Source organism: Mus musculus, chromosome 18 (genome assembly GCF_000001635.26).
Source record: "Mus musculus strain C57BL/6J chromosome 18, GRCm38.p6 C57BL/6J".
In the NCBI taxonomy this organism is placed as follows: Eukaryota; Metazoa; Chordata; class Mammalia; order Rodentia; family Muridae; genus Mus; species Mus musculus.
Window position 1 is genome coordinate 24,079,515 of NC_000084.6, and position 72,089 is coordinate 24,151,603.

At 45.5% G+C, this 72,089-nt stretch overlaps 1 protein-coding gene, 1 long non-coding RNA gene and 1 pseudogene across 5 annotated transcripts; all 3 read right to left on the reverse strand.

Annotated features, from left to right (window-relative positions):
* Gm18085 (predicted gene, 18085) lies at positions 1,507-2,486 on the reverse strand (annotated as a pseudogene).
* Positions 21,017-25,161, reverse strand: Gm41677. 4 transcript variants are annotated; one of them, XR_877224.2, is made up of 3 exons: positions 24,427-25,161; positions 21,714-21,865; positions 21,017-21,535 (listed from the first exon to the last, which is right to left on the reverse strand). It is a non-coding gene; the product is annotated as a predicted gene, 41677 (long non-coding RNA). The 4 variants fall into 4 exon arrangements; XR_877222.2 differs by having other exon boundaries at positions 21,714-21,869; XR_877223.1 differs by lacking the exon at positions 24,427-25,161 and adding an exon at positions 23,855-23,917 and having other exon boundaries at positions 21,714-21,869.
* An 85-nt stretch (positions 25,162-25,246) lies between these two features.
* Ino80c (INO80 complex subunit C) lies at positions 25,247-42,305 on the reverse strand. Its single transcript, NM_172625.2, has 5 exons — positions 42,135-42,305; positions 34,563-34,673; positions 33,147-33,258; positions 32,201-32,268; positions 25,247-27,144 (listed from the first exon to the last, which is right to left on the reverse strand). Exons 1-5 carry the CDS (start codon positions 42,285-42,287, stop codon positions 27,013-27,015), a joined length of 576 nt encoding a protein of 191 aa, NP_766213.1. The 5' UTR covers positions 42,288-42,305; the 3' UTR covers positions 25,247-27,012.
* Between the last annotated feature and the right edge of the window lie 29,784 nt (positions 42,306-72,089).

A 72,089-nucleotide genomic window follows, 5' to 3' on the forward strand; every position in this document is an offset into this window, starting at 1 on the left:
GTGCAATCCGTGTTGCTCTTTGCTGCAAAGCTTTTCAACTCCAGACTTTTCCATGTGGTTTTTCAAAATTCTCATTTCTTTATTGATATTTCTACTACTCGAGTCATTTTCATAATATTTTTCCTTAAATTCTTTAAACGTGGTTTTCTTCCATTTTTTTTAAAAACATATTTCAAATAGCAGCTTTCAAATGTTTGCTGAATCCAACATCTGGACCACTCAAAAGGCGGTTTCCATGGGCTTTCCCCAGGAAGGTCACAGTTTGCTGCCTCTTGTATAGTTCATGAGTTTTTCATTAAAATGTGAATATCTTCAGAAACAGAGAATCAAGTCTGGATTCTGTTTTCCTTTTCTCCTCTGAGAATCTTACTTATTATTGCTGTGTTTGTGTGTAGTTTTTCAAGTCATTTTTATGTGTCTGAGTAGTTTGTCTGCATGCCCTGTGTGTATCCAGTGCCTATGAATGCCAGAAAGAGCATCAGATCCCCTGGGATAGAAGTTACAGGCAGCTGTGAGCCACCACATGGGTGCTGGGAATCTAACCTAGGTCCTGCGGAAGAATAAGAGCCCTTAATAACTGTTAAGTGAGACCACAACCAAGGTAACGCTTACAAAGGAAAACATTTAATTGGAATCTTGCTTACAGTTTTACAGGCTTAGTCAATTACATAGCAGGGAGCATGGTACCGGAGCCAGAGCTTAGAGCTACAGCTTGATTGTTAGGCCAAAAGAGACAGAGAAAACATGTGCCTGACATCTGACATGGGTTTTGAAACCTCAAAACTACACATGCATATGTACACGCACACACACACACACACACACACACACACACACACACACACACACGCAACATAGTTCCTCCAACGTCATACCTCCTAACCCTTCTAAGTCTATCCAAGAGTTCCACTTCCTGGTGACTAAGCTTTCAAATACCTGAGCCTATGGGGGTCGTTCCTATTCAAACCACCACATGGGAGTAGGAAACTGGCTTCTGGGGCGGGGGTCACTCAGATAATTCTGTTGCTGGTGGGTCTTTGCTCAAATCGGGGGACAAATTAAAATTTGAGCCATTTTCAATTCTGACTCAATGCTCCTTTAACAACAAATGTTCCTTTGGGTCATTGCTGTGTATGCTCACAGGCTGCTAGACAGCCAGGCATGTATGAAATGTTGATCAAGCCCCATCATACTGTAACCTCAGTTCCAGGATCTTTCTGGGAAATTTCTGTCCAGCCCAGTATTGCTCATCTCAACCTGGACTGCAACATCAGGCCAGATTTGTGAGATTTTTCCCACTTGTTGTGGGCTCTGGGTTTCCCTACCTCCAATCTAATTAAAGTGAAGGCCATTTCTACCCTGACTGAAAACACATTGATGGGCGAGCTCAGAGGGCACAGCCAAGGCCAGGGAAAGTGCCACAAAGCCCCCAGTGTCACCTGGGCTCACAGGCGGTTCTGCTCGTTCATTTGTTTGTTTGACTGAGTTTCTTACTTTATTTTTTTTCAGCTTTTAGGAACTTTATTTTCCTTCCACCTTTTTTTTCCCCTTTGCTCGGGTGTCTGCAGAGCAGCTCAGGACCACTCAGTGGTGGCTCCAACCCATTTGGTGTCCTGCGCTGTGGGAGCTGCTGACCAGTCCTCAGTGGCCAGCTGGGCACTCCAGTCTTCTCTCGGGGACTTCTGGGTGGCTACAGAGGGCACCTACACCAGGCTACCACCCCAGGCTAAGCAGCAGTGAACTCAGGAGCTGGTGCGGTTCATTCACCCTCCTTGGTCACAGCCTTCACAGTAGCAGCCTGCTCCTCCTTCTCAATCTCCCCTGGGTCTCTGATTAAGTAAAGATCAGGCATAACTTCCATGGTGCTCATGGAGATATTGCCACACATGTGGAATACTTCTCAGGCCAGCATCTACCACATCCGACTCATGCAGTGAGCAGCCCTTGCTATTGCATGGGATGGCAAGGTCCATGTAGCACAGAAGACGGTTTGTGTTACACAGAACAGTGGTGGGCAGGTTGACACAAGAGGCCTCTGTGAGTGACTGGTGGTCAGCCCTAGGATCGGTCACCACTAGTGGCTCCTTGAAGGCTGCTTAGATCTGGTTAGTGAAGCAATGAGAGTGGCTCCAATGACAGCTGCAAGCTTCCTTACGGGTTACAAGGGCGTTCCTGGAGGAGATGATGATCACATCCCATCATGAGTTCTGTGGCAACAATAGCTCGAGTGGAAAACAAGAGTTTCTCCCAAGTCCTCTTCATAGCATGATGTAGATACTGTCACTCTTTCTCCTGTAGATGGACTGCTCTATCTGAGTGCCAAGGTGGGTGCCATCTAAGTGGGTTCCCATGGCAAGGAGTCTGAGGACAAAGTCCTCCTTCATCTGCAGGACGACCAGGGCTCCAGACATTGTGTAAGTTTCCCTTTAAGTTATGATGGGCATCAAGAACAACTCCGTACGGACCCATTCTTAGGCAGTGTGGAAACCCTGACCGAGTTTCTTCTTTTGTTGTTCAATAATTCCATTCTATTTGTGTTGAGAGAGGAGGCTCTGTCAACTACTTCACTTTCATAAAACTTGCTTCAGCTACATGTATTCCCAAAGAAAACCAGTGATTTTAGAGCACTTGGGTATGAAGGAGTAGGAAAAAATCAAGGCTAAATTTAGCAAAACAGCAATGGCGAGACTGACATTTTACCCTCAAAAACCAAAAGCATTCTTCAATAGGCATTATGAACTTACACTGAAGATCTGAATCTTTGATTTGAAAAATCTACTTGTTCAAACAGCAAGAGTTTCACATTTTCCCAGCAGGAAATTATTTCAAGTATTTAATTTAGCAACAAGCATATACATTAACGAGAGCCCAGATTACAGAATTCCCAATTTAATTTTGACTTTGTTACCAAAGCGGATGATAAATGTTTCCCTGTCATCCTGTGGGAGACAAGGCCTTTTGAGGTGGTGATTTACGTATTTTCCATCCTCACCAAAACAGGAGAGCTGCTGAGCTCAATGTGAAGCTCTCAGCCTGACCACTTCCCTTGGGTCCTTCCCAGCCCATGGCTTCTTGCCTGGGCATTCATTCTGCAGCTGATACAACATGGGAGGAGGATCAAGAGGACATCCATGCCTGTTCTAGGACCCTCAAAGCAAGAGAAAGAGGAAAGCTCTCTTCCTGGAAGTACCATACACTTTGCCTCTCTGTCCTCTTCCACTTGCAATAGTCCTTGCTTGCTTGTCCTGCAGATTCTGAAGTTAGGCCAGAGCCTCTCCATCTCTTGGAAGGGCTCCATGGCTCATCTCTGACTTTCCAAGAGACATTTAGTAGTCTGCTTACCCCTGTCCCCATCTTGATGATTCCCAGTCCTTGTACTTTGTGTTCTCACCTGTCCTTCTTAGCCTGGGAGACACCGTTTCTCCCATGTCACTCCTCTGATCAACATCTACATTGCTCCCTACAGGATACCCAAACTAACCAAGGTTCTGCCAGCTTCTCATTATCTGATCTATCCTTATCCATCTACTTCCCAACTGGAGGAGTGAGGGGAAGAGCAGGAGACAAGGCGTTTAGACCTGCTTGACTGTCAACAATTCACTACTGACTATATGCCATTGTCTTTAGGAACAGAAACAACTGGGTATTTTAGTTTAAAAGTAGTTATAATTAAGGCTATTCCACTGGGGTCAACAATACTTACCCCAAGTTGTAGACCATCTAACAAAACTCTCAATACCAATCAAAGCTCCAACCTTCTGAGCTGTTGCTCAGCGTTGTCTAAGAGACTCCTAAAATAATTTAGCCTATCTTTTGGTTGCCTCTAAGAGCTCGAAGGTAGATTCCAATTGTGAAAACAACATGTATTTCAGATTTAAGATCTAGAAGATCTGAGCTGGATCTGACCTGAAACCTCCTTTCTAAAGACTAGCTGTTCTAATACTGGAAGGTGCTCTGCAAGCTTTCAGGGAAAGGCAGCAACTAGAGGTCCTACACTGCAGGCTTAGACTTTGTGAAACCTATTTTTAATAAGGATTTTTAAAATGCTTTAACCTAGCCCACCACCCACCAGAAGTAGTAGAAAAGAAAGGTTAATAGAGCAATGGAGGATGTTGACCTGCTTAGAAATAGGTTGTTTTTCTTTCTTTCTTTCTTTTTTTTTTGGACCAAATCTAAGTTGTGTTGTCAGGATATCATTGGTTTACACAAATCTGCAGCAGCAGGCTGATCCACTTGTAAACACCATTTATGAATCAGCAATGGCAGGTCAATCTAGAAGAAACCTTGAGGCTCTGCCAATCAGTCTGAAGAAGCAGCAAGAAGCTTGAAACACCACAAAGCCAAAACACCACCAGAAGGTTTGTTGTTGTTGTTTTTGTTCTTTGGTGCATCTTTCTCCATGAAGCCATGACAAATGATGGTCAGCAAAGAATAGTAAGGTGTACAAATACCACACAGTGCCATCAGCAAAGACCAGCATCAGCAAAGCCCAAGGATGACCATCAAAAAAAAATGGTAAGGCATACCAATACCATACAATATTGTCCATTGTCTGTTGGGTTATATTTATACCCTTTTAAAACATTACATGTTCTCTCAAGTGTCTGATCTACCAAAACATCACAACACATGTCTGTTCTCAGCAAAACATCCTCGCATGTGTCTGTTTCTGAAAAAATATTTTCTCATAAGACAGTTTCAAAAAAAAAAAAAAAACCACATCATACACCTGACTTTCCAAAACAAACCCAAAAATTTTCACTTCACTACCCAGCCTAAGAACTACAATGGAATGATATGGCATGAAATGATAACCCTACATGTGCCAAACTGGAACTCAGGTCTTAAGGGTAACCAACAGCTCTCTAGTTAGACTTAAGACTCACTCAACAGGAGCCAAACCATGCTGGTACTGGAAAGCTAGCTAACTACCTGGGGCGAGTGAAGCCATGGGTCTCAGAGGAGACTCTTAACTGCCACTTCGATAAACTAGCACAATCCCTAACTTTGTTCTAAATATCTCCCTACCCTTATATTCACAGATTGTGTAGCTCTCACCCATCATCAAAAAACCTTCTCTTTGCAATAGAAGGAGACCATTACCAAAAACCACAACCGGTCAAACAAAATACAGAGCACAGTGGTTATGGGGTGCCCAGCCACAACTGATACACCACAGTGCAACTCCTGTTTCTAACACTCAAGTAACATGGCAGAAGAGGAGGAGGAAAGATTGCAAGCATCAAATGACCAGACAATTTGCTATGAGATTGCCGCCTAGAAATGATGTGGAAGCTCACGTATGATACTGCAACACTATGGCAGTCTAAACAAGACCCAAAGAAATATTACAGAAAGGGGAAATCTCACTAACCCCTACTCATAGCCAAAGAACTACAGGCAGCTACGGAATGCTGGGAGCAGGAGAAATGCTCCTTCTTGGGGATGGACCCCTAACTGGTTATCCAACCAAATGGTCAACCCTGAAAATACACTCATCAGGTAATACTAAACGGACTGAGTGTGTGTGTGTGTGTAAGTATGCTAACAATAACAAAGAAAAAGAGACCATGGTTTTGAAAGACAGTAAGACATGGAATGTGTTGGAGGAAGGAAAGGGAAGGGGAAATGACATAATCATATTTTAAGTTGGGTTAACTGAATATTTATGCTCATTTTCACAGTAGTAAATATATCTGGTAGTGAGTGGCATTCTCAAGGTCATAAACATTGTAAATTGAAAAAGTGCAAAATACAACAAACAAAAGCCAGGCGTGGTGGCACACGCCTTTAATCCAGCCCTTGGGAGGCAGAGACAGGCGGATTTCTGAGTTCAAGGCCAGCCTGGTCTACAGAGTGAGTTCCAGAACAGCCAGCACTAGTTACACAGGGAAACCCTGTCTCAAAAACCAAAAAGAAAAAGTACAAAATAAAACCAGTTTTCTGTGAAAAAAGCTACAAAAACAGTTGCAATAGATACATTTCCAAAGTGGGGGTGGGAGTGATTCAGAGTCAGCTGGCCCAGGGTGTGGACATAGCATGAGCTCAGAGAGGCTGCGCCGCTGCTCCAGTGTTTGCAGCTTAGCTCCACAGGGCAAGGATTGCTCTCCCATTCCTGTTCCTTCCCAAGCATGGCCTGCTTGTGGGCTGAACTGTGTCACCCAAAAGCATCTACTGACGTCCTAATCTCTAGATTGTGCTTCCGTCTGGAAAAAGGATGATTACAGAAGTAATTACTTGACGTGAACTCATTAGGGTGGGTCTTAATCCACTGACTGGCAGCGTAGAAAGAGAGAGGCAGGATGACTCAAAGACAAAGACACAGAGAGCAGACGCTATGTGAAGACGGAGCAGAAATGCTTGAGGCTGATGGAAGGCCGGGTACCTCAGGGCTTCCCGGAATCCTAGAGAAGCATGAAATATAGCAGCAAGGACATGCTGGGTCACCCTAGCGCTGGTGACATCCTTACAGCAGCATCTTACAGACAGCAGCTATAACCAGGACACGAACATTTACACAGTCAAGTGCAAAGCATTCTCCACACAACAGCCCTTCCAATCCCTCCCTTCACAGCAAGCACGTCCCTTCCCCTGCCTCCATAGCCTGCAGGAGCTTCTCATCTGTTCTCCGTTCCTATAACCTTCTCCCTTCTAGAATGTTATGTGCGTGTGACGATACGGCATGTAACCTTTGAGGACTTGGGGTTTTTTTCCCACTAAGAATAAGTCTCAGGTGACGCACTAGGTGAGTGTGCATAGTCTGTTCTCTTTCTACTTGTTGAGTACTATCCCTTGGCATGCATGTGTTCAACCACCTTCTAGTTAATGGGCATTAGCCTATTTCAAGTTTGTGGCCATTACACACAAAGATGCTATAAAAATTTACCTGTAGGTTTTATATAAAGACAAACTTTCATTTCTCTAGTATAAATACCTATGGATACGATGGCTAGGTTGCATGCTATTTGCAAATTAACTTTTAAAGGACCTCTAATCATTTTATTTTTAACTGTAACCTCCCTGCCTCCCCCCGCCATCTTTTGCCCTGAATACCTTTAAGGTTCACTGATGTAGGCAACAGATCTGAAGCCAGTTTTCCACAACACACACAAAAACCTCAACACCCACAACTGTATACTTTGATTATGATGAGAGGCCAGACCTGAACATGTGATGATCTGCAGACAGAGCAGCCCATCAGGTATGAGAAAGTCATACTACTTCCAAAGGTGAAGTAGCACCAGCCCAGAATAAGCCTCACTACCACAGGGACGCTGAGCACGCTGTCCAAGCAGAGCTGTGTTCTGAGCGTAGCTCGCCAGTGAAGCTTCCAGGCGCCCACCAGTCCCAGGGGAAGCCTTCATTTTACAAATGAACAGAAAGACTCCAGTTAGAAACATCCACACAGCCCCAGATGTGGGGGAACCAAGACGGGTCTGTATTTCATGTTGGAAAGTGAAAACCAAATAAATAAAACTCCCTGTCACGGCCACAGGCCAGCTCCACTGTGGGGGTGACATCGGAAACATGCCTGGGTTCTGCAGAAGCTTATGGAACAAAGTCAGAGCCCTATGTACTCAGCTGGCCAGAACCTGGCCAGAGATGGCTTAGTACTATTACCTAAATTAATCTCTTACTTTCTTCTTATATTGCTCTTCTTCATCTTGGGCATTCGTCTGGCATCTGTACTTACTAGGTGCCTTCTGGAAGAAACAATTTGATTATGTTGAAAAATAATGCTTTGGCCTGACTTAAAATGGAAACATTTATACCATTCCCACTGATGCCAGATGGTGTCAGTCCAACTACTGCGCTGCTGTTTCAGACACATGTGGAGTTGAGGAAACTTCACCAACAAGCCCAGATGAGCCCAAGCACACACACACACACACACACACACACACACACACACACACTGCGGCAGGACTCAATTTAGAACTGCCATGGCAACTGCTCTGAGGTGCGTCTAGCGGGGCGTTTGCAGAAATGTTTAACTGGATGTGGTATCAGCATCCCATCAGTCCTGGACTGAATAAAAAGGAAAAAGTGAGCTGGGTACCACAGGTCATTTCTTTCTGCTTCCAGGCTGTGGGTGCAATGTGACCAACTGCCTCTCCCTCATCCCACCATGCTTTCCCGGATGGGATGGATGGGTTGTATCCCCTCAAACTGTTAGCCAAAACAAACCCTTCCTTCCTTCCTTCCTTCCTTCCTTCCTTCCTTCCTTCCTTCCTTCCTTCCAGATGGTGTCAGTCCAACTACAGTCCCTCCTTCCCTCCCTCCCTCCCTCCCTCCTTCCTTCCTTCCTTCCTTCCTTCTTTCCTTCCTTCTTTCTTTTCTTTTTCTTCCTTTCTTCCTTTTTTTCTTAATTCAGCTTTGTCATGTATTTTAGTCTCAGCAATGGGAAAAGTTATTGATATACATACTCTTCCCCTCTGCCACCTGGCCCTGCTGTAAAGTCCATGAGCATCCATCTATGTGATGGTGTAATGGCTCTGACTGTTAGAATTCCTGGAAATGGCTCAGATACTGCTGTGTGTAAGTGTCTGTGTTCCCTCTCATCCCAGGGTTTTGTAACCTGAAGTCCTCTATGATCAGACCTCCATGGCTTTGTTTCCCACATCTATTCCCTATCTGTTTTTCTCCTGACTGCCCTTTCATTTCTTCATACTCTTCTTCCAACACTAGGCCAGATCCACAAAACTACTTAGTTTTAATCTATCCTTTGCCTGGAAGCCTCAGTCTCCACAGAGGATATATGCAAGGCAGGGAAAATGTGGACAGTAAGCTACCATGTTCAACAGAATCTTGTAACTCCTCAACCCAAAGGCTCACAACTCAGGGCAACTGGAGAGGTGGCTTAGGCCAGGGTGCAGTCTTCAGCCTCCAAGTGGTTGTGTTGAAGTGGTTAAACCTGTAAGGCAATGGCCTCGTGAAAGGTGGTTAGGTCATTGGGATGTTGCCTGTGGCGGTTTGGAAAGAATACATATGGCCCCTACAGGCTCATATATTTGAATATTTGGTCAGAGGTTGGTGGAAGTGTTTGGCATTGTTGGAGGAGGTATGTCTATGGAGATGGACTTTGAAGTTTCAAAAAGCAGAGCTATTCCCAGTATCTCTTTCTTTCTACCTTGTACTTGTGGATCAAGATGCAAGCTCCTGTCTCCCAAGTAATCTCTCTCTCTCTCTCTCTCTCTCTCTCTCTCTCTCTCTCTCTCTCTCTCTCTCTCTCTCTCTCTCCAACATGATGTGTCATAGCTAGGTTCCTCATCAGAGACTGAGTCAATGGTTTTATCCAATTTTGGATTTCCAGCCTCACAAACTGTGGCCTAAATAAACTGCTTTCACTATAAAGCACCCAGTTTCAGTTTTATTACATCAAAGGAAAAGTAACTGCACTGATCCTATTGAATCAGGACTCCACCCCTATGACATTATGAAGACTTCTTATATGTATGTATTATGATCTTAGGCTTCAACATAAGAGTTTTTGGTGGACATAAGCCTATAGCAGGTTCCCAGGACATGGTTTTTATTCTGTCATTGGAAAAGGACCAGTGATATCTTAGACACTGGTCTGATCACAGTTTGCTTATGGAACATGTTGAGTGACAGCCACTGACTGCTCTAGGGGGAGGCTAGGACAACGAAGGGAGCAGAGCACCTTGCCTTAGCAAAAGTCCTGCTGAAGATGTGACACCATGTGACACAAAACACTCTGAGCTCATGTGACTAACTTCAATCCTGAGAATTGGACAGAAAATAAAAAGGAGGGGTCAGCTTCTGGCGCCTTAAGTCCTCATACTGATCTGCACGCATCCTTCTCTCTCACAGCCTTACAATGAATGGGGTTAACATGGCGAACACTGCATGAAACCCCAAACATTAGCTGTTCCTCCTCTTCATTGCTTAGCCACGTGGTAAGAAATTTTGGCCCAATGTGTTTCTTTTGTCATGTGCTGCCCCACCCAGGGTCCAAAGCAATAGGGCCAATCCATCACAGATTGGCACCTCCAAAGCTACAAGCCAAAATAACCTTTTTCATTTTGTAAATTCACAACCCCAGGTATTTGTTATAGTAACAGAAGTCTGACCAACACAAACCTTAATTCAAAACCAGACAAAGACATTACAAGAAAAGAAAACCACAAACCAAGATTCCTCATGGATACAGACACAAAAATTCTTAACAAAATAATATCACATTTTTTGAGCATATTTTTTTAGAGACAATACAGCATGGAGCAGTGGATCTGCTCCCAGGAATGCAAGGTTGTTTTATTATTTCAACACCAATCAGTTAGAATAATCCATCACAGTATCAGAATTAATGAGAAAATAACTGCACAACCATCTCAGTGACATGAGGACAACATTCAACAGAATATAATCTTTCATTGTGATACAGATTCTCAGCACAGTAGGAAGAGTGCGTGTCCTCAGCCTGACACAAGGAGTTTTAAAAACGCCTTCCAACCCTGCCAGCTGATACCATACAATACAGAGGTTTCTTCTGAAGATGGACAGTTGCAGCAAGAGTGTCTGCTTTGAATAGGAATGTCCACAATTCCTGGAAACCAGAGTTCACAGGAACAACAACAACAACAATAGGAAAACCTAAAACAGCAAAGAAAAACAAAGAAGGTAAACTAAAAGCTAAAAATGGAAAGAGCTCAAATGAAGCTTTGATTGATCTTCCAGCATGTCTGGATACAAGAGCATTTTATAAACATTAACTGTATTTCTAGGTACCAATAATAAATAACTGAAAAATAAAATTACTACAAATTCCATTTGACTACAAAGGTAGAGTGACTACTCAACAGTTGATTAATATTCACAATGCCCTCCCACATATGCCAATCACACACATACAGACACAATACACACACACACACACACACACACACACATATATATATGTGTATATATATATATGTATATATATATACACACACATATATACACACACACAGACATACACATACACACACATACACACATATACACATACACACACATATATATACACACACACAGACATACACATACACACACACATACACACATATACACATACACACACATATACACACATACACACACAGACATACACATACACACACATGCATACACATACACACATATATACAGAGACATACACACATACACACAGACAAACACATATACACAGAGACATACACATACACACATATACACAGAGATATACACATATACATACACACACAGACACACACATACACACACATACATGTACACATCAACCATCTACCCCCATACACTTTCAGTTCCTGTGAATCAAATTCCATGATCATAAGAGGGATAAAGGTAGCTTACAGAAGAGAACAAAGCATTCTTAGGCCATCTATCTGATAAGAGTCTAGGATCCAGAATATTGAAAGATCTATCTAACTCCACAGCAAAAACTGACACCAGCCTAATAGCAAATAGCAATAAGATGCACATACACTTCTCCCACAAGCACAAAGGGACAATAATCACATGAAAAGAGGCTCAGCAGCATTAGTACAACACAAAGAGCAGTGAGGTAACACCTCACACCATGAAGCAGAAACATGAGTGAGAGCTGTTGAGTATAGGAAGGAACTGGAACCTTTGCACATTGCTGGTGGGCTGTGACCTGGTGTCACCGTTCTTCAAAACACCTCAGTGGTTCCCAATACAGCCAAACTTAGAGTTGTTTTATGACTCAGCAATTCTATTCCTAGATGTACACTCAAAAAAATCATTACACAAAACACCCATATAGATTCCCATGGGCTGTGTTCATAAACCACAAAGATCGGTGTTTATGGGTGTAATACTCACAAGACAGAAGCATAGGTGCTTACAGGAACACTAGTCACAAGACACACAGTCTTAGGGTATCAGCTGCTGTGAAATATGATCAAAACCAACTCGAGGAGTAAGGGCCCATCAAAAACTCAGAGTGACTAACTTCGACATGTGGGGGCTGAGGAGATGGCTCAGGAAAGTGTGTGCCATGAAATCATGAGCCTAGAGTTAGACACCCAGAACCCAGGTGAAACAAAAAACAAGACAAAATAAACAGACCGAAAACCAACTAGGAGTGGTGGTAGAGGTGTGTAACCCCAGCCCTGGAAAAGGAAGGGATAGATCCCGATCTTCCCATTCAGGGTGCTCTGGCCAGCCTACCTTACCTGGTGAGTTCCAGGCTAGTGAGAGACCTTGTGTCAAACACAAGATGGACAGAATCTGAGAAATGACAGACACACAGAAAGAGAGGGAAAGAGAGAGAGGGAGGGGGGAGAGGGAGAGGGAGAGGGAGAGGGAGAGGGAGAGGGAGAGGGAGAGGGAGAGGGAGAGGGAGAGGGAGAGGGAGAGGGAGAGGGAGAGGGAGAGGGAGAGGGAGAGGGAGAGGGAGAACACCAAATTCCCCAAAGCTGATGAACTGCGTCCCTGCAGACAGTTCCCTTATTTCTGTCTGTTTGGTAACTAATGAGTTAACAGGTCCCCAAGTTGAGTGCTGAGGTTTCTGAGTTGTTTTTATTTCACCGGCTTCTGGGTGTCTAACTCAAGGCTAGTGATTGCCTGGCACACACTTTCCTGAGCCACCTCGTCAGCCCTCACAAGTCGAAGTTAGTTGCTCTGATTTTTCCATGGCCCCTTACTAAGCACAGCTATGCAGACATAGGCAAAGATGCCTGGTTGGTCTGCTTTTGTGTATTGGCTCATACACAGGTGCAGGTCACATGCTAGATAGCAAAGCAAATGAAGGCAGGAATTGGCCAGCAAAGGGCAGAAGACAGGAGCCCAGGACACCGTGTGAAGCTTAGGAGACAAGAGAGCTGGAGAGATGCAAGGTAAAACGACGCTGCAGCTGCTGCAGCACTGGGCGTTTGGAGCTGAACTAAGCATGTTGAGCTTCATGATGTGTCTCAGTCTTTCAAAGGTGTGCTTGCCTGCTTGCTTCTTTCTTCTGTGGCTTCAGTTATATTGTGTGTGATGTGCCACAAATAGGCAAATCAAGACTGTGTGCTGAACTTTGGTGTACACACCTGTAATTTGAGACAGAGATGGGGGTTGGGAATCAGGAGATCAAGGTCATCCCTCGGCTACATAGCAGGTTCATGGACAGCCTAGGCTACATAAGAGTATGTCTCAAAATAATAAACAAAAGGTTCAGAGCTGGAGAGACGGCTCAGTGGGTAATAACACCGGCTCCTCATTCAGAGGACCTGGGTACAATTTCTAGGACCTGCATGCTGGCTCCTAACAGTCATCAGTCCGGTTCCTGAAGATCCCATGTACTTACTCTTCTAGGACACAAAAGCAAGCAGAACAAAGAGCTAAACTGTGATCTGTGATAGAGTACTTGCCTAGCAGAAATTCAAAGTTCCATGCCAGACCAGCATTTCACAAACTATGTATGGTGGCACACGCCTGTGAGTCCAGCACACCAGAGATGGAAACAGGAAGATCGGAAGTTCAAAGTCACCGTCTGCTACAGAGCAAATTCATGGCTAGCCTGGAATCATGAGACCTGTTTCAAAACATAAATAATAAAAATTAAATAAACAAAAGTCTTTAAAAGGACTCTAATGTTATACTTGAGGCATTTCTCCTGGCGAGAAGGAAAACTTCTTTAAATATCCCCCTTGGTTAACCCTCTCCTTCTCTAACCCTCTCTCTCCCAGTGGAGCACCTGTAGCCTGAAAGACTCACACTGAGTGAAAATCAGAGTGATTTTCACAATTCAGAGTGAAACTCACAAGTCACTGAAGGGAAGGGATGGACCAGATTCTGCAGATAGGGGCTTAAGTTTGTCACCACTGCAAACAACTACTTCCTTTCAGTCTCTGAATGGACTGGGATGAGTGGGTATTCAGAATCCTTCCCAAAACATCTCTTAATGGAGTTCTGCAATACACCATTTCTTAAGGCAGAAGCCACGTTGACAAGTCCTATCTAGTAACGTATTGTCTTTTGAGTCAAAAACAAGTTAAGCCAGGATTTTCAAGTACACGTTAATAGTCCCATGGGTGGTCTAATAGATATCTGAGAGACTGATAAGGAACTGAGAGTGGAGGAGTGCTTGCTCTGTAAGCAGGGACTCCTTCGCATGCCTGTGATCTGGACTGCCATGTTAAGATTCGCTGATGGCTAAACTTTACAGGGTTCAGGATCACATAGGTGACATCTGCTCGTGTCTTTGAGAGTAGTTCTGGAGAGGTCTAACAGACATCCTAAAAATGAACAGCACATTTTGATGAATTGGATTCCTGGACTGAATAAAAAGGAGAAAAGTGAGCCAAACACTTGAATTCTTCTTTCTCTGCTTCCTGCCTCTGGATGCAAGGTGGCCAGCTGCCTAATGATCCTAACACCGTGCCATGCCACCAACCTATCCTGCCGAGGACTGTACCCTCGAACTGTGAACCAAAAGAAACCTTTTTCCCTTCAGTTACTTTTATGGGGTTGTTTGTCATCATAAGAAGAAAAGCAAACAATACAAAGAATAAGGCCCCCCTTCATGATATCTGATGGAGATGTTGCTACCCCACAGCTGGTGGAGGTGAGGATGGCTTGAGGCGGTCTTTATTTTTTATGTAAGTTATAAAACAGTTCAGATTTTCACACTAGATACAGAAGTCCTCTACACATTTCCCATAACCCCAATACCTAAGTTCCCCTATTGCTGCCATCTGACCCTTAGTATAGAGTATTTGTTAGAATTAATAAACTGATATCTCTACATTATTAACTAAGGTTCATAGTTGGTTCAGATTTCCTTGGTCTATACCTAATTTGTTATTTCCACCCCTTGATCCTGGTACGATCTCATACCACGTTCAGTTGCCAGGCTTCTGGGGTCTTCTTGGCTAGCACGTCTTTTTTTTTTTTTTCCAGTCCTCTCTATTTCTGATGACCTTGCCAGTTTTAAGTAGTACTCATTAAGCATTTTATGGAATGCCCCTTTAGAAGGATTTGTCTGACGTTCTTGTGATTGTTCTGGAGTTCCTGGGTTTGGGAGGAAGACCACAAGAGGGGTGGACATACCATCCTCGTGTCTGATCAAGGGCCCATGCTTTCAAGGTGACTTTGTACCGTGGGTGGCATTATGTTGCTTTCTGGATTCAGCAATGGAGAAAAGGAGAGAAACTTAACTAAACAGGATCTCCCTGCCTCATCTGCCTCTCAGGAAGCCCCATCGCTATTCACCACTGAATGAAGGTGACTGGTTCACAGGAGGGAGGATGTACCTGCCCCCCCCCCCCGGACTCACCGGGCATTTAGTGAGTAGACAGATGCCCAGGAAGGGTACTGACTGGGTGTCAAGGAACGAAGCCGCCGAGTTCTGGGGATGGTGGCAGTGGCAGCAGTTCAGGTGGGTCATTCATCATTGTGCGCATTTGCTTAGGAAGTCCACGTTATGTTCAGAATGAGGCTTCTTTAGCAGAGCATCCTACTTCAGTTTTTGGTTTTGTTTTTATAACGTACTAGGCAACTGCTCTATCGCTGAGTCACCCCGACTCAAGCAGAGCATCGTAAATACATTAAGACACAAGACTGACATGTATATGACACACACCAGAGCAGCAGCAGAAACATCCTGCCATTTGAACCATGGATTGAGGGCTGCAGGACTGGGAATGACCCAGTGCAGCGTTGGCAAGGATTCAACACAGCGCATGCGCAGAAGTCTGCAAGTCCTGTAACACTGCGGTCCACGGGGCCCACTAGATTTCACCAGTGGGCGAAAGGATGGAAAGAGCACTTTTCCAGTCTCTTCTTGCGGATCCTCAAGCACTCTGCCTTTCATGCAGGCCAGAGTTCTTGGGGGCTGTGGGTTGCTCCCACATGGAAAGTCCCAAGGCCGTTGCAGGATGTCCTCCACAGAGTCCCATCCTGTCCTTATCACAGCTGCAGGCAGCCTGGGCCACATTCCTGTCTCCTGAGTCACTGGTGTGGCCTGGGCTCCTCGCTCTGGAAACCAGGGCACTGCCTGCTCAGTCTTTGGCTTGTCTTTACTCCTCCATACATGTCACAAACTTTTTAAAAATTGCTGTAGAAAATGATTATCACTCAGGGAAAGTGTGCTGCTCTTATCTTTTCTGTATCCTCAAAAATCTAGCCTAGTCCATCCCTACGTCTGATCATAGCACGACAATATACTTCTATCTTTCTTCATTCCCCTGAATATTCCAACACCATTTTTGATGATGAGAGCCTACTCTGGTCAGCTCAGTCCAGTTGCCACCATCTTTCTGGATACTTCTGACTTACATGTCTATCCGTGTCTTCTTGAGCACCCCTCTTCCATGGTCTACCACTGTTCCATCTTTCCTTGCTCCCTTTTGAGATGAGGTTGAGACTCATTATGGGAGTCAGGCTGGCTTAAATTTGCTGTATGTTCAGGTTAGCCTTAAACTCATAATTCTCTTGCCTCAGTGTCCCAAGGGATTACACACGTGTGTCACCATGCCAAGCTACCTTGACCACCATTTAAATTCTCATTTGGCAGGATGTCTTGCCATTCCTCATGGATGGATAAAGAAATGAAGTGGAACTGCATAATGACGGTCAATGATAGTTCAGCAGAGAAAGGCACCTGCTGCATATCATATGCATGAAGAACAGAGAACCCAGCACCTTTGTGAAAGGCCAGGTGTGGCTCTGTGCACCTGCAATCCCATCCATCCCTGTAGGGTTAGACAGGAAGATCAATGGGGTTCACTAGCCACTAGCCTAGCTCCAGGTTCAATAAGACATGCTGCTTCAAGGTCTTTTATGATGGAGAACGATAGAGCAGGATTGCTTGATGTCCATCTCTAGCCTTCCTACACCCCCACACGCGCGCGCGCACACACACACACACACACACACACACACACACACACACACAGGAGCGCATGTGCGTGCACACGATCGCCCTCACCAAAGAGAGAGGGGGAGGAGGGAGGGAAAGAAAGGAGATAGGAGATAGATACATAGGTACATAGACACATAGATGTAGGGGGAGATTCCCTAATTGGACAAATAAAGACGACAGAAGCTCACCATTGGCTGAAGATGTAGAGGCAGGTTTTCCGGGTCCCAGGAGGAAGAGGAGGAGAAGAGATTGAGTAAGGGCTTTTCAGACAGGCTATGGTGCAGAGAAGACAGATACCATGCAGGCTTGGGAGGCTATTAGACCTGGTAGTGCCTCCCACACTGAATAAATTCTAATATAGAATAGCTGATGAGTTTAGGACAATAGATTCTGAGCCCAGCAGTTGTGTCATTTGGCTGATTTTAAAATATTCAGATTGTCTGGTGTTTTCCATTCACAACTACTCAGGTGGGCAAGAGAGAGGGCATAACCTTGGAGCCGTCATTGGCAGTCCAGCTGTGGGATGGATGCCCCATGTAGAGCGATCGCCTCTCCTGGCATTTATGGGAAAAGCGTTAGCTAGTCTTGGGGGCTGACTAGCTGGTGGGTAGCTGCTGATTCCAGAACCTAGCTGGAGGAAGCAGACATTTTTTAAAACTATATGCAACACGTAGATACATAATAAATAGACAGTGCTACCAAATATCTAAACCAAATGATTTTGAACTTGTATCAACCAAAACATTTGAGATCAGGTAGACTATAGTCTCTTAAATAAAACTATAATCATATCATGTCAAATTTCAAATTATATAATATGTCAAAAATTATATGATATAATTATAAATTATATTATGAATATATAGCTAGGACTACATACTGTTTCAATTACTTGATCCTAGAGAAGTAACAAGATGGTAGTGGGTTTAGAAAATGTATGTGAAGAAGACCTAAAATTACAAGGATCCTCTTTACAGTCATGGGCAGTTTTACCCTGATGAGTAGTGCTACTCAACGTCCCCTTGGGTTATCCTTGCAAGACTCACCCTTTAAGTTACATTTAGTCATTGTGTGTGTGTGTGTGTGTGTGTGTGTGTGTGTGTGTGTGTGTGTGTGTGTGTGAGACAGACAGACAGAGACACAGAAAGACAGACAGACAGACAGACAGACAGAGCACAGCTGCAGGAGTCAATTCTCTCCCTCTACCACATAGAACCAGACACAGATCATAAGACCTTTATGATCAACAAGTACCTTTAGCCCCTGAACCATCTTTCTGCCCACTCCCTCAACACACACCACCACTACTCATTATTCTGTAAATTCTGCTTGATGCCAGGTGCCATGAAGTTTCTAGTTATTTCCCTCCATTGAAACTCTCCCCGTCTTCCTAGCTTATTAATACTTATTGGTTACTATTATGCACTCTAGGCTGGCCTGGAACTCACTATGTAGCCAAGGCTGACCCTGAACTTCTGACCCTCCTGTCTCTACCTTCTAAGTGCACCACTGGGCCTGATTCTATGTGGTTCTGGGGATTGAGCCTGGGTTTTGTGTGTGCTAAGCAAAGCAAGCATTCTGTTATTCAAGTTATATCCCACCCCCATGTGGGTTTTCCTTTGAGCGCTTCTTTCAATTTTTTTTTTTTTTTTGAGACAGTGTCTAGACTGGTCTCAAACCAGTATATAGCTGAGGATAACCTTGAACTCTGCATTCCGAGTGCTGAGATTACCGGCGTGTACCACTACCACTGGGAGACCTTTCCAGGCTCTACAGGGGATCAGTTTCCCAGAGCAACGGGTCTCAGCCTGGTGAGGAAGACAGCTGTGGGGCATTGAAGGGTGGCAGGGCCAGTGAAGGGGCATGAAAGTTTTCCAAAAGAGGCAACTGCTGAACTGAAGGCTGAAGGATAATTGGCTGCTCCAGGAAACAGGGACAGAGTAGGAGTTGCCATGGTGTGAGAAAAGGCTTACAACACCAGGTACAACTTATTTCAGGAGATACTAGACCAGAGATGTCACTGGGACTTAAGCACTCTCCCATACCCAGAACTGTGAATGGAGATAGTGAAGCTTCCATCAGGATCTGTTCTTCAGAAGTGGTGAGGATGCTGGGGTGGGGAGCCAGCATCTCCCACAACTCTCCGTTCCCAGAGGCCTCCACACAGGCTTGGGCCACCTTGAGTCCCAAAGACTGTTTCCTTCTTGGTTAATAATGAAGCAAGAATGTCGTTCTATAAGTACTGATGAGACAGTATTCGACCTGCTCACAAAAGTTACCAACACACCTTTAATCCCAACACTCGAGAGGTTGGAGCACCAGGTAGATCTTTGTGAATTCGAGGCCAGCCTGGTCTACAAAGTAAGTTCCAGGAAAGCCATAGCTACACAAAGAGACCCTGTCTCAACAAGCAGAAAGAAAGAAAGAGAGAGAGAGAGAGAGAGAGAGAGAGAGAGAGAGAGAGAGAGAGAGAGAGAGAGAGAAAAGAAAGAAAGAAAGAAAGAAAGAAAGAAAGAAAGAAAGAAAGAAAGAAAGAAAGAAAGAAAGAGAAAAAGGGAAAAGGCAACCAGGTTGTCACCTAGTACAGAATGGAGCTTGGTTCATCCTTGGAAAAGGGGCTGCATTACCAAGAGATACCGGGAACTTGCAACAGTACCGTGTTCTGTACAAGCTTATCTTCTGACTCTCACAGCCCTAGCTTACTCTGATTGTGTGTGTTAGTGCACATAAGTAGAGACTTTTTTATGCCTACCCATGCTCCCAAGTAATGACTCAGACCCTTTATATTTATTATAACCTTCTGGCACTATAGCTGGGCAGATTCTGAACTATTCTAACCCAACAACGCTGGCCTTAGACTACTGCCCAGCCACGTGACCCACTACCTGCCATCTTAGTCTTGTTCTGGCAACTCCTTCTTCATTTGTGTTCCAGTGGTGACTCCTGATCTGAGACATCCCACCTGAGATGTTCTCCCTCTCTCTGGGCTCCAAAGTCCCACCTTTTCCTCTCCTACTCAGCTATAGGCTATTTATCCCTTTATTTTAACCAATCAGAACGTGATAGAGTACAAGGTTTTACAAAATCCGGAATTAGGAGATGCCTCATAATAATGACAATGCCTAAAGTCCGGACTACGACCAGATACCTCTGGGTACTGGAATCAAGATTTGAATACACAGTACACAAAAACATCCCCTCCCCCAAAGTGTGTGCTGGGGCACATGCTGTATGTGTGCATTTGGTTGTGTGCACAGACACATGTAGTGTGTGTGCGTGTGTGTGGAGGGCAGCGTTTGATGTCAGGTGTCTTCCTCTATCACTCTGAATCTGGGGAGTTCCCCAGGTCTGCTAGGCTGGTTAGCCTGAAAGCCCCAGGGATCCCCCTGCCTCCACCTCCCCAGCGGTAAGCACAAGTGTGCCATGCTACTCTTTGAATGGATGCTAAAGGTCAAACGCAGGCCCTCCAGCACTTTTTACCAACTGAGCCATCTCCCAGCCCTCCCCCCTCTCCCCATTACTCTGATTTAAAAGCAAAACAAGAACTAGCCTTTCTGGAATGAAAATAAGCTCACTGCCTACTGCTCCCAGCTCTGGCCTGCCAGGCTCATCAGCCCAAGTTCAGTTCTATTAGATTCAATGACTCCTAAAGGAACAAAGCAACCATTTAAAGAAACATCACAACTGGCAGAGACATCAAATATCTTCCCTCTTGCAATTGGTTGTTTTACTCAGAAATTCCCAAAGCACATAAGCTTGTGAGACTCACTGTGCGGCCTTGTGATGCCAGTGAAAAGTGGGCTTAATTAAAGCGTCTGCCCAGTGTTCCCTTCCAAGAAAGTGTGCTGGTCAGGGTTCCTCGGGGAACCAGCAGGGAGAACATGTACTTCTGTAAGGTATGGCCTTCATTCGTTTTCTCTTGTAGGCCTTCAGTAGGTTTGAAGCCCATCTGTATGTTGGTGGGCAACAAACTTTACTCAAGTCCTCCTGGTTAAAACATTAATTTATAAGCCAGGCATGGTGGTGCACGCCTTTAATCCCAGCACTTGGGAGGCAGAGGCAGGCGGATTTCTGAGTTCGAGGCCAGCCTAGTCTACAGAGTGAGTTCCAGGACAGCCAGAGCTATACAGAGAAACACTGTCTCGAAAAAACAAAACAAACCCCAACAAAACATTAATTTATTCTCAAAAGTGCCCCTTCAGCAGTATGTGGACACCTGTGGCCGAATTCCTGGGCGCCATCACAGAATCTGATGAGGGATCGCACCTTGCAGGATGATTTCGATGCGTTTGCCCATGCTGAGTCCCTGTCTCCTCCCTGGCCTTTTCAGGGAGCTGCAGGTCAGTCTTCTTCAGAGGAAATGGGCTGAGGTGTCCTGCGCACAGACATGGCGGCCTGGCTCGTAATCCTCACTGCCCCCTGGGAGCTGTGCCGTTACCCTTGAACTTCAAGTTCCCGAGGTATGAGGAGAGTACCCTCAGGGTTGCTGTGAGGAGACACACAGTGAGAGAACAGATCTTCTCCTAGGAGGGGCCACTGCGCCATCAGGAATGGCTAAAGCTGACTCAGGGACAGAGAGGGCAGGCCCACGTCCTCATGGATGAGGTGGACTTACGAAGTGAAGCCATAGAAGAAAGATGCCACGCCAAGTATGTGAGTCTGAGTTCCGGGAGAAAGTATCATCAGTTTTTTCACCTTGAGCTAAATGGTGTTTCTCTCCCCATCTTTCCAAATACTTAAAGTCTCCTTCTTTGCCACCCTCCACCCCAAACAATCCACTCCCTCCCCAGGAGTCACGTGTGAGCCCCTAGGCATGAACCATTCCATATTTTCTTACTTTTTCTTTAAAGTATACAATGGCATTCAGGATGATCTGCTGCTGCTGCTCGATCAGAACGCTGAGTAAGTTATAAACACACATTCACTGCACTCCTGGTTCTGGAGGTTGGAGGTATAAGAGCACCGGCACCTGGAGAGGGGACCGCCATGCTGTCTGGAACCATGGCAGGAGGGAAGTGGTGAGGAGCAGCAGTCCCCGGGAAGCCTAAACACACTGTCCCTCCCTCCCTCATTCCCAGAGGCTTCAGGCAGGCTTAGACAATGCTTCCTGTGAGAATGACCCTATGTCCCTGAGACTGCTTCCTACACAGAAAGGCATAGGAGTGCAACAGGTTCAGATCCTCTATAAAATATATCAGACAGTCAAGCAAGAAGTGCGGGCAACTGTGCATATGAAATCTTTTGTGGCATCTTCCCCCCCCCCCCCCCCCCCCCGAGGTCTGGTGTTTTCTTTGACAAGACCAGATGTCCTCCTCTTTATCTCCAGTGACCAGTTTCCTCCCCAGTTATTAGGGGAGATATCAGTCACAGAGGTCCCGACTGGAGAGCTGCAAAAGCCCTTCAGTATTCCACACTGCGCAACCCTAGGCCATGCTGGCCATGTGCACAACGGAAAGAGCCAAGACGCCAAGTCACCAGGCTGGTGGATGTGACTCATCTTCCTGAGCCCAGGGAAGAGAGCTGTGTTTGGTGTACACCATGCACCTGTCAACAGCCAGCATCCTGTAGGCCAGGAAAACACTGGCTCTTCCAGGAAGGGCTTTGTCTGCAGTTGGAACAGGGGCCACTGAGTCATGGAAGAAGCCCAGGTGGATCCAGGAGTCCTGTTTACAGTAGGAAGGAGTCCCTGGCTCCACCCTACCTAGTCACCAGCACAAGCAGACAACTGGCCCTCAGTTTTGTTTGCTTTTAAGGGTTTATGGCCTGCTATCCATGGGGAACAGATCATGGTAGGATACACAAGGAACACCACAGAAAGAACTAAGGATGCCTGTGAGGACCAGCAAGAGCTTTTGCTGGGATCCTTGATTTTGACTCTGCAGGAGCTTGCCCATCAGGGTCTCTGCTCTTTACCCACCATGCCTCACTCCCTCCCAGGTTGTTACAGATTCTTCTCCCCCCCCCCTCCCTCCTTTTCCCTTTCCCTCTTTCTTTCTTGAGACAGGGACTCATGTAGCCCAGGCTGGCTTCAACCTCACTACATAGTTACATAGTTGAGGCTAACTTTAACCTTCTGAATTTCCTGCCTCTACCTCCGGAATGCTGGGACTATAGACTCGTGTCCCCATGAATGGTTTTCTGTAGCACTAGGAACTGAGTCCAGGGCTTCGATCCTGCTAGGCAAACACTGCCAACCAAGCTACATACATTTGTTTACTTAGCTACTTAATCTATACCTTCCTTCAACCCATAAAAAAGAACTGGTTTGTTAAAACACACAGACTAAAAGGTGGGGTACATGTCTAAGATAAGCAGAAAGAACAGCTGACAGAAACCAGAGATAAACACAAGGAGATCTGTCTCGGATGTTCAGTTGCCACCCATGAACTGCAAAGTTTCCATCCAAGAGGAATGAGAAAAAGAGTCAAACAGGAGGTTCTGATTGGGGGAGGGGGAGACCCACCTTTCTAACTCAGACCATGGGAGGTGGGAGATCCCAGCCAGAACTTCAAGGGGCTGAATGGAATGTTCTGAGTCTTTCCAGTTTAAACTGAATCCTGTTTGTTGAGTCTATCAGGGTGTACATTTTATGGAGGATTAATAATTTAAAGACTGAACTAGAGACTGGCCTAGACTACCTGGTTGGTCACTAGTAGAAGTGGAACGACATGTAGCTCAAGCCCAGCTCTGAGTGCTGAGCCAAAAGGCTCACCTTGTGGGGCAGGAGGAGAGCCTGGGATATGTTTTTGCAACAGACACAATAGGTTGGCTAGTTTTATGTCAACTTGATACAAGCTAGAGTTGTCTGAAAGGAGGGATGCTCAATTGAGTTCCGTAAGATCCACTGTAAGGTATTTTCTTAATTAGAAAATTGAAGGGGGGCACCCAGCCCATTCTAGGTGGTACCATTCTGGGGCTGATGGTCCTGGGTTCTATAAAAAGACAGGTTGAGCAAGCCATGGGGAGCAAATCACTCACCAGCACCTCTCTGTGGCTTCTCTATCAGCTCCTGTCTCCAGGTTCTTGTTTCCTTTCTACTCCAAGTTGCTTTGGTCATGGTCACCATAGCAACAGTAACCCTAATGTCTTAGTTAGGGTTTCTAAGGCTAGGACAAAACATCATGACAAGAGAGCAAGCTGGAGAAAAAAGGGTTTATTTGGCTTATACTTATTATTGAAGGGAGTCAGGACAGGAACTCAAATAGGGCAGGATCCTGAAGGCAGGAGCAGATGCAGAAGCCATGGAGGGATGCTGCTTACTGGCTTGCTTCTCATCGCTTATACAGCCTGTCTTCTTATAGAACCCAGGACCACCGTCCCAGGAATGACACCATCCGCCATGGGCTGGGCCCTCCCCAGTTGATCACTAATTAAGAAAATGTCTTACAGCTGGATCTTATAGAGGCATTTCCTCAGCTGAGGCTCCTTCCTCTCTGATATCTATAGCTTGTGTCTAGGACACAAAATCAGCCAGTACACCCCATGTACTGTGTCTTTGTAGGGCCATGTCCCCTCTCCTGCCTCCTCAATAAGGCACAAGGCCAGCTTACGTTCAGTGACAGCAGTTCCCCACACTCCAACAGCTTGCCTGTGCTCAGTGCTTCGAAGATGTAGTTTATCCTGGTGTTTGCATGGTGACCGCTGGGGACTGTGGCTAGAGTTTTGCAGTGTGGAATATTACAAGGACTATTTGCAGCAAGCCAGTCCAGGCCTCGGTAACTCTTATCTCTCATGAAAACAAAGGGGAAGAAAACTGCTAGCTAGAGATAAAGATGCATTTCTGGTCTTTCTAAAGAAAAAGCCCCTTCCGAGACGACGCCAGACTCTGGGAGCGATGCTCAAAACGTACCAGCTTGTTTCTGTCATCCTCCTTGCTCGGCTGCCTGGGAAGTTCTTCAGAGACAGACAGCTGGACTTGTGCTGACAGATTCCAGACTTTCCCCATGTCAAGAATATGACCGATTAATATCCCCATTCCACAAAAGGCCGAACTGGAAGCTTGGTCCCTAGATGGTGGCTCACTTGAGGGGTGACCAGATCGTGAGTGTGCTGACTTTTGCAGGTGATTCTGTCACAGCAACAGAAAGCTGACCAACCGAGTTTTCTGACTCCAGCAAGGTGACGCCCACTCAGAGCATTCAGAGGAGTTTCACTGCCTGTGCTTTCTTCCTAACCTACTGAGAAACCTCAGACACTGAGTAATTTCTCTACTCAACTGTTAGTAATAAAATACCAGACAGGCATGGTAGTGCATGTCTTGGGAGGCAGAGGCAGGAGGATCTCTGAGTTTGAGGCCAGCCTGGTCTACAGAGTGAGTTCCAGGACAGCCAGAGCTGTCTCAAAAAACAAAAAAACACCCCAACAAAACATGTCCTTGTTAAGTTTATTACAGAGATATTCAAACACATACAGAGTAGACTGGTGTGAGGAGCGTCTTAGCACACAATAGCTGACTCGTGGCCAATACTGTTTCAACACTATTTCCATTCATTTCCTCCCTCCCACTTCATCCTAAAACAAATCCCAGATATCATATCACTCTGTCCATAAATGTTTCAGCCTTTGTCCCTAAAATATGAACCTTTTCCTTAACAGTATACCATCACTGACTAAAAATATTCATAAATACCTTCACACATCAAAATCTATCAAGTTTATAATTGTCTCATAAATAATTTAAGGTTTTTGTTTGAACCAGGATTCAAATAAGGTTCATGGGTTCTCTTAGATGAGAGCATTATTGGAAATGGACTTGACTGTAGGAAGCCATCATTGTGATGTCTCTGTAGGTCACCTGGTCCTATTTGATGATGGGTCAAGTCCTGTGATCTCGTCCCAAGAGGCATGGGTTCAGAAAAATGCTATCTGATGGGAAATACTTTGGCCCTCTGTACAGTGCCATCAACAGTTACAAAGCACATTTAAAGTCTAGGTGGATACATGTTTTAACTTGGGAGACATGGTGTAGTGATCTGAGTGTAAATTTGGAAGGTGGTTGTGTGTGTGGTAGAGCCTCTCTGAAGAAAGTGGGTCACTGGAGCAGGCCTTGAGGTGTTACAGTCCAGCCTTACTTCTTGTCTGTTTTATGTCATGGCCGTGGATGGAGTGTGGCCAGCTGCATCACGCACCTGCTGACTCCCCACAGCAGTGGTCATGTATTCCTTCTTATTGGGCATTTGGCCACTGCAAGGAAAGTAACTACAGTGACAAGGAGCCCTTCCTTGCCCCAGCTCTGCAAATTGCATCTCTAACATTCCGGTCACTTTAAGGTACACCTCGAGGCTCCACTCTTACAGGGAAGACAGGCGGCAGGATCAGAATAACTCACTTCAGAGCAGCCTTGATATCAGTGTGGTCTTAAGAAAAAAATACAATTTTTAAAAAATTATATTATTTCTATATGTATGAGTTTGCCTGCATGTATGTATGTACTCCCCTGGTGAAGTCAGAAGAGGGTATTGGATGCCCTGGAACTGGCATTAGAGATAGCTGTGCTGGGAACCAAGCCTGGGTCCCCTGCAAAAGCAATGAGTGGTCTTAAAGGCTTAGCCTCCAAAATCTGTTTTCTTCAACCTAGCTAAATACTTTTCCTTTTAAGAGCTTAATTTCTCTTCTGGCTCCAGGAAGCCAATACCACGATTCACCACGCGGCAGACACAAATAAATCACCTGCAGGCGGGCCACGTTGGGTAAAGGCGTTCAACAGTGCGGTGGAAAACCCACAGAGGCGTCTGATCCCACGGAAGGCCAGCTCGCTTGTTAGGCTCCAGAACAAGCCAGGCCCGTGGGCCTTTATTGCAGTCTTTGAAAATGGTGGATGAGAGTTCACAACTTGCAAACAAGATTCAGGGACTTGCTTGAGTTAATTTAAATGCATAATCTTACTGCATTTTCTTATCAAACAATTTTTACTTGAGGCAACAACTGAAGTATGATTTAATTCAACTAGGAAGGTTGCACTTGGAGGGGAAGAAAGCAAACTGAAAACTCCTCCTAGTAAAGCCAGACACTCTTTCCAAAGCCCAGAGCTGACATTTTCAGATTGACAGCAGAAATGTTTGTTTCCAGGAAACAAAGTCACAAGTGCAGTCAGTCTGCTTTAGAGGTCATTTCCACTCCGTCTCCACTTCTGAGGCTCAGGGGACAATGCTTGTGGCCTTCCTCAGGGCCAGGTAGCCTGTGACCACATCCGAAGGCAGCCTGCGAATGTAGGAGAATTCCTCAACCGTGCTGAACCGCAGCTTGCTCTGAGGGTCTGTGTAGTTGGCCTGGGTGAGAAACAGGAAGAGGGAAGGACAGAAAGTTACTGGTGGGGATATTTTAAGTACAAACTTTAATCTTTTTCTACTTGAAGTAAAATACATCTTCATTATGTTTCACTGTCACCAGGAACACTAAGCAAAGACTCACTCATCTCTCCAGGCACCAAGGGACAATTTGAAGAGGGGACAGCCTCATCAGACCCTGGGACACTGCTTATTAGTGGTCACATGTCCCTGCCTTCTAACTCCACCTCTGCGGATACTCCTGGCTGGTCAGAGTGCTGAGAATAAGTGACGGCTGAACGCTTAGCCCAAGGTGGACAATGTCTCACCCTTTCCAAGGCTCAAGGACAGGAGCAGAGAGATATAAGAGCAAGGGGGGGGGGGGAGTGGCTGGGGGGGGGGTAGGGACTAGGAGATGGGGGACAAGGGAGTGGGGAGGGTAGGAAGGAATCCTGTCAGATACTTCTCCTGTGAATTATGTTTCATTTGATGATAGCAATACAAGGAAAGGCATGACTTGAAAACCAGTAAAAAAGGCTGTTTTGGTGAGCAGCGGCTATACAGTGGTCAGGTTAGCTACCAGGCAGGGGCAAGTCACCCTCAGGTTCTCAGCAGGATGCAGGCACATGAATTTGGCTTGGATTATCTGGCTCCATATATAAACCTATGAACCAGCCTCAGTGTGGCTCCATATGAAGTAGCCTCATTCCTACCACCAAACTGCACTGAGCTGGCCACCCAACTTCACACCTCACTACCAAGAAAACGGCTGTATAAACAATTTAGAATACAGAGATCTTGTGGCACAAAATGGTCACCAAAAAGAGCTAGAACAGAGTGGACCCAAGAGTCAACAGGCAGTACTCTGAATAGAGAGGAGTGCTCTGTATAGAAAAGAGCATGTCAAATAATATCCCTGCGATAAGCAAAGACCATCCCACCCTCCTCTGGATTCTGTCCCTTGAGACTGGAGGAAAACACAGGCTGCCTGGCAGAGGGACACTGTCCCAACTTTAGGATGACAGGCACGTTTCACAGTTCCCCATATCCTCTGGAGGCACAAGATTCATCACTGCTTTGTAAAGAGGGTTCCATGCAGATGTGACACCCCACACACACACCTTCCTCCTGTGCCTAAGGAAGATGAACTACACTGCTATCTAAAAAATAAAATGAGAACATTACATAGAGGATGAAAGAACCCTTTACCAACATCTTCTACCTCAAATTCTTTTATTTACCCTGAGAAAGCCACTGTTAGGTGGGGACCCTTCCAGACTTTTAAAATTTGTACCCTTACTAAATAAACCAAGCAGAGAAATTACCCAGTGAGTGTGTGTACATGTGTCTTTATGTACCACCACTGTACACTCTACACCGTCTGGCATCTCCCACTCAAGAATGGACCTTGGAACGCCATCCATGTTGTTACACATGGATCTGGGAGCTCATGGCATAGCAGGCAGGCACTGCAGCAGCAGGCCTTCATGGGACCCCAACACTCCACTAACAGTCACTCAGAAACATTTCTAAGTTCCTTGCACTTCCTTTTTCTCCAGGGAGCTGTAGAAAAGGCAAACTGCCAGGTCATAAGGGTTTGGCTTTATTTTGATTTTCTTAAGAAGAAAGTGTCAAACTGTCATTTAAGGGAGGTGTGCCAATGTTCTTTCTACCTGCAAGCCAGTGTATGAACACACAATTTCTTTATGTCCAGGATGAAATGTACAAGCTAGCACCCTCAGTCCTCCCATCTGATGGCCTTTCCAGCTCCTAGTGAGGCTGAACCCCTGCCTGCTCATCTGCATTTCCTCTGGCACTGCCTAGCTCTTCCCCACTTCTTTTAAGAACTGTCTGTCGGTGGTTGGTAGTAAGGTTCGTCGTATGTTCTGAAGACCTTAAATCTTTTTTTTTTTTTTTTGTTTTTCGAGACAGGGTTTCTCTGTGTAGCCCTGGCTGTCCTGGAACTCACTTTGTAGACCAGGCTGGCCTTGAACTCAGAAACCTGCCTGCCTCTGCCTCCCGAGTGCTAGGATTAAAGGCGTGAGCCACCACCACGCCTGGGTGAAGACCTTAAATCTTACATGCAGCTTGAAGTAATATTTTTCAAAACGATGTTCTGCCTCTTCACAGGTGAAAGCCACTGTGCTAACTGCTGGCCATGGCTGAGGAGAAAGTGGACACACCAGGGGGATAGCTTCCACATCTGCTCAGAAACCACGAGATCCAGCTGCTCAAAACGACAAAGGCAAGATTCCCATTTCAGGACTAAACAGTAGCTGGGGCCCCAGCACTTTCCTGCCTCAGGTAACCACTGAAGTGAGTGAGGCAGGCAGTGCAGGAGACTAGAGGCAGCAGAGGACCAGTGACCATGAAGGCAGCACTCACAGATGCAGTTCAGGAAGTCATTCTATTAAAAAGCCGTGGGGTCAGATTGCCAGATGGACATATGCCACAACCCATGGAGGAAAAGCCAGAAGTAGAATAAACAAACAATTCTTTAAATTTTTATTTCACTAAAAACTAACTAAAGCAAGAACTAAAAATAGTCTATTTTGTGTTATCATACAAGTGAACGTGACAACTTCGAACACACAAATGTGCAGAAAGAGCTGAATTAGCACAAGAGCTTCATATTCCAGACAAGCAGTGCAGTGCTGACTATAAACTCAGACTATGGTAAGATGGGCATTGGGACCGTGAGGACAGCCATTCAGCTCTTTAATAAATCCAGTGAGTCAGGTACCCTTAGGAGAAAATCATGTGACGCAGCTCAACCACAGAGCATCCTATAAAGAATCAGACCGGCAGCCAGCTGTGGTGGCTTGTGCCTTTAATCCCAGCACTTCTGAGGCTGAGGCAGGGGAATCATATGAGCTCAGGAGTTCCAAGACCAGCTAGAGAAGCACAAGACAACTACCCATCTCAAAACAACACAAGGAAAACCTGAGACAAAGTTGTCAAAAGCAAGGAAAATTTTGCGAATCTGCCACAGTCAAGGCTGGTCTAAAGAGCTATGACAACTAGTTATGACATGGTGTCTTAGACAGGATAGGACACTGGGCTTGGCCAAAAGCTAAGGACATTTATACCCCCACCCCACCAACTCTCTCCTATTTGCAACCTGCCCTTCTCTCCCACCCCCACCCATGTTGATGGTACTAGGGATCAAACCACCCTGTGCACTGAGACAAAGCTTTATCACTGGGCTCTGTGTGGTCCCAAACTAAGCAAAGTAAAATAAACTGGAAACAATGCCATCCTTACTGGTTCTCCAATCAGAACAAATGTACCATAGTCGTTTACAGATGAGCTAAATCTGGAGTCTGTGAGAACTCCCCAGAATAGCCTCTCAGTTTCACTGTAAGCTAAAACCACTCCAAAGTGTTTAAAGTGCCCAGTTAGACTGATAGAAGACCAAAGCAAGGGACAAAGGCACACAGAGGGCGGTAGATTAAACTCACACTAATGGCCACTGGAAATGTGAACCTGGTAGAGCTAGCATCTGGGGTCAGACTGTCAGATGGGTACAAAGCAAGACCCTCTCTACAAGAAACTATTCTGAATACAAAAATACAGACAAAGGGAAACAAACAAACAAACAAACAAACACCCACTGCATGGCAGATATGACATGCAAACACACAAAAAGAAAGCTGGAGCAGTCTTCTAGTTTATTCTGTGGTGCTATTCAAAAAATACTTGGGTGCTTTATAGAGAAATGAGACTTATGGGGCTGGGGATGGCGCAATGGTTAGGAGCACCTGCTGGATACCCAGCTCCAGAGGGTACCCTCAGAGGGTACCAGGCACACACACAGTGCACATACACACATGTAGGCTAAACACTTCCACATATCAAGTGTGTATACATATGTATACACTTTTTTTTTTTTTTTAAGAAGAAAAGAGGCTTAGTAAACTCTCAATGTTGGCATCCTGGTGAAGGCCCCACTGGCTGCATTTCAACATGGTGTGAAGAGAACAGGCCAAGCACAGGGAAGGCATGTATATACAGAAAGAAGAGGAAAAAAAAAAAGAGGCTTTTCTCATGACAGCCCTCTCCCACAGAAACAGGTCCATTCCTATGGGATCTGACCCATATGTGACCCATTTGTAAGAAACATCATTAATTCACCAGGCCCACCTCTCTAGGCTCAACACCACCATACAGAGGCCAAGTTCACAGCAAGTTAGCACTTAAGAGAACAAACACCTTGACCCAAGCATGTATTTCTATGAATTCAGACAGAAGCACACTCCAGAACAATGAAATGGGCCAGGAGCTGAGAGAGGAGATTAAGTGAATCTCCTAGAGTAACAGCTACAATTAATTTGGCAATTTTGTGACAGACAGGAGAGTCAGTTACCCTCATTAAACTGCAAAGCATAAATGATGCCCAGGTGAACTGTAGATGCAGTGTGCTTTGTCGTTTCTGTAGTTAGCAGAAAAGGCCACATTTCAAACTTCCTAGACATGGAAAAGGATGAAGGTGAGCTGGAGTTTCTCTACAGTTCTGCACCAGAGTGGAAGCAGGCTCTCCAGGCCTGAGATCAGCCTCTGCAGCGATCCCACACCTCCAGCTCTGCTCCACAGGTGTGAAGAGGCCGCTGGGGGCAGGGGACAGCACAGGACCAGATCCATACAGTACTACGTGGACAGATGCTGGCTACACACACTGCTTCATTTGGGGAAAGGCTTATAAGTGTGTGCTTGTTCTCACTTAAAGATCCATTCTTTGGTGTTGGGCACGCTAGGCAGGTACTCTACCATTGAGCTATAGCTCAGAATATTTGTTTTTAAACTACCACCAATTGTATATGAGTATTTTAAAACCTCAAGAGTAAAACAGAAAGGTGGTTCATTCATGTTGTCGCATACAGTTAACTATCACAGGGAAAAAAGTAAAAATTCTGTGTCTTGCTTACTGGAGCAATGGCCCCTCCAGGTTACCCACACAGACACTCAGGTCACAGCATGGACTCCAGGCAGAGCCATCTGTCTAGAGAGACATAACTTAAATCTATTTAGTGCTAATATAGACAGATGTAATTATACTCACAAGAAGGCCTGAAATATCAGAATACTTCTTAGCTGGCTTGAAGGATGGAGGAGCATCAATACTAAAGTCTAAAAGAAAGAAAAGAAAATGATCACCAAATAACCTTCTAACTATCCCGACTCCCCCTCCTTTACTCTAAGCTAACACATGACAGCAGTCCTGAAATATTCCTTTGTGATTACACACTTAAAAAGAGACGGCTCAAAAGCCAGCCCAGCATGTCTAAGTGTGGGCCTCAGCTGGGGTCCTGCCTTGCTACCAGAGACACGTTCCTCCAGTGGAACGGCCAGGTTCATCTACCCGCAGGCTACTTCACAGGCTCCAGCTGAGTGGAACAGGCAATGAAGAAAGGCCACACAGCCATCAGCTGGATCCACACACCCAGACTCAAGCAGTCCACACCCAGATGACTAACTTGTCACCCTCTGAGTCACCCCCATGAAAGACGAACAGCGGGGCAGGAGGTGGAGAGGTCTTGGAACCTAAAGTTTCCAATGCACTTGAGTAGACCAACGGATTCTGCCCAGGCCAGGACATGCTACAGTGGGAGGAGAGAGTGAGAGAGTGGCTGGTACCTGCACGCTGGAGACTTTCCAGTTCTCACATTAGGTGGGCTACGTTGTTTGTGAAAACAAACTTAAAGAGTAGACTTTAAAATGGGAAGCTTAATAGAAGCATCAACATTATCTCGGCGGGACCTATTTCTCCAGACTGAAATTTTAAATAATGACACTAAAACCCACACAGCCGTGACAAACAAACAGCCTCAACACCAACTCAGTGGAAAGGGAATACATGCAGACTATCCCTGGATGGGTGCCACTGTGCGGGTCTCAGGCTAAGAATATTTCCCTGAAGTAACACAAACACGAGCAAATAACGTAGGCTTGTTGTAAGGAAGTTCCTGTCTGCATTACAAACACATGGAAGGCTCTAGACAGCTCACAGTTAGGATCGTTCAGTTGCCATGGCAACGCCCTTTCAGCAGCGAGGATCTGTTTGAGGTTCTTCCAGGTTCTGTTCTTCTTGCCAGCTACAGCGCCGCCATGGCCAGAGTGCTTGAATTAAAGGAAGGTTTGAAGAGAAGTCAGTGGAAGACGCGCCTGGAGAAGCGTGACGCCCTGCCCCTGCCCTTTAGGGTTGTCAGGCACCTCTCGGTCCATCAGTAACTATCTGTACCTCACCTACACTTAAATCTTTGTTTGAAAGAACATAGTTTTTAGCCATGCGTGGTGGATGTCACTACAATGCCAGCACTCAGGAGGTAGAAGCAGAAGAGTAGGGAGTTTGAGGCCAGCCTGGGCTACAGGTGACCTTTATCAAAAAACAAAAAACAAAAGATGAAAATAAACAAGCAAACAAAAAGGACCTAGTTTGGGGGCTCTTCAAACCCACAAGTTTGCTGGTGATGGGACAGAAGTAAATGCTATTTTTCAGCATGCACACAGGAAAAATTCTTTATGTGATCCAATCTAGTTGAATTCACTTATGATCTCATTCCTTTAAAATAAGTTGGCCGGGCGTGGTGGCGCACGCCTTTAATCCCAGCACTTGGGAGGCAGAGGCAGGTGGATTTCTGAGTTCGAGGCCAGCCTGGTCTACAAAGTGAGTTCCAGGACAGCCAGGGCTATACAGAGAAACCCTGTCTCGAAAAACCAAAAAAAAATAAAAAATAAAAAAAATAAAATAAAATAAGTTTACCACACAGTTGGATTTAATCTCGAGACTACATCTCTAAACCCCCTCGAAGGGTGTGTCACTGAGCCTCATAATCACCAGTGGTCCTGGAAAGCTCAAATAAGCTTCAATCATGGTGTGGCAAGCCTTCTGGAAATTTCTTTCTGTGCTATAAAGATTAAAAGCATGAAGTGGAAAAGACTACTAACATATTTGCAGACCCTGGCTACAGTACATTGCCAAAACTCATTAATAAAAACAATAAACCTTTAAAGTTATAATTTGTAACTGGCTACTTAATATAACCTTCATGAATCAAAGGGCTATAAAGGGTTATGAGGACTACTCCTATTTTAGTTGTATATTTCAAGCATCTTTTAAAATTATTTAAAGCCAGTAAAAAAGCACAGGGAGACAATCATGGAAAAGATGCCTCCTCAAAGTTCTGCTACACTGGGAGATCACAAAGGGCCTTTCCTGTCCAGTCCCAAATCCCTTTTCCGCCAACTGCCACTCTCTCCCCCCAACCCCCGACTCCCAACCCCCGACTACCGTCTCCAACAGCCCACAGGAGAAGGTGGCAAATGGGACTGAGGAAGAGGGTACTCCAGAGCCACCTCAGGCCCAGCTAGATCAGAAGCTAAGGTACAGCACCCTGTATTGATATACCACCTCATATGCTTACCACAAAGTTGGGATCCTTAAATGGCAACGGCTTGGCAGCTTTTTCCACAGGCCCCGAGCTTAACTCCGAGGACGCCATTTTACTCTCATTCATGGCTTCAATGCTGACACCCTTAAAACAGGGGAAAAAAAATCTTTGAAGCCAAATGGGTTCCCCACTTCTGCTCTCCAGCAGACAGACATGCACAGGGCTCCAGCAGGTAGAGCTCCTGCCCTGGAGGCCAGGGGAAACTCTGTGTGAACAGAGGCCACTGCACACACAAAGCAGGCCTCCCAGTTGCCATATGCCCTGGTCTCTGTGTCAAGCTCAGGCATCTGTCCTACTCCAGCTGTCTCATTTACAACTGATACGAAGGAGGTGCAACTATGCCCGCCTTACAGAAAATGGAGGGTCAGGGTCCACAGCAACACAACACACAACTTTTCAATGGAAATTATTCCATGACACCACATGATATAAAGTCCTTATATCGTGATGATCTTGTCAACTATGTCTTGAAATACAAAGGCTAGCCTTAAGAGTCTGGACATCAAGGGTCTGATTTGGACAGAAAACCCAGGCCGGAGCTGGTCTGAGGACTGCAGAACATGGGAATTGTGAGAAAGAAGAGGGAGCTGAAGGGACATGGGTCAGCAGGCTGCTTTAAAACAAACCTTCAGGTTAACAACCCAGAGAGAAAAGAAGCAGAACAAAGAAAGGTTGTCTGATTATAAATCAATTCCAAAACAAAGGTTTCAGGAACAGAGGCGCTGCCTTCACAGAGCCAACGGCATGTCAGGTGTGGGTTGCATGCGTTTCTCCATAGTGACAATGGTACAAGGAAAACCCCTCCAAGACAGTGCACTCCCGCCATTCCAGAACACTCTCCTGTCCCTCCCTGGCCAAGCCTTCCAGCTCCAAGGGCAACAACTCTTCTGATTCTTTTACATCACTTTCATCTCTTCCAGAACTTCTTACAAGTGAAATCTGATGGAGTGGCTTGTACGTGGCCTCTTTAGGTCAGAATGAAGCTTTGACGGCCTCACATGGCTTAGTAGTTAGTTCATCAACTTCCCTATTTCTCAGCAGACTAGAACTCACTACATGGATGTGTTAAAAACCTATTTATCCATTTTTCTGCTGAATGTTTGTTTATTTTCAGTTATAAATAGAGCTGCTACTCACACACACACACACATAGCCAGACAAATGGAAATAAATAAAGCCGTTGGCTAGTTTTTATTGTCAACTTGATACCTGTCACCTGGGAATGAGACAATGACATTGAAGAACTGTCTTGATCAGAGTGACCTGTGTCTACAAAGGGAGCTGTCTGTCTGGATAACTGACAGGAAACTAATCTCCTTTAATCTCAGCGCTTGGAAGACAGAGGCAGACAAATCACTGAGTTTGAAGCTGGCCTGCTCTATATAACAAGTGAGCTATCTAGGGAGGTCCTGACTCAAACACAACAACCCCCAGAGAAAGAAAGCAAACTATAGTTGTCATGCTTTCATTTCTGTTGGGTATTGTACCTAGGAGTGAAGTGACCGTGTTTCTGAGAAAGAGTATAGTTAACTTTATAAGGGGTGAGTGTGGTGTGTGTGTGTGGTGTGTGTGTGTGTGTGTGTGTGTGTGTGGTGTGTGTGTGTATGGTGTATGTGGTGTGTATGGTGTGTGTGTGGTGTGTGTGTGTGTGTGTGTGTGTATGGTGTGTGTGTGTGTGGTGTGTGTGTGTGTGTATGGTGTGTGTGTGTGTGTGTGTGTGTGTATGGTGTGTGTGTGTGGTGTGTGTGTGTGTGTATGGTGTGTGTGTGTGTGTGTGTGTGTGTGTGTGTGGTGTGTGCGTGAGTTATGTGTGGTATATGTGCGTGGGTGTGGTATGTGTGTGCCCTCTCCATGGGATCTGTGACAGGAACAGAAAGGGAGGACGGGGCTGTTCACTGTCACAGTAGTTCTCAAAAGCTCTCTCCCCAAGCTCCTTCCCAGACTCGTCTCCAGGGTCTGCCTGGGCCTGGACGCCTCTGCTTCATTCACCACTCTTCAGTGTAGATGGGGAGCTGTCATCCTCTGTCACTCCAGTCTTCCCAGGATTCTGCAAAATCTTAAGCCTTGAGAAACTCGAACTGAAATCTAGCTTGCATTTCTTTTTTATGAATTTCTGGATGTGTGTCAGCTGCACATGTATTGCTGAATTACCACCTCCACTCACAGTGCTATCTCACTGGCCCTGAAATCTCTGTTTTACGAGGCTGTGATCCAGGGCAAAAGAAGAAAAGAAGCTGCTAATTAGAAGCAACTAGAGCTCTCAGGAGACCAGCCAGGACTGGGAGGAAAGAGGTCACCTGGGACAAACAAGATGAACTGCCAAGGAAGCAAAGAGATGCTAAAAGGAAAAGAAACCAGGCCTCTGACTGTGTGGCAAGAGTGCTGTGGACAGCATGTGGCCAACTCTGCCCTCCATCCTCCAGGGGCAACTCAAGTCACTGAGCTGTGGGCAGGAGGACAGTCCTTGGAGGACCCTGTGAGAAGCACCAAGCCACTGTGGACCTGACAGTCATACCGTCTAGTAGGGAGAGGCCACCCCACCAAAGCAAGTGCTTCTGCTGACAGTAATGAGGGTCAGGGTGGCCAGAAGCTTGCTGCTCCTGCAGCAGCCTGTGGAAGAGTGGAGAAGGCAATGTTGGCCCGAGGGTGGGGCACTCATATCACAGAAAAGCTATGCTTCTCCAACGGCAGCGGAGGCTTCAATGCCACCTCTAGCCAGACAAACCCCAAAGAGGTCATACCGGTTTCAGCTTGCCTTTCCCCCTCAACCGCACTCCCATGTTACTCCGCCCTTGTTCCTTTCATTCACAGTCTCTGTGAGACTCTGGTGTCAGTGGTGAGTCAGGATGACAGGAAGACCTTTAGTCAGAGAGAAAGTCAAGTCTGGGATGCTCTGCTGCAATAAATAGGATATAAGATGATCTACTGTTTCCATATGTGAAAGGACCAGTAGCACTGAGAGACTTCATAAGATGAAAGGCCCCATGGAGACATGAGGAAGCACTGCCTAGCGCTAAGGGCTATGCCCTCTTCACATTACTAAAGGAGATGGTGTAAGTCCCAGGGTAGAGAAACAGGCCTCGCTGTAACACACTGGAATCAGCACCCCACCCACTTCTCCTGAACTGTAGACTCCAAACAAATGGCTTCTGCCAACAGCAGCCTCATGACCGGGGCTCAAACTTCAGGACAGCCTTGTCTTCCTTCTGTGGTGTTTGTAAAAGAAAGAGGACATTGTTTGTTTGTTTGTTTGTTTGTTTGTTAGCACTTAAGATTCAAATAAAGTAATTTCTAATAGCAATCTGGACTAAGAAGCCCAGCCTGAGTTACATAGTGAATTTACAGTCAGGCTGGACTATATGGCAAGACTCTGTCTCTAAAAGGGGGTGAGGTAGAGAAAGAAAGAAATTAACTTAGTCTAGGTGTGGTAGTACATACATGTAATGCCAGGAATTTGGAGGCTGAGGCAGAAAGACTGCCACAAAACCAGTCTGGACTATACTGTGATTTGCAGGCCAGCAATATCTACATAGCAAGAAAGTCCTGTCTCAAACAAAACAAAACATAGCCCACAAATGTAGAAGAATGCAAATCGATCCTTTTTTTGTTTTGTTTTGTTTTTTGTTTTTCGAGACAGGGTTTCTCTGTGTAGCCCTGGCTGTCCTGGAACTCACTTCATAGATCAAGCTGACCTTGAACCCAGAAATCTGTCTTGCATCGGCCTCCCGAGTGCAGGGATTAAAGGTGTGCCCCACCTCACCCGGCACAAATCATTCCATTCTTATCTCCTTCTACAAAGCTCAATTCCAAGTGAATCAAGGACCTCCACATAAAACCAGAGACAGTGAAACTTATAGCAGAGAAAGTGGGGAAGAGCCTCAAAGATATGGGCACAGGGGAAAAATTCCTGAAGAGAACACCAATGGCTTGTGCTGTAAGATCGAGAATCGAGAAATGGGACCTCATAAAATTGAAAAGCTTCTGTAAGGCAAAAGACACCGTCAATAAGACAAAAAGGCCACCAACAGATTAGGAAAAGGTCTTTACCTATCCTAAATCAGATAGAGGGCTAATATCCAATATATACAAAGAACTTAAGAAGTTAGACTCCAGAGAACCAAATAAAACTATTAAAAAATGTGGTACAGAGCTTAACAAAGAATTCTCAACTGAGGAATACCTAATGGCTGAGAAGCACCTAAAAAAAAATGTTCAACATCCTCAATGATCAAGGAAATGAAAATCAAAACAACCCTGAGATTCCACCTCACACCAGTCAGAATGGCTAAGATCGAAAACTCAGGTAACAGCAGATGCTGGCAAGGATGTAGAGAAAGAGGAACACTCCTCCATTGCTGGTGGGATTGCAAGCTGGTACAACCACTCTGGAAATCAGTTTGGCGGTTCCTCAGAAAACTGGACATAGTACTACTGAGGACCCAGCAATACCAACTCCTGGGCATATACCCAGAAGATGCTCCAACATGTAATAAGGACACATACTCCACTATATTCATAGCAGCCTTATTTATAATAGCCAGAAGCTGTAAAGAACCCAGATGTCCCTCAACAGAGGAATGGATACAGAAAATGTGGTATATTTACACAATAGAGTACAACTCAGCTATTAAAAGCAATGAATTCATGAAATTCTTAGGCAAATGGATGGATCTGGAGGATATCATCCTGAGTGAGGTAACCCAATCACAAAAGAACACACATGATATGCACTCACTGATAAGTGAATATTAGCCCAGAAGCTCGGAATACTCAAGATACAATTTACAAACCACATGAAACTCAAGAAGGAAGACCAAAGTGTGGATACTTTGATCCTTCTTAGAAGGGAGAACAACATACCCATGGAAAGAATTACAGAGACAAAGTGTGGGGCAGAGACGGAAGGAATGGCCATCCAGAAACTGCCCCACCTGGGGATCCATCTCATATACAATCTCCAAACCCAGACACTATTGCCAGCATGTACTTGTTGACAGGAGCCTGATATAGCTGTCTCCTGAAAGACTCTGCCAGTGCCTGACAAATACAGAAGTGGATGCTCACAGCCATCCATTGGACAGAGCACAGGGTCCCCAATGAAGGAGCTAGAGAAAGTATCCAAGGAGCTGTAGGGGTTTGCAGCCCCATAGGAGGAACAACAATATGAACTAACCAGTACCCACAGAGCTCCCAGGGACTAAACCACCAACCACAGAGTACACATGGTACGACTCATGGCTCCACAGCATATATAGCAGAGGGTGACCTAGTTGATCATCAATGGGAGGAGAGGCCCTTGGTCCTGTGAAGGCTCTGTGCCCCAGTATAGGGGAATGCCAGGGCTAGAAGCAGGAGTGGGTGGGTTGATGAGCAGGGGAGGGGGTTTTTGGAGGGGAAACTAGGAAAGGGGATAACATTTGAAATGTAAATAAAGAAAATATCTAATTTTTAAAAATCGTCTTTAATCTCAGCACTGGGAGGCAAAGACAGGTGGATCTCTGAGAGTTCGAGGCTAGCCTGGTCTACATACTACTCGTTCCAGGTCCAGCAGGGACTACACTGTTGAGAGTTTATATCAAAAAACAAAAGCAAAAACAAACAAAAATACCTAAAAAGAAACAAAACTCATAATGCAGTGACTATCTTGCTTGGACTGGGCACAAGTGAACATTAAATCCCATTAGGGACAGACTACAGGAGAATACATAGGATGTACCTCATAAAGACGCCAATCAAGAGTATACGGGAGGCTGACAGTGCACACCTGTAATCTCAACATCCAGGCACCACAAACAGAAGGATCAGAAATGTGGGGCCAACTTGTGATACAGACTATGTTCTACACCAGTCTGAGAAACATCATGAGATCCGGTTTCAAAGCAAACAACCCTGGTACACACCTTTAATCCCAGCACTTGGGAGGCAGAGGCAATATCTGAGTTTGAAGCCAGCCTGGTCTACAGAGTGAGTTCCAGGACAGCCCGGACTACAAAGAGACCCTATTTCAAACTTATAGTTTATTTCTCCACCGCTGCCACCGTCGCCGCCGGTGAAATGAGCCAATTTAAACCAGATTAGATTATATTAAAGTCTGTTCTTCAGCGGGCAAGTTCACTGGCCCGAAGGATTGAGGCCAGGGGATTCTCCATGGAGAAAGGGGTTGGGGTAGAGGGAAGGAGAGAGGAAGAGAAGAAGAAAGGGTGTGACCACAATGTCTGGATTATATAGGGAAGAGCCTCTTGGGGAAGGGGGAGCCCCTTGTGCTGGGAAGTTCAGGATTGAGGATAGGGTATGCCAGGTAGGATGCTGGGAGAACCTGGAAGCCAGGGCTGCTTTTGTATTTAAAATATGCACCTCAGTCCCTTGTCCCCAGGTCTGAAACCAGACAAAAACCACCCCCAAAATGTGTGTACATAGAGAAGAAATTGGGCATGGTAGTTCATTCTATTAATCCAGTACTAGGAAGACCAAGCCAAGATTATGAGTTCAAGACCAGCCTGCTTTACATTTTTCTTGTCGCAAAGAAACATGAACCACTGTTTTACAAGAGGCAATTACATTAGTATTAGACTGGAGACAAGAATATGTTCTGCATGATTCCGTTTAAACATTTGAAAACAAAGCTAATTGAGTTAAGAGATACTGGAAGAGCAGTTACGTCTGGCAGGGAGAATTGAGCATGACAGAACTGCAAGGCTGTGGCATGGGAACAAGATAAGCAGGAAGTTTCTGGAACTCTCTTATCTGGAGACTATCCACGGTTTGTGTTTTCATTGCAAGCAAGCGTAGTAACTCAATAAAATGCTAAAAGGGGCTGGAAGTTCCAATTGCCGAGTGTCCCTGGGCAAAAGCACCATACAAGCTGAGGAGCTTCCTCAGAAAGTGCCAAGAACCTAACCAAGCCGATGCTGGGCTCCGCCAGCACTCTTGTCATTGACCTCAACCTCTTTTGTTTGTGTGCTTATCGAGACAGGGCTCTTTGTCGCCTTGGTGTTCTGCAGCTCGCTCTGTAGAGCAGGCTTGCCTCGAACTTGCAGAGTTGCCTTCCAAGTACTGGGATTAAGGACATACAGCAATCTCTTAACCTCCAGATTTAACACATGTAAAAAGAATGAAGGCAACCACTGGTATCAACCATCTTTATATTCCTCCATGTTGTACACTGGGAAGATCCCTCAGACCCCACAGGGTGTCTGTGAGATGCGCTATGGATGACCCGCAAACTTCTCATGCAGAAAGATACAGAAAACAAGTCCTGTCGGAACTGGGAGGTCCTGCTAAACCGATTATAACCTCCTACATTACTATATGACGCGGGTGACCTTTTAACCAAAACCATAGGTTCAACCTATGACTCAAATATACTAAATTCCAGCAGTATTTAGGACGTTGCCCGGAGAGCACTGAAACCTCTCCCGCCCCTCCCCCCCCCCCCCATACAAGCACTGCACATGCGCCTCAGCTTCGGCCCCTCCCCGCGCAAGCGTTCTCGGCGCCTCTCGGGCCTGCGCATGCGCTCTTGTTCCCGGACGGTGCGGACAGTACCTGAGCAAAGCCGGAGGCGGATAGCTTTTTCTTCTTACTAGCACCATATCCCCCTCCGCTGCTGTTGTGAGAAGGGCTAGCTGGCCTCTTCTTGCTGTTCCTAGCTACGGCGGGGGTAGAAGTGGCAGCCACGATGGGAATTTGAGCCGCCATTCTGCCCGCAGTCAGCCTGCAGATCCCTGCCCCCACCCCTTCCAAGGCGAGCCCGAGAACTTCCGGCTCGATGTTACTTCCGTGTTGATGCTCGGAAACTCCGCAAGCCTCTTGGAGCTTAACCGAGTCCTCCCGGGCGGCTCTTAGGAGGCGGGGCTCGGAAGTGTTCCTTCCGGGTCGGAAGGCGCCCGCCTGGTGACTGCTGCTGGCGTTGTGAACCTTGACCTGGGGCACGCGCCTGGAGGGTCCCAGTGAGCATCCGGTCTCTTAGTAACTTCATTCTTTTTCTTGTTTTTTAGACAGGGTCTCTGGATGACCTGCAGCTTCGCTATGTAGACAGGTCTGACCTCAAACTCAGTTGCCCGAGTTATCTTTGAATTCTAAACCCTCTGTCCTCCACTTTCCAAATGCCAGGATTACAGACAGGTGCCACAACCCATCTCAATGTAAGAATAAAGAAGGTTAAATATCAGTCCACGAACAGATTGCTGAGCTATTTGCTAGGGTTTGCTTCGTACCTGGGTTGAAATTTACATATCAGTACTGCACAATACTCTAGGAAGGTAGGGTGCTCTTCAATCTTAATAGGAGTCCAAGATCGCTTGTTGCTATGTAACTAATTTTCCTCTTCCACTCTCCTCACCAAGTGCATGACAACATACGAAATTTTACTTATAGTTGTCAGGGAGATCACATCGAAACCAAGTCATGAATTCAACGCCCTATACCTTGGGGGTTTGTTTTATTTTTTGTTTGCAACTCTCCAGAGACTTGACATCATTATCTAACTTAATGGTTTTTCTTTTTTCCTTCTTTCTTTCTTTTCTTTTTTCTTTCTTTCTTTCTTTCTTTTTTTTTTTTTTTTTTTTTTTTTTTTTGGTTTTTCTGTGTGGCCCTGGCTGTGCTGGAACTCACTCTGTAGACCAGGCTGGCCTCGAACTCAGAAATCCACTTACCTCTGCCTCCCAAGTGCTGGGATTAAAGGCATGCACCACCACTAACTAGGTGATATATGTCTTGGCTAGGATATAATAATATCTCTGTAAGGCGACAGTTGTGTCTTTCGACTGGGGATAAATATATGTGTCACAGTCATTTGCAAGCCATTGATGCATTATAATTATGTTTGGGTACAGTAAACAAAAAAAGTGAATCCTCACAATTTAGTAGTTAAAGCAGCTATGTGAAGCTGGATATTTGTAACAGGCTGGAGACTGAAGATGCAGAGACAAAAGAACAATGAAGGAAAAAGGGACTGAGCAGTATGGTTACTGACACCCTTCTGGCATGGAAACGTCGTTTCACATGCCAGCTCTCCTTCCCTATCCTCACCAAGTCCATTTCCCTTACTTCTTGTCTCAAGGACTCATGCTCCCAAGCACCAATCACTCTAGCAAACCTGTTACTCCAGCCACCCCTTCTCCTTATCTTCATCTATTCTGTTCCTACCCCAGGGACTCAGTCTCCCGAGTGATTCCTGTGACATTCTCCAAATGGAAGTCTGAGTTGCCTTAGAATCCATCCTTGGCTCCAAGGTCCTCATTCACACTGACTGCTAGGATGGGACTTTAGATCTGACTGGAGCACTTAACTTTCTTACATACAGTCCTCTTTATCCTCTAGATAAAAACCATATAAGTTTAGTTTCGCACATTAAGACCTTAATAACTCAGGCTTATCCCTCTTTTGTTCAGTTCTCAACAACAACCAACAACAGATCTTTGTGCCCCAGTCAGAGACAAATTCTATTTCCTAGGGTATTCAAGTCTCGGGACTCATTCTTTTGTTTCCATTGTTGCCTAGCTCCTGGCCTGGTGACGATTCATTTTGCCTCAGTTCAAATTCTAGCTCTAATAAGCAGCTGCTGTACCTCCTTCCCTTTGCCCTGCCCTCTGAATTTTGTGCATGTGCCTCTGAGGACGTTGGCCTGCTTCTTGTAATGTTTACTGAGTTCAAATATGAAGGCGTTGGGCAAGTGGATAGACCACCGTTTGGCTTCTAGCCACCAAATTCAAATGCAATCTCCATTGCTTTCTTCCTGAAATTCTCCCCCTGGTTTCTAAAATGTCTCCATCCCTCTATTTCCTCCTAAACTCTGGTTATCTCTTTGACAGCTGTCTTCTTTTACTAAATGCTTTATGTTGCTACTATATGTTTTTCAAAATTGTGTCATATAGTCAGATCCCCACGGAGAGACATTTTTAATGTGTCCCAGGAGTCATCATGAGTAGTCATGATTAAACCAGGATCTTCTTGTTCCATTTTTGTCCATTGAGAAGTCCCTCATGTCTGAGGCCCTCTGCCCTTCCAAGTCTATACACTTCCCAGCCATTCCAATAGCTCCTCAGTCCTGAGTTGCCATCTCCCTTATGAGATGTCTCCTTGCTTTCCATTTCGATGCCTGTGTAAGTCGTTACTTTCAATTGCAGATGGCAGACGCTGCATTTTCAGAGCATGCTTTCCATCTGGAAAGTCCGTAGAATGAGGCTGACTGTTCATAACATTGTTTTAATGGCCTTCAGAAACCTGCCACCTCTGCAGACTGACCTCCTCTTTGGGTGTCTGCACTCTCTCTGTCTCCACTTTTGACAGTCCCCTGACCCAGCTGCATGCCATCCTCCCTCAAGGCCTAGACACACATTGTATGTCCTGTATGGCCGTTACTTTTTTTTTTTTTCCAGTTCCTCCTCCCTATAGTTCTAGTAACTTCTATTTTACCCTTTTATTCTTGGTTGACATTAGCTCATTTTTAGTTTTCCCCATCCTTCTAATCCAGGTCCGTGTTACCACAAGTCTAAGTCACCCAGTCCCTGTTGGTTGCCTTTTATACTAATTCAGGAGGATGGAAATTAGGAGTAAGAAGACAATTAGTTCCTACTCTTGGGGAGACCTCAGTCCAGTAGGAAGAAGATATTTTGTCTTCCCAGCTGTGTATAAGCTGCCAGTGTGCAATTATCAGAGTCATCAAGGATTGAGCAGCACAGCATCAACAGCTGGTGGCAATAAAGGAACAGAATGGTGAAGGACACCCACATAAGTTACAAAGCCTTTAAGCTGGCCAGAAACCTGTTCTACATCGGCCGTGGAAGCGCTGGTTACTGCCCACTGACAGCACATGGAGAGGCCCCTTATACTTCACTGCATGCATAATGCACATGTTATCTATGAGCATTGGAACAGAGCAGTGAACAGCTCTGGCCCACATTTAGCTAGTGACTTTCCCCTAAACTCCCAGCCATCCCTGGAAACCTGGGAGGTGTATTTCACCTGTGCTGCAAGATGTGCCCTTTTGTGAGCTGCCTCTACAGTTTCTTTACTGGTCCCTAAAGCTCCTGGGTCCCTCACCAGTACCACAGTTCTTTCACTAAAGGCTATTAAAGCCTTCCTGGGATGCTAGTAACACTAGACTGAGTGCTCCAGTTAAGCAGAATTTTGATCCCAGTTAAGATTTAAAGATTACAAGTAAATAGCATACTCATTAAGTTATTGCATGTTTCGAGACATAGAGTGCCTGGTTTATTGTCTCTCAGAAAAGCTCAGGAAATACAGTGGATATTTAGGATCAGACTGTTTTTGCTGGCTGGAAAACAAGTTGTGCATTTCCTCTTGATAATGTGCATGAAATATGAAAATCATAATATAATACCTGACTAGTAAAGAAGGATTCCTCAACCATGGGAATAAACCTTGAAACTGCTGAAGTCAAGATGCTGAGAAAGCTCTCCCAGTTCCCATGAACCCTTGCTCCTCAGTCTATTGTGATATGTGAGCACGTGTGGAGCTCCAACCCATGCATCCAACCACAGCCTCCTGTTGACCACCTGTCAGGAATTTGGGACAATGCACTGAACCTAGGAACAAGGTCCTCAGTGGCTCCAAAAAGGGTACAAGCCCATTTAAGCAAAGACTCTGAGGTCATTACTCAGAGAAGGTTCTAGAAGTATAAGCCAAAAACCTGGGCAGACCCTCTTCCCTGTTCTTATCTCCTTGCTTAGTATAGACAGGCAAGATCAAAAGAGGGCCATCATGCCCAGTCAAGGCTGTCAGCTGGAGAATAGGTCTCAGACTAGAGAAGGCCCCAGATGGACTTGAGTGAAGGGTATGGAACTCCAGTTTTCCCTACTGCTGAGCTAGAAAGAGAGAGGTGGATCCAAGAGAAGACATGCTGATATTTGAGGTACTTGAAGCTGATGTGATCTCCATCTCTTAGACCCAATTTTTACAAAACGTGGGGAGAGGAGGAAACCATAGCATGTGCAAGTGGCAAAGACTCCAGAAAGCCCAGAGCAAGGCTCACAGAAGCCACTCTAAGGGATCATGAGGGATGGCCTCCTGACAGTGTGACTGGGCTCAGCTCACTTCCAGTACATCCTTTATAGCCACTTCAGAGTGAATGGCCAGATATCCTTTTCCACAGACACAGCTTGCACAACCATGCTCATGAAAATTTGATCCCCAAAGACTGTTGCTTTACAAAGTCTGAATAAAGGAAAATGGGTTTTATGGACTATTTTGCTTACTGAAACAACTTCTTTAATGTTAAGTAAATACCAATTTAGCATTACACATATAGCCCTAAAAGGGCTGACAAAGATGTCCCAAATAGTGGGTTTCTTGTCTTTCACTGTGAGAGGTGGGATCCTGCTAGCAGAATGGCATTCCCCTGGCCCTTAGTACCCATCCCTTTGATTCTCCCTCTGGGCACTAGTACTCCCCTCTCTCTTACCAGAGGCCCTACCCATCACTTAGCACGAGCTGTTATTTTTACACATACTCTTTGTGCATACCATAGAGAAAGAAACCGATGATTACTGTAATTCTCCCATCTCTGAGGTTCTCTTCTTTTTTTTTTTTTTTTGCTCTCCCCAAACCTCAAACTTGATAATACTCAACTGTAACTTAAATTATCAGCCTGCTTCATTCCCCACTGTATCATTTTCCTAACTGATGCTATGCTGTTCAGTTTTGTTTATGCCTAACACTTAGATTCTGTCATGGTACCAGCACATTGAGATAGTACTAGAGAAGGCCAGTTTAGAAGCTCTAGGAACAGTTGCTTGCGGAATTAGCAGTGATAAAGACTTGTTTTGCAAACTTGTGTTTGTGTGTGTGTGTGTGGGGGGGGGGACTCTCAAAGGCTGAGAAACCAAGGCCTCTTCCAAGATGTCTCTTACTCAACCCTCATCAGACATTCCTGCTCCTTCTCTTCAGGAGCTGAGCCAACTAGTCCAGCTCCTACAATGCTCCAGCCTAGGGGCACAAGGGGATAGGGCAAGGGGAGGGTGTGGCTAAGGACAGAGAGTCCTTCTGGTTAAAGGAACAATGTGAACCAGGCTGGCAGCAGTCTTCTTCCTGGATAGAGCCCTAGACAGAATCCAGATTCGGTGGAACAAAGACAGCCCTGTTCTCCGCCTTGCCCAAAGGAGCCTGCTGCTGTTTGAAAGAACCAGAGACTGACTGTACTCCTGTTTGTTTGTTTGTTTGTTTGTTTTTAATCTTTCATCCTATAAAGACTCAAACTACATTGGATAACCCAAGTCCTGGCTCCATCTTTCTTTTGTAAATCTCACTAGAACACTTGCTTGCTGAGCAGCTGCTCGCCGAGTCCAGCTGACCACACCAACTGACCACACTAGCCCAGTCTACAGGGCTCTTGCACGCTGACCTCCACCCTGGCCTGGACCACCATTGCCTTTGCTCTTTAGATCCCAGTTCCTGAACGTATGTGACTAATGTTCCTGACTTCCTCCCTCACCCCACACTCACTTTGACAATCCCCAACCCTACTGTGGGACTCCTTTGCGAATGTATGTTTGCGTCCTCTGGCTGCCCACTGTACATCTCTGAACCCTGAGAAGGAATGCACATGGTTGGCCTGAGCTGCATGGCTTTCAGACTCTGTTCTGACATGAGCAGATGTACAGAGCCTTCGTGCTGCACAGCTCTGAGCAGATGCAGCTTGGGGGCTTGCCTTCTGGTTTTCCATTTCTGCCTTCAAAGACTGGATTTAGACAGTTCCCACAGCACACACATATTAACAGAATGAATACCTTTAAAATACTGTGGGCTAAAGTGATAAGCAATCATCAGTGCTGGAAGTGTGTCTAATGTCCATGAGTAAAGCCCTTCTGAGGACCAGTGCCTGTACAGAGACTGAAGGCATGTGAATGCCTTTGAGGAAAACTTAGTTTGTCTAATCAAGAACTCTGCTTTGGTACGCTTGAACCTTCCTGTTGCCTAGGGTTGGAGTGGGGAGGAGAAGGGGCTTCAGTTTGTTTCTCTCTATAAGGAGCTGTTTTTGTTTGTTTGTTTGTTTGTTTGTTTTGTTTTTGTTTGTTTTGGGACAGAAAGGGGGAAAGGATGGAGGGAGGAAGAGAAGGAGAGAAGGAGGGAGGGAGGGAAAGAGGGAGGGAAGGAGGGAGGGAATGAGGAAGGGAGGGAGGGAAGGGGTACATGTGTCTCCAAGCACATGGAGGCCAGAGGTAGATAGATGTCAATGTCTTCCTCAGTCATTCTTCACCTTACTATTTTTAATGGCGTGTGTGTGTGTGTGTGTGTGTGTGTGCTGAGGTGCAGGTGTGTAAATCAGAGGACAACCTAAGACTGTCAGACCTGGCGGCAAGCACTTCTGTCCACTGAGCCCCTTGTCTAGCTTTTTTACTCTAACTGAACATGGAACCCCTTATTCAGGTAGATTGGCAGGCCAGCAAACTTCCGGTGTCCACCTGTCCCTGCCTCCCGTGGCACTGGGGTTGCAAATGCACACCGCCTCGCTTGACTTTTATGTGGGTCTTCATGCTTGTGAAGAAAGCACTCTCCTGACTGAGCCCGTCAAATTGCATTTATATAAGCAGGTGAGCTTTTTACAAAATAAATACATTCTGAAATTGAAGCGCGCTCTTCTGCTCTCTTTGGCCTTGGTGGCAGAAGAAGGATGAGGGAAAGAATATCAGCCTTTCCAACACAGATGTGTCAAAATGAGACTTACACACCATGGCACCGCTGTGGCTCTAAGGCAGTGGTTCTCAACTGTCCTAACGCTGTGACGTTTATACGGTTCCTCATGTTGTGGTAACCCTCCTACCATTGCTACTTCATAAATGTAATTTTGCTACTATTCTGAACCATAATGTAAATATATGTGTTTTCTGATACTCTTTGGTCACCCCTGTGAAAGGGTAGGTCCACCTCCAAGGGGTCGAGACCAACAGGTTGAGAAACTCTGCTCTAAGACCGAAACTAAGGCAAATGTGGCTGCTCTGGCAAAGTCAGGAGAAAGTACAATAAAAACGTGAAGGCTGAGAAAGCAAACACTACCAGGACTGGGCAAATGAGACACCTACAACTGCCCACCACACACTGAGAGCCAGATTCCCTGAATGAGTGGCTCCCTAACCCCAAGGGGAAGGCGGCAGACCCAGCTCATTGTGAGGCTTCCAACCATCTGTCAAAGTAAACCTTTAGGTTTCAAAACTATTTCTAAAAGATTATTAGTACCTTAAAGGCATTGTCCCTGTTCCCAGTCCAATCACCAAAGATTAGCCTGCCCAAAGGTCACTGCCACGGTTTCTAGCCCAGGAATGGTTCAAAGCTCGATAGCAATGCATTTGGCCACACCCTGCATGTCCTTTTGTGTGTCTCTGCTTTGGTTCTGGCCCTTTCATGGCATGGAGCTGTCCTTTACTGTCACTGCTACACAGTTGTGATGGGAGCCTGTAGGGTGTCTATCCTTCTGCAGCACAGTTAGGGTCTTTCCAGGGTGTTTGAATCAAAGTGCTTTGAGTAGGAATGGGTAGGAGCAGGCTGGGAATGTTTAGTAGCAAAGCACTAGCCTAGGATGTTCATTAATCCCAGCACCAACACACATACATACACACACACACACACACACACACACACACACAAGAGAGAGAGAGAGAGACAGAGATAGAGACAGAGACAGAGAGACACAGAGACAGAAAATCACGTTTTTTAATACCATGTGTACATGTGTTTGTATGTGTATAGGTATAAACTTTCTGATGTATCAAAGTATAGTACATCGCTGTATGTTTATCTCACGTATGCATGTATGCTATAGTCTATATGTATATCTCTGGGTATGTATATATTCATCCCTCTGTGCTTTAATAGAATTTGGTATAGACAGTCATCCCCTTGCAGCGGGAGGGTCCATATGCTACAGTGTGAAGCATACAGTCATTCCGGAGCCCTCATGTCTAAACCACTCGCCTCTGTGTAAGTATTGGCTCATTTTGTGCTTTTCATAGAAAAAAAAATAAAGCTTCATGTAGTGGGAATTAGTCCCAGGACCAGCTTTAGGTAGACACTGAATTGCACGGGTGCCATCCAGGTACTGCCTCCAGTGAAAGGGCTGAAGTGGGACAGGGATACTGGCCAGCTGAGCTGCTTAGGAAAGGTGGGTGGGAAGTGAGAGGAAATAGAGAGAAAGTCTTGGTATCAGAATGGCATTATTTGCTCCAGGGAGTTAAGCAGAACTGGAAACACCACAGAGTTTAAATGGAGCCAGTAACAGAGGTGTGTTATTATAGTCTCAATGGGTGAGGTATCACATTGTCTTAATCAGTGTCCCATTGCTGTGAAGAGACACCATGATTATGGCAACTCATACAGAAAAGCATTATATTGGAGCTGGCCTATCGTTTCCCCGTTCCATTGTTGGGAGCATGATGGCAAGCAGGTAGACATGGTGCTGGAGAAATGACTGAGAGTTCTACATCCAGATCCTCTGAGTTTGGAATGGGCTTTGTAAAACCTCAAAGCCTAATGACAACCTTCCTCAAACAAGGCCACACTTCCTAATCGTTTCAAATACTGTCACTCTTTCCTGACCAAGTATTTAAATCCATGAGCTTATGGGGGCCATTTTTATTCCAACCAACACACTCACTGACTCAGTGACAAATACCTGCTCCTTCATGCTCAGACAGCTAGCGCTGTGCCTCTGTCAGCCAACCCATGAATCTTCCCCTAAGTAAAGTTTGATCTGGTGGTGGTGGCACACACAAATAATATCCTGGTTAGATGTGTGTGTGTGTGTGTGTGTGTGTGTGTGTGTGTGTGTGTGTGTCGACTTGAGCCTAGTCAGAATCATCTGGGAAGAGGAACCTGTATTGAGAAGACGCACCCTTCAGATTGCCTGTAGGTAATCCTGAGGTATGGAAGTCTTTGGCAGTTGGATTTACAACAGGATTAAAGCTTTCTTTTAAGGTGCTGACAGTGTTCTACTTTTAAAAAATTGTTTTAAAAACTAAAACATCTACTTTATGAGTGTACATTGAATTTTTTCAAGATTAGCTCAGTGCTGCAGCCCCCAGCCCCTTTGGGGTTTCAATGTCATTCATTCATGGAATCCTTGGCTGAATTTGATAGACAGCATTTAGGATTAATGACTAAAAGGTAGCCAAGCAAGCCAAGAGGAGCAAGCTAGTAAGCAGCATCGCTCCATGGCCTCTGCTTCAGTCCCTGCTTCTGCAGTCTTGCCAGACTTGAGTTCCTGCCCTGACTTCCCTCAGAAATGGACTGTTATCTGGAATTAGAAGATGAAGTAAACCCTTCCCTCCCCAAGTTGCTTTTGGTCACAGTCTTTATCACAGCAATAGAAAACTAAGACAGATAGAAAATGCAGAAGGGGCAAAGGCAGGAGAATCACAAGTTCAAAGCCAGGCTGAACTACAGCTAGGGCTGAGGAGATGGCTCTGAGGATAAGATAGACCACTTGCTGCACAAGCACGCAGATCCAGCTCTGACCCCCAGTACCCCTGTGAAAACCCTAACCCCAGTGCTGAAGGAGGTGGAGACAGGATGATCCCTGGGGCTTGGTGGCAGCCAGCTTAGCCACAGTGTGAGCCCCTGTCTCAAAGGAGTAAGGGAGAAAGATCTAGATCAGGACACCCACGTCCTCCTCCGGTCTCTGCACGGCTGTGCACATATAACACACAAAGCTTAAGCTAGCACATTGGGCAGGTGGGGCCTTGCCACAGGGAGACTCAGAGAATGTGAACCTGGCATTCCCCAGCCTCTGTAGAAGGAAAGGGTTCAGGGATCATACTGTTAGACTGAGGTTGCACAAAAGCCAGAATGGTGACTGCTTGTCATTTTTCCTCGTTTTTTCTAAACAAATCACAACTGAACTGAGTTAAAACGGTGTTATTCATCTGACTTATTTTATTCCTCATTGTTTCCTATGGTTAAAGCTCCCAGGATTCACTCCTTAGACCCAGCCCATTCCCAAATGACACAACTGTCATGTGTATAAAGGTGGATTTTCCAAAGCCAGGGTGGTCAGAGGAAGCTGTTCTAAGCCCTCATCATCATGAGCAGCCATCCTAACAGGGCATGCTTTGTTCCCAGACAGAGAACCTAATACTCTGTGATTCCTCCGTCAGGGGGTTACAGCTTCTCCGTCTCTCCCTCAAGTAAACAACACAATGCAGTGCTCATTCCAACAGTAGAGGAAATCTAGTTTTCCCATCTTTCTCCCCAGAAGCCCAGCTGCACACTAACTAGGACACACCACAAATACAGCCAGTGTCCACCTCCTTAGCTCCTGGCCCCCTCCCCTGTGATCCTCCTGTGGCTGGCCAGACCATCTGGCTAGTGCGTGGCTGAGTTTTCCTCATGGGTGCCAGCTGTGGGCAGACAGTTTAACAGTTTCTTCCCCCTTTTCCCCTTTCCCCTCACGGTGCTTTCTCCAGAAAGTGTGCCTCGTTCTCTCAAAGGCCATTCACTTGTCTCCTCTACCCCTGCTACAGAGCAAGCAGTCAGTGCAACTGAGAACAGAGGGCTGTGTACAAAGAACTGACTGACCTGGGTAGGAGCTCTGATGCCTCTGCCACTTCCTGGAGAGCTACTGCGGCCACTGCCTTAACCTTGGGACCTCTTTAAATACAGATCTTTCTCAGAAAAGTCCTCAAATCCTGGACTATTCTTGTGAATCACTGTCAGATCCCTGTGGTCTGCACCAGGAGTCTTTGGGGACAGGAAGAACGTTAACAGGTCAGCAGAGATACTGCCTGAATTCCTTCTCCTGTTGCTGTGACCAAAAATCTAACAAAAGCAACCTAGGGTTTATTTTGGTTCACAGTTCCAAGGTACATTTACTGTTCATCAAGGCAAAGATGGTATGGCCACAGGTGTGTGAGGCAGCTGGTCAGATTGCACCTGTAGTCAGGTAGCAGGTGTGTGAGGCAGCTGGTCAGATTGCACCTGCAGTCAGGTAGCAGGTGTGTGAGGCAGCTGGTCAGATTGCACCTGTAGTTGGGTAGCAGGTGTGTGAGGCAGCTGGTCAGATTGCACCTGCAGTCAGGTAGCAAAGAGCAGAATGCTAGTGTTCAGCTTACTTTTTCCTTCTTGTTCAGTCCAGGATCTCCTGCACTATTCCTCATGGAATAGTGCTACTCACATCTAGGGTGGATCGATTAACGTAATCTAGAAACCCCCTCACAAACACGTGCAGAGGTGTGTCTCCATGGTGATTCTAGACCCTGTCAAGTTGACACAATTAACTATCAGGGGTGGGGTGGGGGGACGGGACTTGCTAACATCCCGCCCTTCTCCCTGTAACCCACTCTATCTGCACCTTCACCACCTTTACCCTATCAGAAGAGGGACAGCCCAAGCTGGTTTCCCACATGGCAGGTTCCGTGGCTAAGTTTGACTACCACCTAGCAGGTACTGGAACAGACCTCTGGGGAGGCACCAGCACTCTTCAGATGTCTGGTCCAGTGTGAACTTGACCAAGAGTTTGTTGTTGTTGTTTAAAAGTGAAGGTTGGACTTCATCAAGCATTTGCTCATTCTGTGTCTAGTAAAGACATCCCACCGCGTGACTTTTGCACACAATTATTGGGACACATTGGTGGCTGGAGAGATGGCTCGGTGGTAGAGAACACATAACAGTTCTCACAGAGGACCTGAGCTCAGTTCCATATCAGGAGGCTACAACAGTCTATGACTGCAGCTACTCTGGCCCTCTTCTGGCTCTACCGGCACCTGAACTCACAAGCACATACCCACACACAGACACACACATGCAGACACATAAGTTTTGTTTGTTTGTTTGTCTTATTTTTTGAGATAGAGTCTTGCTCTGTAGCTCACTTTATAGACCAGGCTGGCCTTAAGCTCATAGAGCTCTGCCTGCCTCTACCTCCTGAGATCATGTGCACCACCAAACCCAGCTCAAATAAATAAATTTTTAAAAAAGTAAAAATTTTTTCCTCCTAAAGTTAAACTAACCTTGAACTCCTATGTTACATTTTTTTTCTTATACTTTCAATATTGGGTTTGATTTGCTGCAAGTTTATTAAGGTTTTTTGTTTTGTTTTGTTTCTTTTTTCTTTTGTATCTATGTCCATGAGAAATGCTGATCTGCCATGTCTCTTCTCATCATGGCTTTAGTGGCTTTGGACTAGGGTAACACTAACCTCACACACAGAATTCCCAAGTTAGTCTTTCCTCTCCAGCTTTCTGGGAAGCTTTGCATAGGATTTATTCGAAGTGTATTTGGCTGTGCTCACTAGTGAAGCTAATTGTGACTATCAGGGGACTGTTATTTAAAACAGTCAATAGGAGTAACCCAGCAAATGTCAGTGATCCCAGTTGCCATTGCTAATACAAACATCATAACAAACAGAAGACAGTGTCATTAACTTTAATGGTCCCCATCCCCTCCTAGGAAGAGTGAGGCTGGCATCTGAATGATATTCTAGTTGTAACTTGTGGGGTGGTTCACAAAGAGCTCCCATCACAGTTGACCTAAATATTTCAGGAACCAACAGCCTCTGACGCGAGTTCTATTTAAATTGCTTTAGGATTTTTTTTTTCTTTTGCAGCTGATGCCCCCACCATGGCTGAGTCCACCCCTTTCTCTGTACAAATACCCTGTACCCCCCAGACACCACTCTCCCTCTGGGGCGTGCTTCAGATTCTCTGCCTCCTCCCAGACCCAGCTGGTGCCTCCTCAACTTCCCTGAGAGCCTGCCAACACCACACAGATCCTTCTCTGAATTCCTGACACCCCGACAGCCAAAACTACAGAGCCCTTTGTCACATCTCTTCTTGTGCTTTTATTGCTGGCGTCTGTATATTTTTCTAACTAGGTTGTAAACTGTTCACCTTATACTTAGAGCACCTGATGGGAGTTCGATTATTTTTTTTATAGCTGATCATTATAGCCTTGTGTATGAGAGTTCTAATTTCACAAGTTTGATCATTTCAAAATTGCTCAACTAGAGAGCAAATACTAGGATGAAGGTTTTCCATATACAATGTTCTCATACATTTTTTAAAATTTCATTTCATTTCGTTTTTGTTATATTGAGACAAGTTCTGTGTAGCCCTGGCTGTCCTAGAACTCACTTTGTAGACCAGGTTGGTCTTAAGCTCAGATCTGCTCACCTCTGCCTCTGAATGCTGAGATTAAAAGTGTGTGCCACCACTGCCTGGCTTATTACATATGTTGTATAACAAATCTGGGCTCTGTTAATATAACTTCACTGTTCTACCGGTAAGATAAAATGCTTGAAGAGGATGTGACTGTCTCAACTTCTGTTCTCTTCTGATGTAAGCAGCTTAAGGGAGGCAGGATGAGAGTGTTGTACATCCAGGGAAGGAAGGCAGTTGACAGAAGCAGGTGCTGTGGTGCAGCAGTAGCTCAGGGCTGCTTGCTTATGTCTCACACATCAGCAAGTCCGAGGGAGCAGAAAGTAGGGCCAAGCTATAAGCGTCAAGGCCCACCCACCTCTGACCCTGTTCTTCTAGCTAGCCCCTACCCTTCAAGGTTCAACAATCTTCCAAAACAGCTATGGACCAAGCGTTCAAATGCAGAAGCCTGAATGGAACCTTCTACATTCAACTCCCTACTATCTCCTAATATCTGAAATATTTTTATACTCTTTCATAAGATAGAGAGAACATGTTTCATCTTTCTGTGTCACTATCATACTTACTCTGTACATATATTTGATTCCCACTACTCATCCCTGTCTACCCCACCTATGGCTCTATGCCTGAGGCCTCACATTGTTTCCTTGGACTGAAAATCTACCAGGGTCCATCTCTCTCTCTCTCTCTCTCTCACACACACACACACACACACACACAGAGCACACCACCTGCAAGTACTGACTAGACAGAATTAATCATGCTTAAATACCAATCTACTGTTAAAAATACATACTCTTGCTTAGCACAGTGGTACATGCCTTTAATGCCAGCACTTGGGAGGCAGAGGCAGGTGGGTCTCTATGAGTTCCAGGACAGCCAGGGCTACATAGAGAGACATTGTCAGAGAGAGAGAGAGAGAGAGAGAGAGAGAGAGAGAGAGAGAGAGAGAGAGAGAGAGAGAGAGAGGATGTACATGCACACACTTTTTACTACCAAAACTCATTAACTCAGAACCTTATCTCTTTATTTTTCACTTCTATATTTTTTAAATCCTTATTCATCCTGGCTGTCTTTGCATCTGTGCGTAGCCCTGTGCCTAACTCAGCCTGAGCCTGCAGTTATTTCCATTTTACAAAATTCCAAAGGCCAGCTGTTAGCTCAAGTCTGTGTCACAAATGCCAAGTGCCTTAGAACCCTGTTCCTGAGTATGAGAGGGACTCAGCTCTCATCCCTTCAGGTCACATGAGAATTGGCTCAAACTACGGTCACATGGCTTTTATGTGATTATATTTTTGCTCCTATTAATAGATTAAAAAATATTTAGAGATAAAATAAGCTTCTGGCCTTAAAAGGGCAATTGTTCATTTTTTAGCCCTCTGACTTAGCATTCATTCCTCCTGTTTTATGTATCTGAGAGCTCATGAACTCACTTTTCTGATGTGCTTACTTAAAAGAAGAAAGCACTCATCCCTGGACAAATGATCTCCCACATCTATCTGCTCTTCTCTCTCTCTCTCTCTCTCTCTCTCTCTCTCTCACACACACACACACACACACACACACACACACACCATTGATTAGATAAACAAATCAAAATAGATATTTATTAGATATTTATTCTCTTGGCTTCCCCTGGAGAAGCCCCCATTGAGTAAGCTACCTTGCTCAGCCAAAGATTTGGAGCGTCTGATTCCTGCCAGGTGGCTGTTCCTTCCTGGCTCCTATAATAGCCCTGTGGGGGTTGTACCACTCCTGTGGTATCTTGACTCCAGGATCCCACCTTTCTAAATTGATATAGCATTAAATTCTGCACAAATTTTCCCAACTTGATCATGCCGTTGGTTTCCTGCCAAAAGACTCTGAAGTGCAGGAATTTGTATTCAGAAGAAATGGCAATTCGAAATGTCACTTCAAGCAAGGGCATAGACAACTTGACATAATCTCTCAACAAAGGATCACACCTAAGTCAGAGGGATCAGGCTGCAGGCCCTTTGATTTCACCTGGCAACTGCATCTCAAATAGATCACTTATTTAATGCCAAGTTTCCATAATGGCCCATATTGAAAGTCCTGTTCCAAAACTCTCATAGCAAAACTGGTTAAACTGAGACCACTTTGATGGCTCAGTGGGGAAAGGTGCCTGCTTACCAAGCCCACCAATCTGACTCCAGTCTCTGGAACCCACAAGATGGAAGGAGAGAACTGACTTCTGTAAGTTGTCCTCGAACCCCAGACATGCATCATTACACACATGCACCATCCCAAATAAATAAATAAAGTGTAATAAAAGTGTTATAGATTGGTTAAAGTCTAAATGTCAGAAAATTACTATGAAAGGAGTAGATATTTGTGAAACATGCTTTAAATTATACTCGAATTTTAGAATCATGGACATTTTAAATTCTTTCATTATCTCCATGAAGGGTTGGGCAGTCACGCTGGTATAAACAATCTGAGGTTATTATAGCTGAAGCCAGCTGGGAAGTTTGGAAAAGCTGACCTCCATTCTGTGGACTGAGCCTGGCAAATGAGAATTTCTGAAAAGAAGCTACAAAGGCTGATTAAAACTTTAATGATTGTGTAGACTTTGAGATGTCACAAGTCTGAGAGCATAATTACAATTTCTCTTGGGCTATTTTTAGCCCCACAAAGAGCCATTCCTGTCTATCTCCATATTAGACCTAATGTCCCAATAAAAATAAAAACCTCACAAAACCCTATGTCCCACCAATGGGAGGGCTTGGCTATGAAAGCCATCAGATACCTACAGTTGAGGCCTATACTTGTCATCCCCCCATTTTGCAATAGCCTATCTCTCTGATTTTTTTCCACCAATGTATTTTTTAAATGCCTTGATTTATAACTTCCTTTGTTCCATTACCATGAAAGCACTCACTATAACACTGTTTTCACAGCTTTGTCCTACTGCAAGGACACTTGCTCAACCATGTTCATTACTGCTCTATTCCTAATAGACAGAAACTGGAAACAACCTAGAAGACAGGAGAATGGATAGAGTAAATGTGATGCATTTACACAATTGAGTATATATAGCTGTTGAAAACAATGACGTCATGAAATTTGCAGGCAAATGGATGCAACTAGAACAGTAGTTCCCAACCTGTGGGTCACATGTCACTGTTGCAGGGGTCACCTAAGACCATCAGAAATTATATTATGATTCATAAAAGTAGCAAAATTAGAGTTATGAAATAGCATTGGGGGCTGGAGAGATGGCTCAGCAGTTAAAAGCATGACTGTTCTTCCAGGGTTCAATTCCCAGCAACCACATGGTGGTTCATAACCATCTGTAATAGAATCCAACACCCTCTTCTAGTGTGTCTGAAGACAGCAACAGTGTACTCGTATATACAAATTAAATAAATCTTAAAAAAAGAAAGAAAGAGAGAAAGAAAGAAAGAAAGAAAGAAAGAAAGAAAGAAAGAAAGAAAGAAGCAAAGAAAGAAACAAAGAAAGAAAGAACATTGGAAATAATTTTATGGTTGGCATCAGCACAACATGAGGAACTGTATGTATTAAAGAGTCATAGCATTAGGAAGGTTGAGAGCCACTGAACTACCAAAAAGCATCTCAAGTGTTGTAACCTAGACCCAGAAAGATAAATGTTGGATGCATTTACTTATATGGAGATTAGCCATTAAATGAATGGTAACTACACTACAATCTGTAGACCCAGAGAGGCTGGGTATAGAGGAAGGGCCTTGGGGGCGGGGTCATATGGTTCTCCTTGGGATGAGGAAATAGATTTTGTGAGTGGGCTGGGGGTAAGAGTGGGGTGGTTATAGGAACAGGAGGATCAGGCGGGGAGGGGAAGAAGAGATTCAGAATGGGACAGAGAGGGAATTCAGGGAGGGGCATCTAGCATAGGGCCATTTGAGGGGCAGTATGGAATCCCAGTACAATGGAAACTTCCTCAAATACGTGAAGGCAGTCCAAAGGAAGTCTCCTAATAGTGAGGAAGATAGAGGCCCAATCAGAAATCTCTTGTCACCAAATGAGGCTTCCAGTACCAGGACTGGCTTACATCCAATTGAATTGTTGGCCAAAGGGGTCTCATGAGAATCCCAGATAGCCCAAGCTGTTCCCAAGACAATAGGCTGCTCTCCACAAACTGAGAGCAAGGCTGAAGACAACAGTGCCCATACAACTCACTGAGCATGAAGAGGTGGAGCTGGGCCTACATGGAGCCTTCACCCTGTATGCTAGCATCTTTGGTACAGAAAGGTACTCTGCAAGCTACCAAAAGAGAAACGTAAACACCAACTCAGCCACAAAACCTTTGATCCACAATGCTGTACAGCTTGCAAAACGTGCTGATGGTGGCACAAAGCTTGTGGGACTAACCAACCAATGCTTGATTTGACTTAAGCCCACTCCATGAGATGAAACCCGTATCTGATACTACTTAGATAATCAAGACCTAGAGCGCCCAGAGAGCCCAGAGACTTATGGGAAAGCCAAAAACTAGTGGTCCAAAAAGGAAAAAGGAACAATACAATGACTCCTAATAATATTCTGCTAGACTCATGGATCAAAGCCTTGTGCAGCCATCATCAGGGAAGCTTCTTCCTACAGTGGATGGGAACAAACAGAGACCCGCCGCCAGACATTGTGGGAGTAGGAGAAAAAGACCTTGGAACACATAGCTCTAAATGGGATGTCTCCATCAAATCCCTTCCCTCAGAGTTCAGGGAATCCCTTGGAAGAGGAGGTGAAGGGAATGTGGGAGCCAGAGGGGATAGAGGACACCAGGAGAACAAGGCCCTCTGAAGCAACTGAACAAAGTCAATATGAACTCACAGAGACAGAAGCAGCAAGCACAGGCAGGGCCTGCACCAGTCTGTACCAAGTCCTCTGTGCATATAATATAGCATTCCATTAAGTGTTTTTATGAGATTCCTGAGTGTGTGAACAAGTGGATCTCTGATTCCTGTACCTTCTCTTGGGCTTTTTTCCTTCTGTTGGTTGACCTCGTCCAACTTCAATATGATGATTTTTGTTTTATCTGGACTTACAGCCCAGTCTTATGGAGACATTTTCTCAGTTGGGGCTCCCTCCTCTCAGATGACTCTGGCCTGTGTCAAGCTGACATAAAACCAGACAGCACAGCACCCTAAGTGCTGAGGTTCCAGGGGTGTACTGGCCTCTTGTGCTGCTAAAACTACTGGTGTTTTCTTACTGACACCCCACTAATGAAGACAAACTGGCTCTACAGCCACCATGCCCTGCACACCCAGCTTCTAAAGACAGAAGTGGGAAGACAGAGTCTGAACTAGAGTCACCACTGGACATAGAAGACCACACCTCTAACCTTGAAGAGGTCAGCTAAGGAACTTTAGAAAATTCCACCAGACTCCTCCCCTCCTGGAAGAGAAAGGTCATAGGCACCCCTCCCTTCCAGAAGGGAGGGGGTAATTACATTCCTCTGACCACAGGGAGGAGGGATTGACCACCGGCCACCTGTGGGTAGAGGAGGTCCAGAGCTTGTAGACACACTCCGCTACATTCTGCCAATCACATTGTGCCTAATGGCTGCTGCCTTGAGAACTGTATAAAGGCTCGCTGGAAGGGCTGCACATGGCCATTCGCTCTCTGTGTGTGCAGGGAGACCCCAACATAGTGGAATAATAAATTCCTCTTGCTTTTGCATGGATACCCAGCTCTGTGTCGTCATTCACTGAGGGAGTCCCCAGTAAGCTATGGCTCACCGGAGTCTTACAACCTCAGTTCTTGGAAGGCTGAAACAAGAAGATTGTGGTGAGTCTCTGGGATAGCGTCCAGGCCGAGACCCCGTTTCTAAAAGCATAGCTTGACTAGTAAGCACAGAACCCTGACTAACCCCTAACATAAAAGTGGGTGTGGTGGTGTATTTAGGTAATCCCAACACTAAGAGGTGGAGACAGGAGGATCAAAAGTTCAAATGTCTTCAGCTACAAATTAGCTAAATTAAATATGAGTATCTGGCACTGAGAGCTCCTCACTGGTGAAGGGTGTGGGCTCTCCTTGCTGGAATGCTGCCTAGGTTACACAGTGCCGGAATGAGGAGCCTGGAGGCGGGCAATGTGGGGTCTACAAGCTCTGTCTTCTGTCTTCTAACCTAAACAACCTCTTCTTGTCCTGGGTTCCTTGGCAATCTCTGTACCGCCTATGCCTTAGAAAAGTAACTCTGGGCCAAAGCAGCTTGTGGCCTAAGTTCACAAACAAGCTCCAGACCACACATGGATATGAACAGTGTTGTATTTTATAAAAAGATAGAGAAAGAAGGAATACGTTTGGTGGAGGCGTGGTATGATGTGAGGGAATGGGGGTGCCTCTTGTGTGCCTATGCTGAGGTGTCCCTTCCTCCTGAGGGGCCAGCCACACAATGGTATAGTATAGAGTTTATTCAGGGTATGGGGAGGGGGGAGGAGAGCTGAGAGAGAGAGAGAGAGAGAGAGAGAGAGAGAGAGAGAGAGAGAGAGAGAGAGAGAAGGGGAATGGGGCGAGAGAGAGTAAGGGGCAAGAGGAGAAGAAAAGGGAGCAAGAGCAAGAGAGCAAGGAGGGGACAAGCAGCCCCTTTTACAGTAAGTCAGACATACCTGGCTGTTGCCAGGTAACTGTGGGGCGGAGCCTAGACTAAATACCACCAAACAGGACACAAAGCCCAGAGAAATTCAAATTGATTACAATGCCAGGCTCAAGAAGACATCTGTGTGTAAAACAAGGTCTGCCTGTGGCTTCTAGTTGCCAGACTTTGTCTCTGAGTCTGTTCTTTCTAAAGGCTGCCAATGGCTCAGGGTAGATCTCTCTAGTTTCGGAGTGCACCACCACTTCCTTCTTTTTCTTCTCCTTCCCTTTTGTCTGCTTGGTTTGGTTTTGGAGGCAGAGCCTTACTCTATCATCAAGGCTGGTCTAGAACTCTTGATAGCCCAGGCTGGCTTTGAACGCAGTGTAGTCATCCTGCCCCAGCATCCCACTTGGGCCACCATACCCAGCTTTTCACTTTCACATCCTAAAGAGCATCCCACAGAACAAACCAAGAGAAGGCTCGCGGGGCCCTTCTACCTCAGCTCCACATTCAGATAACAGAGGACAGCTGAAATTCAAGAGGAACGTTCCCTAAAGGAGCAGAGTGACTTCTTGCTTCTGGAACACACTAGGGAGTAAGGGATGGGGAGCCAGAGAAAAGAGGAAGCTGACATTTTCAACTAAATGCCTTTGAGGCTTACAAGTCTGAGAGTAAAGGTTATCCTGAGCTGTCACAGGGTTAAGGATAGAAATCTAACTAAATGGCTCTGAATGTAGAGAACTGGAAGAAAAGAAAGCTATTTCCTGTTTGCGCCCCAGCTGGGTCAGTCACCTCAGGAGGCTGACTTTCTTTAGCCCCCAGAGACAGTCTAGCCAAGGAAATCCCTCCTTTGCTTACAGCCCCAGCTCTCTAGGTCTAAGCTAAGAGCACAGATTTCTGAAAGACAATTCCCAAGGGAAATGAAGACAGCTAACTGCAGGCCGGGAAAGAAGGAAGGCAAAAAACACACAGAAATTATTGTCACAGTACATTAGTGCACATCTGTGACTAACAAACAGACATCACACCAGAAAAGAGGACTTATCCTAAGGTCCCTGAAACCTTCCCGTAGGAAAGGTTGGGGTCTTCAATTTACAGAGGACCCCAGTGGTCAAACCAGCAAGACCATATCTATTTGGAGGCTCCCTGACTGCCAAGTAGATCGCAATAACTAGTTCTTGCAATGTCATCGAAATGGCATTGAACCAAACATGATTTCATGGACTTAGGAGAAATTGAAACTAAGGACTCTGCACACAGCCACTCCATATCTAAATGTCCCTGGGCATCATTGCTTGTGGTCCAGAGACCATTTTCACCTGGGGAAATATTCTGAGCATCCTTCCTATGTAGCTCATTGGAACGGTGACAGTGAGCTTTATAGTAATTTTAAATGGGCACAGGCTCAGCTTACAGAAAAGTTGTATTCCAAAAGTAATGCTGCATGTTAGTTACTTGGCACTCAGAAGTCAGTTTTACATAGAACCTAAGCACAAGCTCATCCATAATACATGTAGAATCACAGCGATGGAAAATAATGCTGTTGTAATGGGAAAGATGCCAATTGTGTGTCTGTGTGTTGGGGGACTAGGGGTGGACAGACAGAGGGCTGAGAAGATGGTTGTCTTAATTAGGGTTTTACTGCTGTCAACAGACACCATGACCAAGGCAATTCATAAGGACAACATTTAATTGGGGCTGGCTTAGAGGTTCAGAGGTTCAGTCCATTATCATCAAGGCTGGAACACGGCAGCATCCAGGAAGGCATGGTGCAGGAGAAGCTGAGAGTTCTATACCTTTGTCTGAAGGCTGCTAGGAGAAGACTTGCTCCCCTGTGGTTAGGAGGAGGGTGCCATTGATCACCCCTGTAGTGACACACTTCCTCCAACAGGGCCATGCCTCCTAATAATGCAACTCCCTATGGGCCAAGCTTATTTAAACCATCACAATGGTTCAGTAAGACACTTTCCCACCAAGTCTAATGGTGAGTTCAAGCCCCAGAACCTACATGGTACTAGAAACAACTCCTGCAAGTAGTTTTCTGGTCTCCACATTTGCATTGTAACACACACACACACACACACACACACACACACACACACACACACACAAATATGAGTGTATGTCTTCAAGGAGATGGCTCAGTGGCTAAAATACTTGCTATGTAAGCATGGGGAGCTGAGGACAGACCCCCAGAGCTCATGTACTACTGCACGTCTGTAATCCCATGACTCCTACAATGAAGGTAAAAGAAGAGAAACCCTGGGAGCTCACAGAACTGAGGAGCCCAGCAACAGCAGCAATAAACCACAGAGACCCTGTCGTAAACAAGAAGGATGACTGACACCCAAGAGTCCATCAATACCCACATACATGTTATAGCGCATACCCCCCCCCGCATGCATAAACACACATATACTAACATAAACCATATACTTTGACACTGTTCTCATGCTTAAACTTCACTGGGTTTCACATTTTGAAGCCTGATACTAGGCAGGACAGGCTGTGGAAAGTTGCGATGGGATTCCTGGCAAGGCAGGATCACCCACATGTTTCTCCTCTAAGACCTCCTCGGACCACCTCCTGCTTCTCTTCCCACCATCTCTCCCACCACCTCTGTGCACTGACTACTATTCTGGCTCCACCTCTCCTTCCCTACGTTTTTCCATCTTCCCATCCCCACACCATTGCTTCATGGGATGATAGCCACACAGGAGGAAGGAGAGAAAGTTTAGGGGAAGGAAAGGTTGACATTTCTACTTTTAAATTTACTATAACAATTTAATTGCAAAGGAAGAAAATTGCAGGTTTCCAAATGCTAGGTTTCTACTCGGCCTGCTCTGTAATGGCAACATGTGCTTAGGTGCTACCATGCTGGGTACTGGACTCACGGGCCCATTCAGATCCATTCTAGAATCAGTGTCCTGATCTAAGTCTATCACAGCTTTCACCATTGAATGCCAGGACCACTTAACACAATTTGTAGGTTTTAGTGCAGATGACAATGCTGGATTCATCCAAAAATATTAATAATTTCAAGACAATAACATCATTGCCTCAGGAGACATAAGCTTTTCTCTTGCTTATTGACTCTTTATTAAAATATTTTTATTCCTGCTATGAGGATCCAAGAACTGTGCTGAGCCCTTTACACACACTTGCTAATTCAATGCTACAACACATTGTAGTCACATTGTAGTGTGCTTAGATTCAATGTGTGTATAAAAGAAAGGGGAGCCAACATCCCGCCCATCTCTGTGGCTGCCTGGAGTTGCATTGCGCATGTCCCAGGCAGCGGCTTATGCAGCCTCTGTGTACTTCAGCTGGAGGCTACAGAGCCTCTCTCTCCAGACTGCACCCAGTTTTCAGAGCAGTATTCTACTCTTCTCAATTCTCCCTAACACCCAACATGAGCCATTTCCATGAGCAAAGCCACACAGCCACTGACCTCTACACATGTCAGTGCATTTCCCCATCTCTCAAGTCCCTCCGATGGGATGTCCCCTCCCACCATCAGTTCCCGTTCTCTTCTCAGTTCCATCATCCCTGCTCCACTCAAAGCTAACTTCTTCTGTGTGCTTCTTCTGGCATAAATCTGGTGTTGGTTTATGCTGGCTTTCTCATGTATCACTCTCGTTGCCCTAAGGATAGTTTACTATGGGACCCCATCAGTTTCTCCCATGCTGATATGCATGATCCCGTGACCTCCACCTGCCCGGGATCAATCTCCAGGGCCACTGGATGGTTTAGTGGATAAAGGAGCAGAAAGCCTGGTGGCAGGAGTTTGATCCCTAGAACCGTGGTAGAAACAGAGAATCGACTCTACAAGAGTGTTCTCTGACTTCCAACCCAAACACTGGGACACACATGTACATAGACAGACTAACAGTAATTTTTTTTTTAAGGAAGAGATATTTTCTATCTTAACTGTTTGAATCTGAGCTTGCTATTATGACTTGACCAGTAGAATATTAGAAAACTCTGGGGCCACCGCAGAAGGAACCTGAGTTAGCTAGGGAAGGAGAGAGGTTGCAAGAAGTAGTGAATGATCCCAGCTGACTAACCTGCGATGAGATGTCTTGTGCAAGCTGACCAAACACCAGATCTAAGAGGCAAACCATCATGAATCACCCAGGTAGACTGAGCCCGCCAGGCAGAATTGTGAACTAATCAACAAATGCATATTTTTATAATGTCAATGTGTCTAGAGATTGTTTGTTATGAAGCAAAAGCTAACACGTGCAAGTTCCTAAACTAGGTGCTGAGTTATGATCCACTTTACTAAATTCTCAGACTTGCAAATGAGATCAGACCCTCAATAAATGCTTGTTATTTCATTTTGCTTTGTTCTGATTTCTTTTGGTTTGTGTTTGACATGGGGGTCTGTAGGCATTGATTTTTTTTTTAATCTGCTTAAATGCTTTAACCTCCCTAATAGCCCATCAACCAAAGGTAGGGGAGATGGTTAATGGAACAAGGGGGACATAAACCTGTTGAAAAGTACTCCTTTAGGGTGATTCCAATGTTCATTGACAGGATACCAGCAGTCCATTTTGATAGTGTCAGGATACCAGTAGTCCATTTTGATAGTGTCAGGATACCAGCAGTCCATTCTGATAGTGCCAGGATACCAGCAGTCCATTTTGATAGTGTCAGGATACCAGCAGTCCATTCCGATAGTGTCAGGATACCAGCAGTCCATTCCCATAGTGTCAGGATACCAGCAGTCCATTCCCATAGTGTCAGGATACCAGCATTCCATTCCCATAGTGTCAGGATACCAGCAGTCCATTCCGACAGTGTCAGGATACCAGCAGTCCATTCCGACAGTGTCAGGATACCAGCAGTCCATTCCCACAGTGTCAGGATACCAGCAGTCCATTCTGATAGTGTCAGGATACCAGCAGTCCATTCTGATAGTGTCAGGATACCAGCAGTCCATTCCCATAGTGTCAGGATACCAGCAGTCTATTCGCATAGTGTCAGGATACCAGCAGTCCATTCCAATAGTGTCAGGATACCAACAGTCCATTTTGATAGTGTCAGGATACCAGCAGTCCATTCCCATAGTGTCAGGATACCAGCAGTCCATTCCAACAGTGTCAGGATACCAACAGTCCATTCCCATAGTGTCAGGATACCAACAGTCCATTCCCATAGTGTCAGGATACCAGCAGTCCATTCCCATAGTGTCAGGATACCAGCATTCCATTCCCATAGTGTCAGGATACCAGCAGTCCATTCCGACAGTGTCAGGATACCAGCAGTCCATTCCGACAGTGTCAGGATACCAGCAGTCCATTCCCACAGTGTCAGGATACCAGCAGTCCATTTTGACAGTGTCAGGATACCAGCAGTCCATTCCGACAGTGTCAGGATACCAGCAGTCCATTTTGATAGTGTCAGGATACCAGCAGTCCATTCCCATAGTGTCAGGATACCAGCAGTCCATTCTGATAGTGTCAGGATACCAGCAGTCCATTCTGATAGTGTCAGGATACCAGCAGTCCATTCCCATAGTGTCAGGATACCAGCAGTCTATTCGCATAGTGTCAGGATACCAGCAGTCCATTCCAATAGTGTCAGGATACCAACAGTCCATTTTGATAGTGTCAGGATACCAGCAGTCCATTCCCATAGTGTCAGGATACCAGCAGTCCATTCCGACAGTGTCAGGATACCAACAGTCCATTCCCATAGTGTCAGGATACCAACAGTCCATTCCCATAGTGTCAGGATACCAGCAGTCCATTCCCATAGTGTCAGGATACCAGCAGTCCATTCCCATAGTGTCAGGATACCAGCAGTCCATTCCCATAGTGTCAGGATACCAGCAGTCCATTCCCATAGTGTCAGGATACCAACAGTCAATTCCCATAGTGTCAGGATACCAACAGTCCATTTTGACAGTGTCAGGATACCAGCAGTCCATTTTGATAGTGTCAGGATACCAGCAGTCCATTCCCATAGTGTCAGGATACCAGCAGTCCATTCCCATAGTGTCAGGATACCAGCAGTCCATTCCCATAGTGTCAGGATACCAGCAGTCCATTCCCATAGTGTCAGGATACCAGCAGTCCATTCCCACAGTGTCAGGATACCAGCAGTCCATTCCGACAGTGTCAGGATACCAACAGTCCATTCCGACAGTGTCAGGATACCAACAGTCCATTTTGACAGTGTCAGGATACCAGCAGTCCATTTTGATAGTGTCAGGATACCAGCAGTCTATTCTCATAGTGTCAGGATACCAGCAGTCCATTCTGACAGTGTCAGGATACCAGCAGTCTATTCTCATAGTGTCAGGATACCAGCAGTCCATTCTCATAGTGTCAGGATACCAGCAGTCTAGCTCAATGGTGTCAGGATACCAGCAGTCCAGTTCAATGGTGTCAGCAAACACAAATCAGCAGCAGAGGCTTAATCCAGAAGAAACCATGAGGCTCTGCTGAGTTCATAGAAAGAAGTCGCTGGAATATCGCAAGAAGTTCTTTGGTGTGTTTCCTTCTACAAAGTCATGACTAACAAAGACCAGCGAAGAAAGCAAGGTGAACCAACGTCAGAGCATAGGCCCTGAAGACCAGCGTTAGCAAAGTCCAACAAGGACCAGCAAGGTGAACCAATGTCAGAGTGTCATTCACTGTCTGTTGGGTTGTACTTATACCCTTTCCAAACATCATGAGTCCTCTCAAGCATCCTCTCCAACAAAACATCACACCCTTCTCACACCCTTCTCCACAAGAGTGCTTCCAGGAAAATACCACAGGTCTGTCCTCAGCAAAACATCCTCTCATGTGTCCACTCCAACAAAACATCCTCTCACAAGATAGCTTCCAGAAAAAAAACATCACATGACACAACCGAGTCTCCAAAGAATCCAGAATTTTCTCCTTCAGGGGTCTCACTGTTGAGTCTAGGCTGGCCTTAGACACAGAATTATCCTACCTCATCCTCCTGATAACTGGGATTTCAAATGTGTGATACCATAGCCAACTAAATATTTGCTTTTGTGTGAGTGTGTACCGTGTGTGCATGTGTACACAAACCTGCTCATCTGTGTGGGTGCGGGTGGAGGCCGTAGGTTAAAGTCAGGTCTCTTTCTCAATGGCTCATCTACCTTCATTTTTGACACTGTGGTGTTTTGACTAGGAATGGCCCCATAGGCTCATCTGTTTGAATTCTTGGCTATACGGAGTGGCACTATTAGGAGGTGTGTGGAGCAAGTGTGATGAGGGGAACAGGCCTGAGTGAGGGCAAGACATGTCCAAACCTTTGAGGTAGTCACGAAGTCTCTCGGCCAAATTACAGGTTTAACATCTTCTCCTCCTATAAGGACACGTTCAGCAAGCATCTGAAATTCCTCTTCACTTAAACAAAGCATTCCCAGCCCCTTGGTACCAACCCATAGTGTACATTCACCCCAAAGAAACCCCTACCCACTCCCAAAGGTATAGATAACCCTATCCCCCCAGATAAAGAGAACTGGAACACTAAAATTGTCTGGGAGAAGGCTTTTTTTCTCCTTAGCTCTCAAGCCAACTGAGTGATTATAAACCTACCCTGATTCACCAAGCTTCGTTCTATACTGGTGACCAATGGAGCCTGAATACTCCCAAGGCAGAAGCATAGCCCAGCCAGCAGAGGTGCAGCTTCAATGGAAGAGGTGTGGCCTTGTTAGAGGAAGTGTGTCACTTTAGAGGCTGGGCTTTGGGGTCTCCTATGCTCAAGCTCTGCCCACTCTAGAATTCAGCCTCCTGCTGCCTGCAGATTGAGATGTAGAACTCTAGGCTCCTCCAGGACCATGTCTGCCTGAAAACTGCCATGCTTCCCACCATGATGATAATGGACTAAACCTCTCTGAAACTGTAAGCCAGCCCCAATTAAATGTTTTCCTTATAAGAGTTGCCTTGGTCATGGTATCTCTTCACAGCAATGGAACACCTAACTAAGACAGGATCTCTCAGTGAACCTAAACCTCACCATTTTGGCTGAACTGGTTGCCAGCAAGACCCTAGGATCTGCCTGTATCCACACTCTGGCCCTGGGGTTACAGATGTTGCTGCCATGCCTAGATTTTATGTGGCTGCTGAAGATCTGAGGTCAAGTCCTCATCTTATACAGGAATTGCTCTTACCCGCTGGGTCATCTCCCCAGCCACTAAATGTTTTCTTTTGCTGCATAATTGGAATCTGGAATAATGTATTGGGGGCAAGGGGAGCAGATCTGGTTGGCAGAAAGGAAGGAACCTGGGAGTGCTTGGGAGAAGTTGACTCTTGCTTAAAACCCAGATAGAGTCAACTGGTTATGTCTGAGTACATGTTGATGTCTGAGTACCACCTGAACTCTGGTAGTTCTTTCATGAAATTCTCTTATCTTGAACTGGTGAGGTGGTATAAAAGTGTTTGCCTCACAAACCCAAAGACCTGGGTTTGATCTGTGGAATCCACAGTGGAAAGTGAGAACCCTACTCCTGAAAGTTGTCCTCGGAGTTCCACACCCACACCAAATGCACACACACACCGAACACACACACACTAATAATAAGAAATGTCTTCATCTTACAGAGCTCAGCTATGCTAATTTACACAACACATGCTCAGTGAGCTGATGTGATGGCAGGAAGGGGCTGCTCCTGGGAGGGAGATGTTGACTGGGAAGTAAGCTTAATCACTTCTTGTACTCATCAAGTATTTGTTGAACTCCAATCACGTGCCTGGTGTGCTAGGGACCAGAGGAAGGAAATAAATCAAGAGGCTCTAGGCAGGGACAGAACAAGCCTCAGAATGCATCTGGGCATAGTAGCTCAAGTTCCATAGGAAGAGAGGATAGCCATGGGGCCCTTGGTGCTGAGACAGTGTCAAGCTCATTTTTCTGAAGGAAACTAACCATGCTTCTTTCTCTCTTCCCTGTGGGAGTGTATAGAAGTTTCCTGAGGGCACAAGCTTCTGTTCTCCCTCTCCTCTCCTCTCCTCTCCTCTCCTCTCCTCTCCTCTCCTCTCCTCTCCTCTCCTCTCCTCTCCTCTCCTCTCCTCTCCTCTCCTTCTCTCTCTCTCCTCTCCTCTCCTTCTCTCTCTCTCTCTCTCTCTCTCTCTCTCTCTCTCTCTCTCTCTCTCTCTCTCTCTCTCTCTCTCTCCCTCTCTCCCTGTTTAATTTTTTGATTGTTGTTGTTGTTTTTGTTTTTGTGTTTTTCAAGTGAGGGTCTCTGTGTGGTCCTAACTATCCTGAAACTCAATATGCAGACCAGGCTGGCCTTGAAATTAGGAGTCTCCTGCTGCCTCTGCTCTCCATGTGGTGGGATTAAAGATGTGTGCAACCATTGCCCGGCATTTAGTGTTTTCTTAACCAGATTTTCTGTTAGACACAAAATTAGAGATGGCCATGTAATCTGTGTAACCAGGCTCTGGGTACCACATACTCTGATAGCATTGAAACTTCAAATTATGTAGTCAAAGAACAAAGGGCCAGTTGTAGACCCATGTTGTCTACAAAGCCCTCTGACACCCTGCCAGGGACCCTTGAAGGTCCCCAGATAGATGGCTGTATCAGTTATAAAGCATTGCATATTTACCAATATGGTAATGACTTTTAGACACTTAATCCTTCCTAATTCCCATAGTAACCTCCTGAGACAGACAGCGGCATTTCTCTTTCATCAGTGAAGAAGCTGAAGCACCAAAGAGTTGAGCAACTTGCTGGAAGTCACTCAAGGGCATGGGGGATAGATTTGAACCAGAGCCAACTGTTTTCTTTGGGTTCCTGTAGAACTTGTACCCCACTCCCCCAGGTCCTGACTGTAGTCAGTACCATTGAGACACTCTTAGG

What these genes read in the sequence shown, in the direction of transcription:
- Ino80c (NM_172625.2), bottom strand. Translation starts at nt 42,287, where the DNA reads ATGGCGGCTCAAATTCCCATCGTGGCTGCCACTTCTACCCCCGCCGTA. An exon ending in GCAACTGAACGATCCTAACT is followed by an intron (nt 32,269 to 33,146) that starts GTGAGCTGTCTA and finishes TCTTTCTTTTAG; the next exon opens with ACTTTAGTATTGATGCTCCT. An exon ending in CTGATATTTCAGGCCTTCTT is followed by an intron (nt 27,145 to 32,200) that starts GTGAGTATAATT and finishes TTTCTCACCCAG; the next exon opens with GCCAACTACACAGACCCTCA.